General features: G+C 38.0%; 2 protein-coding genes across 4 annotated transcripts; one reads left to right on the top strand and one right to left on the bottom strand.

The window, feature by feature from the left end:
• Window positions 1-7,325: 7,325 nt before the first annotated feature.
• On the bottom strand, window positions 7,326-41,794 carry PLEK (pleckstrin). Of its 3 annotated transcripts, none has more exons than XM_039349330.1 (12): window positions 41,650-41,794; window positions 39,328-39,520; window positions 37,375-37,471; window positions 30,512-30,687; window positions 20,446-20,601; window positions 18,353-18,534; window positions 17,386-17,477; window positions 16,015-16,199; window positions 13,339-13,443; window positions 11,205-11,288; window positions 8,618-8,687; window positions 7,326-7,980 (listed from the first exon to the last, which is right to left on the bottom strand). In XM_039349330.1, exons 4-12 carry the CDS (start codon window positions 30,569-30,571, stop codon window positions 7,841-7,843), a joined length of 1,074 nt encoding a protein of 357 aa, XP_039205264.1. In that variant the 5' UTR covers window positions 30,572-30,687; window positions 37,375-37,471; window positions 39,328-39,520; window positions 41,650-41,794; the 3' UTR covers window positions 7,326-7,840. The 3 variants fall into 3 exon arrangements, with proteins under 3 accessions (XP_039205264.1, XP_039205265.1, XP_039205267.1); XM_039349331.1 differs by lacking the exon at window positions 41,650-41,794 and adding an exon at window positions 40,768-40,943; XM_039349333.1 differs by lacking the exons at window positions 37,375-37,471; window positions 39,328-39,520; window positions 41,650-41,794 and adding an exon at window positions 28,443-28,679 and having other exon boundaries at window positions 30,512-30,649.
• Window positions 41,795-41,861: 67 nt separating this feature from the next.
• Window positions 41,862-50,191, top strand: CNRIP1 (cannabinoid receptor interacting protein 1). Its single transcript, XM_039349337.1, has 3 exons — window positions 41,862-42,240; window positions 44,525-44,669; window positions 47,819-50,191. Exons 1-3 carry the CDS (start codon window positions 42,062-42,064, stop codon window positions 47,981-47,983), a joined length of 489 nt encoding a protein of 162 aa, XP_039205271.1. The 5' UTR covers window positions 41,862-42,061; the 3' UTR covers window positions 47,984-50,191.
• The last annotated feature ends 584 nt before the right edge of the window (window positions 50,192-50,775 follow it).

Consider the following 50,775-nt stretch of genomic DNA (forward strand, 5'->3'; position numbering starts at 1 on the left):
TTTGCTTACATGGCTCCGGGACATTGCAATCATCATAAATGTGAGTCAGTTGCCAAGCCTCTGAATTTTGATCACATGACTGCAGCAACAGTCATAGGTGTGAAAAAATGGTCATAAGTCACTTTTTGCAGTGTTGTAACTTTGAACAGTCATTAAACAAACTTTTGTAAGTCGAGGACTACCTGTAATGAAATGAGGGTCAAATTACTTCCAGGACTGCCTCTCCTTGAGAGTATCTGCCCATCCTACTAAGTTAATTAATGTTTGCCATCTGATGGGACCTCAGAGTCGAGCCTTCTTGGTGGCTGCCCCGGTCCTTTGGAACAACCTGTCACTTGAGACCTGAGGGATTCCTCCCCTTTTAATCTCCCAAAGGACTGTGTAGATCTGTTTGGGTTAGGATGGGGACTGAACTGTGAGGTTGATTGGTCTGGTGCCTGGAGGAGAAAGAGTACTTTTGTTTTAAATTATGTTTTAAATTATGTTTTTTATGGATTGTGTGAGTTGCATAAAGTTGCATATGAGATAAGTGGCCACATAAATCCAATAAATAAATAAATAAAACAATGAAACCCACAGGAGAGTTTTGTAATACAGTATCTTACTTTATGGAGGCTTCCCTGTTTGTAAAAGGCAGTCCTTTAGTTGAAGACTTTTTCTTTGTCAGTTTTCCCTAACATGGCCCTTTCCTGATGTAAAGTATCACAACTTCCATAGTCCCAAACCAGAGAAACTAAAGCATAACAATTCAACATATCTGGAGGGCTAATCCAATAATGCTCAGCTAGGTTCTAGTCACATGGTTTCTCCATTTGCTGAGAGGTACTGTATTTGTATTGTTACTAGATTTATACCTTTCTATCGTCTCACATACACATTTAATGTAGATAGTTATGTTTTGAGTCCATGATGATGAGATAAATTCTCTTTCTGCATTGGTGGTCATTGTCATCTCTGTAAACCTTAGCCCTAGTGACCTCTTTTAACTATTTAAAACAGACACTGTACAATAATAAATTAGATATCCTGTTTCCTTGTTTTGCAACATATGATAGCATATTTTTAGCACTTGAATGGTAACAACCACAGTGCAGATTATCAAGGAGGCAGTAGCTCTCAGAGTAAGCTTTATCTTCGTCCTGTGGCTTCCTTTAACTTTTGAGTCACTGAAATATCCATGGTCCTGTCAACATGGATGATTTACCATAATGGCTTGTTCTGAGTAGGTTTCTATGGAAGGCATATTCTTACAACTCATTACAAAAAAACAGTGAATTTGCATGAATGTCCAGATAATCACTTTTCCTATGATAACTTTTTCTGAGCTGTTTTTTCCATTTAAAAAGAGGTTTCTAAATTAGAACTTATAACATGAAGTAAAATCTGCTACAGTAGAGAGCTAAACTAATATGGAGAACCATAAGCTGAGAATTACCAGCTTTGTATTTTATAGTGGTCAAGCATTCTTTCTGGATAAAGAAACTAGAGAATGTAGATTTCCATTTTTTCCTTTGTATTAAACTATGCTTTACCCACCTGAGCCTTGCAACCCAAATAATTAATCAGGCAGCTGATTTCAGCAGCAAAGGTCACCGTTTTATGGGATCTTGTAATTCTGACCTATTTTCCCAAAACAATATGATTGAATTGTGTTGGTGGATAATGGACACGAGGTGGCCCGGGGAGGAAAAGGGAGAGTTTAACTATGCTACCTTTTGTGCCAAAACCTCAAAACCCACTTTGCTTCTTCTGTACCTAAATGGATCTATCAGTAAACTTATACTCTTGATAAAATAATGTCCCAGACGAAAAATATAAAGTACACAGATACTTTCAAAGACACTTAGTTAGGAATGCATTGCTACAGACTTGGGAAAAAATAAAACAAAAACATTATATAAGAATTCCAATGTGGTTATCCCCAACAGAAGCTCCGAAATATCCAAACCTACTGGATATAAATAAGATAATTATATACAAGGAACTAGTAAACGAACAGGGAAATCTGAAAACAAAACAAGAATTGGAACAAGATATAGGCAGAGAGATTGACTGGTGGACATTTACACAAATTCAGTCTAAATATACAGAGGACAAAAAAATTATATAAGAGCCACAAGAATTGGATAAAATTATACATGGAACAGAAATAAAATTAATTAGCAATTTATATAAATACTTATTGAGATATAAAATGGAAGATGAGGTTGTCAAAGACACAATGATTAGATGGGCAAAAAAAATCAGATATAATATAGAATTGGAGAAATGGGAAAAAATATGGGAAACAAACATAAAATTGATTATGTCTGCGGCATTCAAGGAAAACCAGTTGAAGATGTTTTATAGGTGGCATCTTCCACCAGCAAAGCTTGCCAAGATGTTCCAGAACAATTTGCCAATATGTTGGAAATGTAAAAAAAGTACATGGAACATATTATCATATATGGTGGAGATGCCCAGTTGTGAAAAAATACTGGACTAAAATAAGAAGATGGATGGAAGAAATAATAGACCAACCCGTAGACTGGAAACCAGAGATCTTTCTGCTGGGTATTTTAAACAGAAAATATAGTAAAGAAATACGGTGCTTAATTCTACATATAACAACGGCAGCAAGAATAGCATACGCACAGTTCTGGAAAAATGAGAATATACCATCAGAGGAAGAAGTGATAAGAAAAATCCTGGACTGTGCTTAGATGGACAAATTAACAACAGAGATAAAAGAAAAGGAAGACACAGAGTATTATCTAATATGGAATAAGTGGTATGAGTGGTTGGAGATTAGAAATAATAAATGAGAATAAATGTGGAAAGGTCAAAAATGGAAAATGTGTGTATAGTAATGTATAGTAATAATAATATGTATTATTTTTAGTATGAAGTATAGTATGAAGTAAGAAAAATGCAAACAAGAAATAACGGGACAACAAGGACAAATATATCTAAAGAAGAATAAGGGGGGGAATGTAAATAATAGATTACCGTTAAGAAATTGCTGTTTTAAAAAAAAAGGAGTATACACTGTATGTGTATGTGTGTTATGTTTTGTTGTTTTAAAAAAATAAAAATATATTTTTAAAAAAATGTCCCAGGAGTTATTTTGCTGCATATGCCAATGGGATGGTTAACAGATGGATTAGATTAGACAAAATTAGCTTAGATTAAAATTAATAAAAATAAATATTAAATTAAATCCTTAATCCAGGAGGTGAAGATTTAAGATACTGAAAAACATTTCTGTGTTGCTGCTCTGGAATTAGCTTCACTCTAGTTTAGTCCAGGATCCAGATGGACTCTAATTCAATAGCCTTTTGGAAAGCTATCAAAACGTGACTGTTCCAAAAAGCATTTGGAGATTAGAATCTATGTTTTGTGTGCCATCTGTTTATCCCAGTTTGAGCTCCTTTTAATGTGTTGTACGATGTGGCTTGCATTCTAATTTAGATGTCTGAATTTCACCCAGAGATGTGAAATTCTAGTTGTACTGAAATCATGGAAAATAAATAAAACTGTTTATACCTGAAAATCCCCTCCCCAACTGCACAGCACAGAAATATAACATATGTTAATATCTGATTTCACTTTAAAAGCAGTGAAATGGATTGTTTATTTACTTAGGCATGACTGACAATAAATCTGCATATGTCCGTACATTTTAATTTTTTATTTAATTAGTTAATAAATTAATATAAATTTGGAAAAAATTAAAATGGAGTATTTTGACATATACTATCAATATCCTGTCTATATACAGCACAGAATTGGGGAGGATTCCCCCACTTTTAGCTCAGGAGAAGAGGCCTATACTCTACCTTGAATTGATTCAGGATGCACACGCGCACATAAACACACACACACACACACACACACACACACACAATGTGCTTATAATAGTAAAAATTGATTGAATTATGGAAAACTAGATTTAATGACTTTCACTGTAATGTAATATATGTTTAGTCAGAAATCAGCTCTACTGTGTTTAGCAAAATGTGCTCTCTAGTAAGAATGTAAGTATACAGTAGTCAACTGGAGATATTATTATATACTTTCATCTTAGAAATGTTCAATCAAAAAGATTAAATTGTGAATTAGAAAATCTTTTCTAAGTACAGGTATCTTAACTACAGCTTCTGAGTGGACTTAAATTAGCCATTCTCTGAGTTTTCACCTCCAATAGATGTTAATAATATTAGTTCACTGCTACTTATTTATAAGGCAATACATGTAATACACACTTTGAGACTCTGGAATACATTATAATTCCAGATATTATTTTTGTTTATGCTTGAGCTACTTTGGAAATGTTCTCAGATGATTGGGTAAAATTGCTTATCTATACAAGTACCTAGGGTTGTGATGTTTCCTTAAAAATTTCAATGCATATTTCCAAAGCATCATTTCCAAGAAAGAAAGAAATGATTCTGGTCAGTTGTTGGAAAATGTTTATCAATCCATTGGGTCAGTTCTTGAAAAGAATGAGTTACAGTTCTGCAGAACTTGTCTGAAAATCAACTGTTCTGTAGCCTGATTTTCTCCTGTAACACTAGTTTTGATCTTCTGTTGGTTGATGAAACACAAGATCAATTGTCTTTTCCTGTGTATTAATAATGCAATACACTGTTTCTGATGATTATTTCTTTTATGTGGTCAAATTCTTCAGTTAGGAAATTGGAACTCAGTGGAAGTTCTTGAACTCATTCAACTTGCTGTTCAGAAAAGCTCAGCATACTCAGCCAGACATGAAACACTCTTACTTATCTGATTCCTTCTGGAACCTTCTTTACTGTAACCCTCTGGCAGAAGGAGAAGCCTCCCTGCTATTCAAGGCCTCTTTTCAAGCATAGAGAAGGCAAAGACTGCTTATAAAATAACAAAAGGGGTAGGGGTCAAGCTGTCATCCCTCTTCTGCTACTCATATTACAGGTAGTCCTCAATTTACGACCATAGTTGAGCCCAGAATTTATGTTGCTGAGAAATTTGTTAAGTGAGTTTTGCCCCATTTTATGACTTTCCTTGCCACATTTGTTAAGTGAATCATAGCAGTTGTTAAATTGGTAACATGGTTGTTAAGTGAATCTGGCTTCCCGACTGACTTTGCTTGTCAGAACGTAGCAAAATATATTCATATGACCCTGGGACCACTGCAACAGTCATAAATATCAACCAGTTGTCAAGCATCCGAATGTAAATCACGTGGCCATGAAGATGCTGCAATGGTCATAAAGTGTGAAAACTGATCATAAATCATTTTTTTCAGTGCTGTTGTAACTTCAAACCATCATTAAATGAACTGTTTTAAGATGAGGATTACCTGTATTCTCAACATATGCAAATGGACTAGAGCTTATAGTTACAAATGCTCCTATTAGAGTATTTTTATTTTTTTCCTATTCATTTCTTTTGAATTCCCTCTGAATATAAGAAATTTTGTGGAGGTTACTCGTGAACTTATTCCAGTCTTTGAGGGGCTGCCACAAAGAAGAGTCACGTTATTCACCAAAGCACCAGAGGGCAGGACAAGAAACAATGGTTGGAAACTGATCAAAGAGAAAAGCAACCTGGAATTAAGAGAAACTTCCTGACAGTGAGGACAATTAACCAGTGGAACAGCTTACCACCAGAAATCGTGGGCACTCCATCACTGGAGATTTTTAAGAAGAGGCTAGACCAGTGATGGCAAACCTTTTAGAGACCGAGTGCCCAAACTGCAACCCAAAACCCACTTATGTATTGTCGGGTGCCAAGTGGGCGTGGTCCATTGGGTGGGCGTGGTCATGGTGGTAACGGCAGACTGGATGGGATAAAAAGTTCAATCAATCAATTCCAACTTTGCGAGATCTTTTTTTTTCCTGCGAGTTGAAATTGATTGATTGATTGAACCTTTTTTTTTTTTTGCATACAGCGGTGGAGGCCTAAATTAAAAAGGTTTTATAAAACCCAGCTGAAGGCCTAGGACTGGGGCGAGGACGTGCGTGCCCACAGAGAGGGCTCTGTGTGCCACCTGTGGCACGTGTGCCATAGGTTCACCACCACGGGGCTAGACAGTCACTTGTCTGAGATAGTATAGGTTCTCCTGCTTGAGCAGGGGGCTGGACTAGAAGACCTCCAAGGTCCTTCCAGTTCTATTCTATTCTATTCTATTCTATTCTATTCTATTCTATTCTATTCTATTCTATTCTATTCTATTCTACTCTACTCTACTCTACTCTACTCTACTCTATTGCTCAGTGGCCCCAAATCATGTGTGTCTACAAATCAGTTGTATAGGATTAATTATATAGGTGGAACTTTAATAAAGTGGCTGTAAAAATGAACACACTATGAATAAAATGACAGTGACTTTCCTGGAATGAGTGACTGTTAAAAATGGTCACACTACATAATACTTGGTTATATGGAAAATAAAAGCTGATGTGTGAAATACCTTAAGCTGCTATTTAAAATGCTGACTTTGGAAGTATTGCTCTTCTGGCTTGTAAATATGTAAGAGCAAATTTCTTGTTTACTAGTTGTAATAGTTGTGTGTTCACAACTTTGTTTATATCTTTGTCTCCATCTCCATCTCTATCTCTGTCTATCTAATTGAAATGAAAAAGGATCATTGTAGTTCAGCTTTTCCAATATGATACCCTCCAGAGATATTAGGAATGGAAAGATTATGGAACTTATAATTCCCAAACATCTGTTGGGAAAACTTTATAATTTTGGGCTAAAAAAAATCTATTTTATGCAAAAACTGGAGGAGAATCAAATTTACATGTATCTTTGTTGAACTTGTATCAGAGGATATGATGTACAAGTTGGTAAGATATTTAGTATTATCTTTTTATAATAATTTTTATTAATTTATTAAAATATAAAATACAAAGAGAAATTTTAAAAAGTAATAGAAAACTAAGGAGGGGGAGAGAAAAGAAAGAAAGAGAATATATGCTGTAAAGAGGGAAATGGAAAGAAAACGGTACCGACTTCCAACTCTCTTTAACATAGTAGAAGATAACATTACAACCTCAACTTTGTACTTTTACACAACAGAATATACTAGCCATTTCTATAGCAACAAACCTATAGTAAGATATTTACTATTATTATCAAACAGAAAAATATCTTTGACTTACAGTTTTGTGTTTAAGTTACAAGACCTCAGGTATTTATGACATAGAACAATGTTTTTCAACCTTGGCAACTTTAAGATGCATGGAATTCAACACCAAGAATTTCCCAGCCACCATGTCAAAGTCCACCCATCTTAAAATTGCCAAGGTTGAACAAAAGAATGGAAGGTTCATGTTTTTAGCAAAGACAATAATGCTGGCTTTATTTTGTTAAACTTTATTAAAAATATATTTTATTTTTCAACAGTATTGAAAATACTGTTTACAATGGAACCACAATATGCAGCATATCATATTTATCATATTTATTCATTCATCTGCTTCAGAATTGCCCCATACAAGAAAACAAGTATAACACAAGATTCTAATTATATGTATGATTGCATTTTAAACAAAAAAAAGTTTTGGATCCTTCAGATGCTAGTAAATTGGTTCCCTCACTATCCCTTATCATTGGCCATATTGGTTGTAGGCTGGGTGTTCGTCAGCAGCATCTGAAGATCTATAGATTACCATTCCTCTTTGGGATAGTAGCAAATACCGTAGAAAAATCTGATCTGCACAACATCAAATACTCTGCCAATTCTAAAACAAACTATTGTTAAATAACAGTTTAAATTTTAGACCAGCTGATATTCCTTTTCAGAGATTTATTGAGCTGGTAAATTTTTTTGAGGGTTTTTCTTTTTTCCTTTTTTGCTAAAATCACCAGTCTTTCATTTTCCAGTTCTGGAGACAAGCTGAATGGCCTTGATCCATTCTGTACGTTCTGCAGAGGTGGCTGCTTGAAGGACATAGTGCACCTCATTTGCGGTAATAATCTCAAAGAGGTTTCCCTCCACTTCATTTTTTTTGCCTGGTTTGGAGAGGACAGAGGAAAAAAAAGTGAACAAAGGACCAGGGAGAGGGCTTGTTTCAGCACTTCTGCCTCTGAAGAAATAACTCACTTCCATTCTTACTGGATAACAAGCATAAATGAAACTCTTTGCATTTCCATTTAATCCACATACAAAATTTCTACATTTATAAGACTCTCCTTCTGCTTAGATATGTAGAACCAACTGGTCCATTTTTTTGTTACCATTTAAAGTTAAGCTGCCACTTCCCAGAATTGGGTTCCACCCCAAAGAGAAAGGGAAGGAAGGAGGGAGGGAGCTAGCTTTCTGGCACCTCACCTCCTTCCTGACAGTAGAAATACAACAACAACATATAAAATATATTATTTAAGTATATAACATACCCATGCAAAAATTAATATTAAGATATTTATATTTATTCATAGTTAATGTAGAAATGAACTGCAGTATGAGGCTTGCCTTGGAAGCAACATTTCCCCGGTTATTGGGAGTGAAAAAGACTACATTAATTAGGTATGCTATAATTTTCAGAATGCTAGTCTGAAAATCAGGCAATACAGGCTCATGGGAACCCCTCACTTTTGGAAAATCTCTCCAAAACTGCACTACTGCTTTTAACTCCTGCTTAGTGATTACCATCTGATGTATCTTCAATTGCCGTCACTACACAGCCCCTCAAGTGAATGGCTCCAAGTGGCTCTTCTCCCTGAAAGAAATTTCATTCACTATTCATGCAGAGTCAGACTCCAGGAAAGAAATGGTGATCTCGAGACAGCACTGCTTTTAGTGGCAGAATACAGAGGCGGCATGTAGACTATCTCTTCATAATTTCTCTCTGGATAAGGAGAAAACTTGAGATTGACCATAAATGCCTTATACAGTTGCTCCTCGTGAGGAGACTCAAGACAGCAGTTTTACAGTGGATTTAGCAGTTTTACAGTGGGAGATGAAGGAATAGCCATCTTGCTTAAACACCTTCAAAAGGACACTGGATCTCATACTCTCTTTTCTAATTATTTGGGAAGTTGCTTGTTAACTGCTTTTCAGCTACTAGGAATCTTTGGATCAATAGGTTTTACAGCACCAGGTGAGTTTCCTTCAATCCTTAGTGAGAGAAGTTTTAAACACAACTTTAAGCACTTAATTTGTTTTCTTTTGGGGTAAACAGCAAAAGTGTGATTAGAACTTTGATTTTGGAAGGTTACAAATAAACTAGGGGTCCAGACAGATTTGAAATAAGATTTTGGAATTAATTATAAAAATCCTTCCCACAGGAAAATACTTTTGTTTTAAATTCTCTTTAAAAAAAATTAAAAAGGTAAGATGGGACTTTGAAAGTTGAACATGAGAGAAAACTAGGAGGAACTAATGATTGCAATGAAAGGAGAAGTACACTTAAATATGACGTATTAGTGCAAAATAAAGAAAAAATATTTTAACATTAGACATACTGAAGGATATGCTGATGCTAGATCTAGAAGTGAATTTTAAGAGTGTCTACCTCTATAGACTATATTTTAAAGATGTTATGAAAGAAGAACAAGTCTTATCTGACAAGACAGACTTATTTGAAATTGGATTTAAAAATGACAGGCTATATAAGAATGACATGGAAAAAGATATCACACATACAAGAGAAACCAGCTGATGTCTTCACAAATAATTAATAATTAAAAAGGATGTACAAATAACAAACCAAGAGATAATTTCCCTCTATATTGGATTTACAAAAGAGGTTTGTATTTTGGGAGACTGGATAAAGAAAAAATTGAAAAGAAATCAAGTTCTAGGACATTATTTAGGATAAAGACTGATATTAAAGGTATGTATGTATGAGTAGTTTTGCTGACATCCCCAGGGTCTTTATAGAAATTCTTAAACGAAACACAGGAAGAATAAACTGTAGAGAATGGAACTATGCACACTGTGCACACAAGCCCTAAGATTACTTCCTTATATATTGCCTATTCCTTCCCCAACCTCATCAAGATATCAGAAGGGATCCTTTTAAGACGGAAGGAAGGAAGGACTCACATGTCTTAGTCAGATCTGTGGTTTGGAAGAAACAGCATCATATTAGTTTAAAGGTCTTATTCATGAACTGTCTGACTTGGGGAACTCCCTTGTGAGGATTTTCTTAATAGGACACAGGTTCTGGGGCACAGTTTCACTATTATTACAAATAAATTTTGTGGCTTATTGGCTTTCCAACAGCTAATACTTAAATGAGAATCTCTTTTTCTTTCAGCAAATTCTTCGACATTTGATTTAATGACAAGGAGGGAAAAAAGAGGAAGAGGAGTAGATAAGACCTGTTCAAGCTCCCTTTCAGACTTCTTTGCTTAACACAGTGGTTCTCAACCTTTTTAATGCTGCAACCCCCAACCGGTCGTAAGTCAAGGACTACTCAACCGGTCGTAAGTCGAGGACTACTCAACTGGTGCAGCACCGTTTGCAGAATGGGACTTTTGGCGGGCTCAGCAGGGCAGAGACAGCCTGGACAATTCCTATTGGCTTTTGAAAGCCAATAGAATTAGACTCTATTCAAGAGAGTCTATTCTATTGGCTTTCAAAAGCCAATAGAATAAAAGGGAGTAGCACAGCTAAGGAAAAGGGGGAAAAAATGGCAGACTGCGTTGTTTGGTGACCCCCGTGAAATGGTTGTTCGATCCCAAATGGGGTCCTGACCCACAGGTTGAGAACCACTGGCTTAACATAAGGACGTCATGGAGAAATAGAGATGGTGCCCAAAGATATAAGATGCATGGTCCCATTATCTCTGCAATTTGTTTTCACATGTGCACAAAGAATGCCTTTGGTTGTCCAAGTGTTTGAAGGATAACAAAACTTATTCATGTACAGAGATAATGGAGCAGCCTTTTCCACACAGGTGATATCCAGATGCGTTGGAGTCCAAAAACTAGAACCCTCAACTACTATAGGTTCTGGATATTGACATTCAGTACTACCAAAGACAACTGTGCAAGACTATACAAATCCACTAGAGTTGTCTACTCAGGAAGTGGCTTCACCAAAAAGTAAACTGCATCACTTAATGTTGATAAAATATATTTGAGCTTTATTATGAAGAAGGATAGGTGCTAATAGTAAATTATGGGTGCTAATAATAAATTAGTAATAAACATACTATTCCTACAGTGTTCAGTAGGCAATTTCATCACCAAGTGGCATTTCAACAAAACTGAGTGATAAACACACTTACTGCCGCAGGATCGTAGTAATGCATGTAGGCAGGGTCCTCTCTCAAAACAAATTTCCGCACTTTCCAGTTTTTCCTTCTATGACCCTAAATAAATATTAAGAAAGCATAATTTTTTATTCTTCTGCTATGTAGGCATAAATTTCAAACTATAACCAAGCCTTGTTCTCACAATTGAACAAGACACTTTAAGTTATCCTCGTTCTAATAAAATCAATAGCAAAGATTCCAGTGATTTTATTGGACTTTTCTCTGATGATAAAATTGGCTATTTTATATGACATAAACCAGAGTCAATAACTTCTATCCTTAGGACTGAGGTCCCTTTTTGCAGATCTTAGAGCCTCTTGCTTTGGATTACCACCATTTGGCTGAATTTGATGATTTTCTCATAATTTTGAGTATGTGGTAAGTAAACACAACCAGTATGAAGTGCAAGCTATGAAATGAATTTACTATTTTAAAACAATATATTCTACCTTCCCTTCCTCCAAATAGAGAATGGGAGGGTGTAGGGGCAGTGGAGAACACTATCTTTCTCACAGATATTGCCTGGTTGCCTTCTTGTCTATAGATCCTGGCCACCACAAGATTTTCCATTTTTGATTTAAACTCAGCCACCTGTATGTATTTATCATATAATTACATGTAATATGAATATCACATAAATTATATTATGTGTATACAACCTTTTGGGGCATGACTTTTTTCCTGACTTATAGTCAAGCTTGCTTTTTATCAATTAAAAAATATGAATAAAAATCTCAGTTCTAGTTTTGTCTTTTTTCCCTTTTTTGTGTATCCTCCCCCCCTTTTCTTAAAAATGCTTAGTAAAAAGCTTGTTGAAAAGATAAAGAAAATGTGTCAAAAAGCAAAATGGACAGCATAAAAGGCAATTCAGTGGACTTTTTCATCTGGTGATTTGAGTTTTTTAATGAAATAGATATAAAATGTTTCAAGTTTAATTTGTTAAAGGTTACGTTTTAATAGATCTACTAGTCTATTAAATATAGGGAGCAAAAAATAAGAGTTAAACTTTATGTCTTTGAAACTCATTTAAAAACTGATCATCAGTTCTACCGTAGGTCTTGATCATTTCCACAAAATGTTGCAATTTTTTTATTTTCTACCAGAACAGCATAAATCAAGTCAGAAATTCAATGAGTCATATACTTTTAAGTCTTCGAGTGTTCTATATATGAAATCCTACTGTAATTCTATTAAAGCCAGATATGTTGAATGGAACCATTGGGACATCAGATGAGTGTTACATTTAATCTGTACTACCAAGGAAAATTACTCTTTTGGCTATCTGTTATATTTTAGCTCTCTTTCCAAAACTGTTGCAAGGGCAGATGACATCTTTTTAAAAAAAAACATTTACTCATATACCAGTAACAATCAGCTCATAGAACTGGTATGGATGTACAGTAAATGTAACTTCTCAATACCAGTCCTGCCTTCTGATATACCATATATTCCGGGATATAAGACGACTGGGCGTATAAGACGACCCCAACTTTTGAGAAGATTTTCAGGCTTTAGAAAGTCATCTTATACGCCAGAAAATACAGTACAATACTGAATTTCTGTTTATAGATGAGCACAATAGGAGCTCCTTTGCTGCTAGAAAGCTTTGTCCTATTAGTGCTTTTTTCTGTAAAAAAAAAATAGGGCTGGCCCCTAGGGGGCAGATTGGTTTTCAATTCAGAGAACAGCTACCCGTATATTCCTGCATATAAGACGACCCCTGACTTTTGAGAACATTTTCAGGCTTTAGAAAGTCGTCTTATACACCGGAAAATACATTTCTTGCCTCAAAAGCAAGTGAGCTTTGTTTTTCCCTTTTCAAAAAAGCCCTCCACCTCTTATTCTGTTCTGTGGGTTGAAACAAGTTAGAAGCTGGTGAGTGGGGTCAGCAAGTTAGCTCAGAAATTTACAGAGTGGCTGTATCTCCACTAGCAACTGATTGCTACTTAGCAATGCTAAAGTGCATGATGCTACAGATGCAGAATATAGCCAGGAAAATTCAGAGAATGTTGAGTACTTTGGAGATATTTTTAGACCGGCTGATTTCATTAAACATGTAATACATAAGTTTATATTTTATGTACCAAAAAACAAGATATATACCAACCTGTTTCAGCAGACAACCCTGTTTGACCACCAGGCCTCTGAATTCTTCCTTGAAGACCATGTCATCATCACTGGAGTTGCCCTCACAGAAGAAACCACTGTCTGCCTATTTTAAGACATTGAAGAAGACAAGTTGATAAATGTCTCCTAGGATAGTTTGGGCTGTTAAATAATGCTAGCGTTAGTTGGACATTAAAAAAAAACCCTGTTTGTTTTAGAGAATGGAGAAACCATTGGCTTATCTACCCATCCTTCCAATAGGGCCATTTTTTTTTGGTATGTATCTACTAACTTTCTCTTTAAAACAGAGGACAAATAGACAAAGACTTTTTTTTTTGTGGTTTGCCATAGCTGCTTTTCCTTCTTGGCAAATATATTACTAACTTTATTTTTTATGCTATAAACAGACTTCAGCAGATTTTGCCTTGTTGTATGCAACTTACATGTAACCCCCATATGAAATAAAGAAAGAAATAAAATGAGCAGCTGAGGCACAGAATAAAAGAAGAGCTCAGTTAGAAGACACGGTAAAGTTTGTTGCCTGTGTCTTAATTCACAGAATTATACAGCTGGATGGAAAAGTGAAGGTGCATGATAAAAAGAAGCTATTCATCTTGGTGAGGATAAGCTAAGGACTGACATCAGTATTGTTTAATCAATCAAATATGGTCTCTTGAAACACTATTAACATATCTTGCCAGATTAGGATGATTGTGGCCAAGTAGAAAAGGCAGCAACCAAAATAAAAGAATTAAATCCATCTCTTAAAAATCCTTTAAGTAAAAGATTATCTTTTTCTAAATAGTACGTGGACACTCTATCTTAGCAAACTTATATGTTTTATAGAGATTTGCCAATCAGGGTCCTAAGTAATTTTTTAACACAGTATTTGCACAAACATATAGCGTGAAACTCAAAGCTAGGTAATGTCATACCTTCCGATTTTTTTGAATCAACTTCCATCAATTTAGCCACTATAGTTTATGGCATTATGGAGATTATGGTCACCATGGACGATGTGATATCAGATTGCTGACTATTTTCTAGCTAATAGACGACAAGTTGTGTGAGCCTACTTTTAGGCCAAACTTGATGTGCACACACTAAAGAGGTTTATTGATCTGACTATAAAACAGAGATGACAGAGGTCAACTTTTATCATTATTCAGAATTTAAAAAATAAAATATCTATGCTGCTTTCATCTTTATTTCCCAACCAGAATAATCTTTCATGTCATAAAATATAAAATGGGAAAAGTTTTTAAGCTGCAGGATATGGAGTGGGAAGTTGGGAAGGGTATGGTTCAGCTGACAGATCATGTTCCAAGTACTGATAAAAATAGATCTCCCTCTCGGTGGTTATCATCAGATGGATCAGCAGATGTTTTGCAAGCAGACCCATGGTTGATTTATCCCTGAAGCTCTCTTGTGGGACACGTTCAGCAATTCTCATAGAGAAAAAGTAACCAGGGCTTTTTTTGTCATAGAACACCCAGAACAGAGTTCCGGCACCTTTTTTGGATGAGACCTTGTAGGGTAGGCAAGGCGGGTTGTATGACATGTGTGAGTTCTAGCACCTTTTTTTTTTTTTTTACAAAAAAAGCACTGGAAGTAACAATATCTGAAGTCTGGTTGGATTGACTTGATTTCCCAAAAGCATATATGTTGAACTCATATCTATGGTTAACCATCACATGATAAGAAAAAAACCCTGCAAAGTCTATACATTTGTAATCAAACATTACACATTACACATTTATTCCTATAAAATAACAGCAATTACAAAGGAAGTCTATACTGTACTGACTCAGCTCAGAGGCTCCATATGCATATATGGAGCATATATGCTATGATTTTCTATATAAAATGCTGAATCACATTTTTTCTTCAGAAGAAGCTATCAAATTATTTTCTAATTAATAAATGCCAGAAACCATTATAACTGACAGATTAATAAGACAAAGCTGTGCACATCTATTCAAAATTAAGTAAATCCCCCTCTGTTTGATATAGATGTAGTTAGAATTTCATTCTAAGGCACAAATTAATTATTAAATCATTCTATAATTACTGTACTTCGGTAACGCAACCTGCTGTTATTGTAATCAAGTATAAAAATTAGCTTGGTGGGTGTTTTAACACAAGCTCAGCCTCAAAGTAAAAAAAAAATTCTTCTAATAGACACCTAAAGTACCTGAAGTATACTGTTTTGCGTTCACCAATATATGAAAATAAAGACAATTAATTCAAGGGAGTGGCTTTGGACTGCAAATTTGGTGTGTCTTTTTATGAGCGAGGTGGTAAAAGTTACCAATTATCATTAATTTACCAAAGCTTTAATGCCTGAACCACTCTGGAAGTAAAGTTAGTGCAGAATTTATATGCTTTGCATGTGGAAGCATAAAAAGTAGAATTTTCAATTCATACAGTGTGTGTATGATGTTCAGACTGGCAGCTGGAGAAGCATCTGGTCTGGTCTAATGCAATGTTTTCTTTAAAAAAAATTGTAGATACACACACACAAACATCTTGGTTTTTTTGTTTAAAAAAGAGTGAGATAGGGAGAGCAAGCAATGCATTAGATCAGTCAAGATGCTTTTTTGTTGTTGCTTGTTGGATAGGTATACTCCCAAACTTTTCTGTGATTAGATAAAGAAGACAATGTCTTGACACTTACAAAATAGTAATAGGCATCCTCAATATCCAAGAAGGGGGTTTCTGATAGGCCTTGAAGTGCATTCTTCGATGTATCACCAGCAGCCTGAAAGTAGCCTTCATTCAATAGGGCAGATGCCAGCACTATACCCTCTTGGCGATTTCGTAATGAATTGTTTGACAGTAACCAATCGATCACAGAACTACCTGATGACAAGGAGAAGAAGAAAGGATGGCCACCAAAGATATATATATAAAAAACAGTAGATATGGTAAGGATTAAGAAAGCAGAAAAACAACTTCCAATGATGACTATCTCTGAATCTTATTTGAAATAGATTATAATGTTCTAGTTTAATGAAAAGAAGGATTAGAGGTAACATAATAGCAGTGTTCCAATATCTCAGGGGCTGCCACAAAGAAGAGGGAGTCAGGCTATTTTCTAAAGCACCTGAAGGCAGGACAAGAAGCATTGGATGGAAACTAATCAAGGAGAGAAGCAACCTAGAATTAAGGAGAAATTTCCTGACAGAACAATTAATCAGTGGAATGACTTGCCTCCAGACATTTTTAAAGTTTTTAAGAGAAGATTGGACAACAACTTGTCTGAAATGATATAGAGCAAGGGTCTTCAAACTCAGCCCTTTTATGACTCATGGACTTCAACTCCCAGAATTCCTCAGCCAGCGTGCCTAGTTATAGAGTTTCCTGCTTGAGCAGGGGGTTGGGTTAGATGACCTCCAACTCTTTATTCTATTATAATAAATGCTTAGACTGTAGCTAATGTTTTTCTAATGTCTTCAGAGTAAGTTTTTGTAAGCATTAGCAGTTAGAAGGAGGATGGACTCAGTCCCTGCAATTCCTTGTAGTACTTCCCCAATCATTATAAAGGATACTCCAAATTTCTTTAGTCAACTGAAATCATTTCTCTATTCTATTCACAAAAGTTTTGGTGCATGCCTCAATTTCTGGGACGCATGCAATCTTAATTATTTTTATAACTCATATTTTGTGACAATAAGTTGGATGGTATGAGTGTTAGATATGCCAGGAATTAAAAATATAATAGTTAATGGCTACCAAGCTTTTGGAAAAGTGGACTGTAATATATATTCTTTGCTTTGAGAAATATTGGAATGCAATTTGATTTAGGATAGGATAGGATAGGATAGGATAGGATAGGATAGGATAGGATAGGATATCCTTTTCACCCAAATTGAATCCCTCAGATTATTTTATTTCTTTACGCAATTTATTTTCTGCCTTTTATTCCTTATTTTATGTCATCGCTATAATTCTATTTTCTTGGAATACAACACATTACAGTTCCATTTTTAGTATATATTTTAATTTATCTATTTTGTTGTTGTTTAAGCAATTCTTAACTTCCTACCTGTAAAACAGTGATTGAAAATTTTCTTGTCTTTTTCCAGCTTCCTTTCCCGTATCCCCTTGTTAGGGTCTTTCATAGAGAGATACAAAGCACTATGCAGAAAACAAAAGGGATAATATATAACCACAAATGTTTTAAAACAAAACAGCAACATTGTTGATTAAAAAAATTGGCTTAAATAAAATCACAAAGTTTTTAAGATTCACACTGAAGGCATCTAACGGACTTTGCTAGTTATTATGATAATAGGCTACTGATTTGCCCCAGGTTTCTCAATCCTGTGGACAGCTTAAATTATTATGCCTGAAACAACATGTAGGAATAAATCAACACTTCCAAACAATGGCTTTTTCTAGATCCGTGCTCCCAAGCTAGCATGGCAGTTGAAGTCCACCATCTTAAAGTTGTTGAAGTTGACAAACATTGCTCTAAATAAAATACATTCATAATCTGGTATTGGAACATGATTTGAATGTAATAGAAAAATATTCTTCCAGTAAATAATATTGGGTACTATCTCAAGCAAACCTTCTTGTACCAAGTTTTTCAAACATCTTTTTAAACTTGGGAGAGAAATATGAACTAATTCTACTTTCACGAAGCAACAGACAGCTGGAGATGCTGATCTGTGATGAGAGAGATGTAATAAGAAAAAAAGGGGCACATTCATAGCTACTTCATCTGACTGAAGTTGTCTCAGAAATGCTGCCAAAAGAAGTGTTTAAGCTTCCTGAGAACAAGAATAGGGGAAAAAAAACACCTTTTTTTTCTGAGACCAGAAAATATATAAGATATGCTTTCATTCCAGCTTGTTGATATAGATGAATTAGGAATTTGGATGCCAAGTTTCAGAACAAAATAATTTAAGCAGCTGCTTCTGTAGCTGCCTTATAAAAATAAAGCTTTTGAAATAAAAGTATTTTCCCACATCCCACTTATATAAGCAATGTTTAGTTTTGGAACACACCTCAGATTAATGGTTTCAGGAAGCCTGATAGATTTCTTGGTTGATTTCCTGGAAAACCTTTGTCCTCCCAAAATACATTTGATGGCCTTCTTGATATCTTTCACCCAAGCATCTCTATCCTCAAGATGAGAAGCTTGGAAGATGTGATCCTGTTGTTTGGCCGTTGAGAGTTTAAAGACAAACTGGAATAAGAACAGATGTTATTGTTAGCCTGTGTGAATAGTTGTTGTTGGTTTTTTTTATGTTAGCAAGCAGTGTAGAATTCCCCAGCTAAAGTGTCTAAACAGGCAATATTAAAACAACTGAGAAAAACAATCCTATTTATTGTTAATATAAGAACTTGGTATTGAGAGATGAATGCCTAGTTTCCTTAGCTCAGAGTTAGAAAGAGAAATGGTGATAGAAAAAAGGAAGAGTGCTCAGTTCTGGATCTTTTGACATCCTTCAGTTAAGAAATGGAACAATTCCACAGCACTGTAGATACTGTATGCTCCAATCTCTGCTGAAATAAGGAAAAACCACAATTCCCCTCAATTGTAATAAACATACAGGTATGTTGTCTTTTATCCATTTGCCATTGTATATACCACAGACTGAGACGTGGACCCTACCATGCTTCAAAACGGCAACTCTCTTCAGATGATCCTTAGATTTGACTAAGAAACAGCAGGAACTATAAGCCTTATTCAGTTTATTTACTTCTACAGTATATGGAGTGCACCAAAACATTTTCCCCTTTCTATTTTACTGTATATCTTTTTAAATAAATATCTTCCTGTTATTTGGACAGGAGCTTTCAGGGTCTTCTGATTGTCTCAAGAGAGATTTGGTTTATTGTGTATCCATCCAGACAGAAGTATCTACTTGCAATACCTACAGGGAGAGGGATAGAAAATAAATAATCTATTCCCAGTTTAAAGATTTCACTGACTTTAAAATTCAGAGGAAATATGGATGGAAGCAGCACAGTTCAGTTGTTTCAATCCAGTTCCCACTGGCTGCTACGCAAGGAGAATGGGGAAATGGAAGACTCCTTTTTCTGAAAATATTGCACCTCAAGTGCTTAGCTGAAAAGAGATGAAATACTAAGTAGTAGGCATTCTATGCCAGAGCAAGGCTGTAGTTTGAAATGTGTTAGTAACAAAACCACAGTATTGTAAACACTATTTTCACAGATGACTTGAAAGGAAAAAAAAGGAAATGTGTACAAGGGCTGCACATGAATCCATTTTTACTAATGATTTATTATTTTTTTCTTAAAAGTACAGCAGAGAACATTGTGTTAACACAGTAGTTAGCAGTATATCAGAAATATTGTGGTGACTACTGAGCCAAAGGAAATTGTCTCTAAGATCAGTTGTTTTTCCATTAACTTTGCTTACTTTTTTTTTATATTCTTTTCTTTACATTCATAGGAACAAAAGAAACAGCTGTGCTGGATCCAACCAAAAGACCATTTTGTTCAAAACTCACTGTGACCAACCCAGTATCTATTTGTGATTACTTTTTTGACTCTTTTGTTACTAAATAAAAATTATTATTTGTGATTACTGGTGATGATGTTACCTATGCTGTCAAGGTTTTATTTCTATCAACATTTCCTGCAAATATGAAGTGATGGGGACATGTATGCTGGATGCCAAAACCAAGAGAATGACATGGCCTATAGGATATGTGCAGCCTTCCATCATTTTCTCTTATAGCCACTAGAATCTCAGATTACATCCTAAGGGCAAAAGTTTGGGACTTTAGGGTTGGATGAGGTGGTTCCCCTGTGAATAATTAGGAGCAAAATAATGATCATAAGATTCCACAAGGCTTAAAAGACCAATTCTGCCTTTTAGACCACTCCAACTTCCAAATGCAGATTGCCTTGGAATGATACCTTCAGAATAATTTCATCCCATCCTACTACGGTGATATCATAATATCATTTGGCCCATGAAAGATACATATTTATATACATAAATACACAGGCAATGCACATATAGTCCTTAAATACACATCCACTCATTTCCTTTGAATGCAAAGGGTGTTGCCTACTCTTGGGATAGGCCTTACTTCAGCATGCTTCAGAAAATATAAATACTCACTGTTCGTTTAGCAAAATCCTGGCAGGGACTGGTCAGTGTGCTGTTCTTGAGGGGAATCATTCCTTTAGGATTGTTATCAGTCTTCTTCTTAAAGAATTCAATTCCATCTTCTGACAGCACTACCCACATGGGCTTCCAGGTATTAAACATACTCCCCTGTATCAATCAATTAAGAGAGTATTATCTACACAGCCTAGGATGGCACAAAAAGAAGTTTTTATTGCTATTTAAAGAAAGATTATCAGAATGAATATTCACATTCCAGGAATAGTTTGATATACTCTACACAGTTTGCTTAGCAGCCATTTCCCCACTGAATTTCAGCAGATGATTTCAGAATGCTGGATAGCTACAAATGGGATTGGCTTGTTGTCACACTGGGGAGACTTGAGAAAATGTCCTTTAGTGGGCTCCATGCCCTCTCTTAGGCATTCCACCAGTTTAGAGTCTTCTTTCTGTCACCTTTTTCTTGCTGTACTCTTTGAACACATTCCAGTGTTTCTTCTCTCATAATCAGACAACAGTATTTCTGAATGCTTTTGGAGTTTCCATGTTTTGCATTGAAAATAAGTATAAGACAACATGAGATCGGTTGGGAGCTATTGACAGCAAGACCCATAGCTATGGCCATAGGACATCACTAAACAAGATCTATGAACCTGACATTAGTTGGCCCTACCTTGACTTCCCCAATCTTGATCCTTTGAAATGTATTAAAGCTATGACTCTTAGAATTCCACAGCCAATACATTCAGAGGACACTGGCTTGAGCTTCAAAATCTGTGGGTGGTGGTGTGGGGGAGTGCCTCTACTTTTTCAAAAATAAGGATGTCTTCAAATTAAGCTTGGTCCTTGGAATTGGTTAAGTTGACATGTCAACTGTTTTAAACAAAGAGATGTTATTTGGTTTTGCTTCTATTGGGGTATTGCTTCTGGTTCTTATGCTTGCAATAGAAAAAAATGAAATTTAGAATCTAGTTTGAAGATTTAATAATTGTGTAGTTGTAGAGCTGGCTTGTAATAATTATAGGCAAGGTGAAAAGTTGAGCTTGTAACTGTATTGGTCTTTTAGTGTGTTAGAATGGGAAGTCAACATTTTTCTCTTTTCTCATTTTTTTTTTAAATCCTGCATTCCCCCTTTTTTACTTTATCCTTATTTTCATTATATTTTATAATAAACTTCAATAAAACACATGATTTTTTAAAAAAAGATAAAGCTTGGCCCTACTACATGGACACAACCACGATTTTCTTGGCAATGGAACAGGAAGGGTTTGCCATTTTCTTCTCCCAATCTTTTTTTTTTTTAAGGGTTTTGATAGGCCTTGATCATCTTTGTGAGGGAGTGAAGTTGGGATTGCTGCCTGTGTTTCAGAAAATCAGCTGCAGCAAGGCAGAAACACTTCCCCCACACTTCCCTCAGGCACTGAGACAGGCGCTCATAAATTTACTCACAGGCATCCCAGCCGATGTTGCAGCCGCCTGTGCTAATTGAGCCACACCCTGGTGTTTTGACCGGTCTGACAGCCAGAGGCAACGTCATCCCATCCAGTTTTGAACTTACAAAAACAATTGTTAAGACAGAGTGAAAAAAGGGTGTGTCTAACAGGAAAGGTAAAAGCAAATGGCCTACAGATGAAGAAGCAGAGGTAACATCTGCAGATTAGCAGCTATCAAAGCAGGCAAGAGGACTTTAATTCAAGTGCTACAACTACAAGCTATGCTGAGCACCGTATCCTGGTGGGAATCCGGCCTGGAGTTCAAAGCTTTGCCTGGAGCTCAGCAGCAGTTAGGAGAGGAACAACTACACTGAAAAGCACCTTGTCCCAACTAGTGCAAGAACATTTGGAAAAAGCAAAGATTTTAAGTTACTTTAAAAAAAAAAAATCTTGAGACTTATTTTGAATAGAATATTAACAGATTGATGAGGGCACGATGGCTCAGCAATTAAAGCTGGAAAATTGATAGTCCAGATTTGAGAGCCGAGCTCTGTCCAATGGATGAGTCTCTTGTTACTTGCCTCAGTTTCTGCCCACCTAGCAGTTTTAAAGCATGCAAATGCAAGTAGATAAATAGGTACTACTTCAGTGGGAAGGTAACAGCATGCTGTATGCCAGCCACATGACCACGGCAGTGTCTTCAGACAATGCTGGCTCCCTCGGCTAAGAAACGGAGATGAGCACCAGCCCCTAGAGTGGAACATGACAGAGGAAACCTGTATACTCTATCTCAGGGCTTTTCAAACAGTGGTACGGGTACCACCTGTAGTACATTGGCACCTGGCAGGTGGTATGCCACCATCCTAGAAAAGTGGTAGCGGGGGAGGGGAATGAGCTGAACCAGTGGCAGCACCACACAAGCCTGAGTGATAGGTGGCTGGAGCTGCAGAGCTGTCAGGGCTCAGCGGAAGCGCCAGGATCAGTGCCGCTTTCCAGATGATTGGCGCTTCTTCGGGGCTGTCAGGGCTCAGTGGAAGCACCAGGATCAGCGCCAGGCTCCAGCTGGAGCTCAGCACTGATCTTGGTGCTTCTGCTGAGCCCTGAAGAAGCACCAATCAGCTGGAAAGCAACACTGATCCTGATGCTTTTGCTGAGCCCAGAAGAAGTGCTGATCAGCTGGAATGTTGCAGCATCTCCAGGGTCTTGTGATTTACATTCAGATGCTTGGCAACTGATTCATATTTATGATGGTCACAGTGTCCCAGGGTCATATGAAGTGACCAAAACCTGCTGCAACCACCCAGCAGATGGGGGAATAAAAACCAAACACCCCTCACCCCACCCCCGCTGCCAATCCTCAACAGAAATGCCTCACAACAATGAAAACCTTGGACAGGAGGAAGAGCACCGCAGGCAGGTGTCTTGCTCAGCTATGCCTTGGGGGGACACTTTTTTCAGTACTATTGTAACTTCAAACAGTCACTAAGTGAACTGTTGTAAGTCAAGAACTGCCTGTACTTTATCACTTTTTTCCTTTTTTTTTTTTTTTTTTTTTTTTGGTCATCAAGTTTTTGACACCTTGCTAGGTGACTGGTGGTACTCAGATGTTGCCATATCCTAAAAGTGGTACAATGGGTAAAAAGGTTGAAAAGCTCTGCTCTGTCTGATACCAACCAGGTTTGAGCTTGCATAGCTTCTGAGAACAAGCGCTGCCATTTGCTGTTCCTCAAATTTAGACCCTAGAATAGATGTCAGCCCTCCTGGATAAACCAGATAGGAAACATGACTAAATGAGCTGACTCCACATTTTTATAAAGCTACATTAATAGAATCTTGCAAGTCTGATGGTATAAACTTCCTGTTGCCACTTTTATCTGTCTGCTCCACTAGGACAGGTCCTTCTTAAGTTTCTTCCTCTTACAGTTAAGCACTTGGGGGGGGGGTTCCCCTTTCTCTCATCTGATTGTTTTCCAGGCAGTATCTCTTTCCCTCACCCCTCAAAGTCATTCACATTTTCCATTACACTTACAGGAACTTTTTTAAAAAATATCTCATTAGCTTTTCCTTTCATTAATGTTTTGTTTTGCTTTCACATACAGTAATGCCATTTTTAATTCTGATTCTCCCAGACAGCCAAGGGATTGGGCTGAGAGCTCACTCCCACCTCTCTTTAATTCAGAGGCATTTTAAAAACCAAACAGAAGATTCAGGGAGGATTGGGAAAAATGTGATAGAGGGAACAAGAAACATTGGGAGAGACATTAGCTTAAAATGATCTTTCTGGTATTCAAAGTGAATCAATTAATATGGTTATCTAAGCTATCACAGAAGAAATGGTATGGGACAGGAAATTTAATGTAACAGTATTAAGACAATAATTAAGGTGCAGAGCTGATTATAAAATCAGCTAGTTTGGAGAGGATGAAGGATTACAATCGGTGTCTTAAGTTTTTGCAAAATTTTAAAGTACCTGCTATGTTCTTTAAAAAGCATACTCTTCTCCTTGCAAAATACAAAAAATAAAAATAGAAATCTGAAAAACTCAGTTCCACCTTTACTGGAATGCTCTTGGAGCTGCAAAAGGGGAATTTGTGAAATAGTGTAAACTCAACTGAATACGTTACATGGTAACAAGAATAGTGCCCTTCTAGAAAATTCTGCCATTGCCTAGTATGATCAGAAGAAGAAGACTTACTGATCAGAATAACTGATTTCCTTTGAAAATGTGTGTGTGCACGCGTGTGTGTTGTGTGTGCGTGTGCATGCGTGTGCATGTGTAGTAGCTGAGGAATAATATTTCAAAATGTGAAAAAGACTTAGTTTGTGCCTAAATTCACTATAATCGGGATCTGAATCTGTTTTTAAGTGTTAAAGTCATGAAATATGTGAATAATTATAATTCAGAAAAATAGCCCTGTGCATATATCTAATGCCTTTAGCTCATCCTAGGCTAAACCATCAACAGATGCACAGAAACAGAATTTATAGGAAAATGACTTAATTTCTCCATAGGTCTAAACTTTGATAACAGGCACTTGATAAGAGGTTATGAGCGGCAGCAACAGCATCAAATCAAATCAAATACATTTATTACAGTTTTTAAACAATCTTCATGATAAAAGAATACAGTAAAAGGAAAATAGTTTAATATAGCAATTAATTATTAGGGAAGGGGAAAATAATAATAAGACCAATAAAGCAGCATATCTAATCAAAGGTTTTGCACAATTTTGTAACTTGGCAAAAACATTATGAGGAATAGGGTTAGCATCCCTCAAAAATAATAAATGTAAAATTTATCTGCAGGGGCCTCCTATTTGGAAATTGATTGGGGCAATCAGAACATGTGTTGGGGCACCATAGAAAAAGCACCGTACGAGAACATGGGCAGGAATTTCTACTTTCCTGGAACCACAGAGGCAAAGACACTGAATAAAAGGTCCCATGAAATCTTCCATTCATTAGAGCTGATGGGAGGCCATCAAATCGGGCTCTAGAAAAGGCCCATCTATATTTGCTTAATGTTAAATTCGATAAGTACCCTGCAATAGAGGGCTTGTGACAGTTTAACAATTGGTAATAAGATTCAAGGCCACTGGTAATATCATTTTGGCGCTCAGTGCCCACGATTCTCTTTTACTGCATCATCTGCAGATGAATGCTAGAGCAGAGGTCCCCAACCTTTTGGGCACCAGGGACCGGTGTCGTGGAGAAAGGTTTTTCCACAGACCAGAGGGTGTGTGGTTTTGAATACTGCCTATATCCTGAGGATGGAGCTTTGCTTGTTTGTGCAGCTCGTTTGCTGACATGCTGCGGACCGATGCCGGTCCATGGACTGGGGGTTGGGACCCCTGTGCTAGAGAATGACCATTTCAATTTCCTATAACTCTCCAGAGAGGTGCCTTGTTGGTGACCTTATGGAAAATTTAAATGCAGCTGTCGATTAGTAATCCAACAAACATCAGCTGGCGCTTTAGCAGGTGCATGAGGTTTCTGTTCACTGGTCTTAGGCTGAAGGATTCTTTGAAAGACACTTTATAATTGCTACAAAATCGGCATTCCTCATACAGTATACTTAGCTCACCTTTCTGTCCCTGGGCTGCCCAAGCTTGGTTTCTTCTGCTACCTGAATTAAATCACCAGGTGAGAAATTGCATAGCTGACCATGCAGTTTCTTATTAAAAGTTATTGCATAGATTTCTTAATCCTTCCTTTCCTTGAACTATACTCGGAAAGAGGGCTGAATGCTCTAAACTGGAAATGGTTATTAGAAGATTTATTGTCCAGAAAAATCTTTGCATGAATTTTCACAGGGACTTAAAGATCCCTTACCAACGTAAACATTTATAGAATGTGGATATTATAATCCTTGTTTTAGAAGCAAGTTGATCTAGTTAGGTAAACTAGAGTCCACTGGAGTTGGATAGCCAATAAATTTAAAATAGTAATAAAGGCATAATTACAGCAGACTAGCACTAGGAGTTCTGAAAATAAAGGAGGTTTGCTACCTTGGTGAGCCCCAAAACAGTGAGGAAATTATTTTATTTTTGTGAAGAAGGGGACAGAAAGCATATGCAGGAAGCAGGAAAAGCACTTGGATACTGGTGAATAGGTAAGGAGTAACTGGCTGACAGTCAACTTAACCAGAAAGAATGAGTGATGCCTAGTCTCAATTCATAGCATCTTCATTGTGAAAGACATCTGAAAACAGTCAAAAATGCCTGCTCCAAAATTGTTATTGTTCAGTTATATAATTTACATAGCTTCTTTTGCAAGATCAAGCAGGATCTGTGTTTCCAAAAATACAACAAATTTCAGAATCTCTCACCACATTATGTATAAGGTTTTTCTTGGTGAGTAGCTTGAACCCATGCAACTGTATTGCATTTTCCTTGACAGGCTGAAAAAAATTTAGATAGCCCGAATCCTATAGATTTCACTAACTCATCTGAAACTGGAATCAATTCTTTCCCTGAAACAAAGATCAAAGCTAAGGGAGAAATTCCTGGTACACAAATGGCATTATTTTTATGGGTGCTGGACAGGGAACACTCAAAAATGAAGAAGTAGCATCCATGCCACTTCCCTAAAGTTTTACTTCTCCTTTTCTCATTTCTGTTACAAAGATGTAATTTCCCCAGCTTAAACCACCCCTCAAAACCCCAAATCTTACCACATACTGTATACTGTGCTGGGGAGTTAAGCATGTTACAGCCCGCATGCACAACTGAATAAAGCTTTTCCATAATGCAGTCCTAAACACACTTAACATCTGGTTTCAGCATCCATATGTCTGGAATTGCACTACTGCTCCTTTTCTGGCTGAATTACCATGGCAATGTACTGCACTCTTTATAGCTGCCCTTGAAGGCACTCCATTTCAGCTGAGCCAAATGCAGCAGTTTGAATGAGGGATTGGCAGAATTGTGCCAATTTCAATGAGAACCATTTTTTTTTTCATGCTTGGCTCAATTCATTTTTAGGTTCTTCCCTGCTTCTAAATGAGACCTACAAATGGGATTTTTGCAAACTCTCCCCCCCCCCTTTTTTTTAAAAAAAAGTCAAACCTTTGTATGATTTTTTGTTTTAATCTGCTACTACTGCTGACACAGTTTCTATGATTATGTTTTATGAAGCACTATTTTTAATTTGCTTATAGTTTTATATCCGTGTCTCTTTGTATCCTCAACACTACATCAGTATGGGAAAACAACCCCTCAAGTGGTGTATGTTTAACAATCATCTGAGGATTTTCTCCCATACTGTCACAGCATTAAGGAAGTGAAAGTTTGGGAAGGAAGGTAGGCAGAGAAAACCAAAACATGAAGAAAAAAAAAAATTCCATTTATCACATGGTTTTTTTCCCCCTAAACCTTCACATTTCTAGGAAATGGAGAAAAGGAATGCAAAACAAACCATCAAAAAACAATATTAGGTCAGTGCTTCGGATTCTATTTTTGTCATTGCTCTTATAATTCCTTTAACTGAAATATCTTATCTGTACACCGGAGCCCATATTCCATTTAGTTTGCTTTTGTGGTCTTAGCATTTCCTGACTCTCTCTGGAGCTTTGCTAATTATCTCTCAGGGCTAGGTTCCTGTAAGTCCCAGTGATCCACAAACCACAATTCTATTTTAGCTGAGTGGAGCAATATCTGGTATAAATTTAGCCATTCCGGTTAATTGAATACTATGATTGAACACTATGATTAAGATGTAGATTGGTAGATTAGATGAACACAGCCCTAATTTTCTTCTTTAAATTATCCAACCCATTATTGAAAGCAAGATAACTTAAGTCATGCCACTTCTTGAATGCAACAACAGATAAAAATAATTCTCTACCCACTCTCAGTCCATTGTAAATGTATAAACTCTGCCCAGGTTTTGAACTTGTCTTCTCATCTAAGCCCACTTACCCTCTCTGTGCAGCAATGTTATCCTGGATTGCTACATTCTCTGCTGGTCAGTAGCTGCCATTTGGTTACTAGTGTGTGGTTAGTCAAATGATGGTCCATTAAGTCAATGAATTTCCTCACCCTGTGTTTTCCCACTCACTTTTAGAAGCTCAGCTCTCTTTTCAGTCCTTATATATCTTGCTGGACATCTTTTCAGTTTCTACCCATGTTGGAGATAGTTTGTCTGCATGCTTCCCCATCCTTGCCCACGATACTGCAAAAGTTCCCTTTTCTTCTTTCCCCTAAATCTTTAACCTCCAACGTAAATGTACTAGAAATAACTTTTAGTGAGCTCAACTTTGCTCCAGTTCTTCCACGTTACAGAGTTTCTATGGATCTACAGGGGAAAATAAAAATGAGAAAAAAAACTTGTTTCCCTTTACTTTAATTAGTATCCACATTGCAGCAATGATGGAACCATGAAGGGCAGCGGGGAGAAAGGGACATCTGCATAACATCTTTGCACTAGGGACAAAAAAAACATCAGAAGCTGCCATTACCCAAGGGATAATTTTACTGATAAGCCAAGCCTTTTCTTCTGATAACAGATAAATGTACTGATAACAGAACTCATTTTACATATAGTCCACACCTACCAGGCTGGTGAAAAGAGGCAACGGTTACCAAACATCACAGTAGGGAAAAGAGAAAGTTTAAGCCTTTTGCCCATTAATCACATTCTCTGTAGAAATTCTACCACGCAAATAACACAAATAACGTTAGAAGTGGGGAGTGCTGATCAGAGATGTGGTGTGTTATTTTCCAAAATACTTAAGATAACACAGGAAGAGGCTGACTTTCAAAGTGGCAGCAATTGAGAAGGAAAGCAGTCTTACTAACAGTGAAATCTATTGGTACTGAATAACAGGGAGGGGTGGGCGGAACCTCAAACAGGTTGCTAATCACGTGATAAATTTCATGCCTAACCAGGATTTCAGTTTCTCGCTTTGAAGCCTTAATCAAGAAGAATTCAGTGGCAGGATTTTTACTAACCATGCTTTATTGGCTGCGCCATAAAGAGCTAGATTTTTGCACTACACTAAGCCATATTCTGGTTCACAAGCCAAAATGGTGAACTTTATACAACACAGCAAGCCAAAACCAAACATACCACTTTCAATATTAAGGTAGTTTTTAATCCAGATTTTATGTCAGTCTGAGCACTTACACCTTAAAGTTGTCTTAATATAATATAATATAATATAATATAATATAATATAATATAATATAATATAATATAATATAATATAATATAATATAATTCTTTCTAATTAAATTTTTAATTCTAAAAATTTGAATGTCATGCTTTAAAAGAGAGTTTTCCAGTGTGGCTTATACTGCATTAAATCCCATTATTGCTTAAATAGATAAAAACATTAAATTATTTATTAAAGTACAAGTTATCAGTTAAAATCCCACCACAGACTGGATGATTAGAAAGTTTTGTTGCAGCATACACAGCGTATAGTTTTGGTCATTGGCTAACCTAGAGACTTGGCCATCAAAGCTAATTCTTATTAGGCAAGGAAAATTACATTGTCCCTCTGATGGATTAAATATTAAATGCTCCTTTAGCCTTCTGTAATTCAGTCTCCCTTCATTTTGTATCATTCAGGATCAGGTGAGGATGAGCACAGTAACACCCACAATCTTGGAGAGAAAAAAAAGCCATGCTTGCAGAGATCAGGGAGTGTCAGTATTGAGCTGGTAGGCAACATTCAATCAATCAGCCAGACAAAGGGATGATAATATTAAATCTTGGGAGATTTAATATTTCTGGTGGTACATTTCTCAGGTTTAAAATACTGGCCAAATCGCAGATATCACATTCTCAAAAAAAATAAGTACCAATTTATATTTTTGTCATTCCCTGGTCTTAGTACTGAGAGAAAATGGGTATTATATGCTAACAGATCTGAAGGGTACCAGTCTCTAAAATATTGTAGAGATAAAGCAATGGCAAATCATTTCTGAAAAATCTTGCCAAGAAAACTGGAGGGATTAATCTAGTCAGTCTCCAAGAATCAGACACAATTAAAGAAAAAGTATATTATACATACATATCTCTATATATCTATAGCTATATATTATAATACATGTATGTATAAATACAGACACATACACAGCTGTAACTCCATAAGAACATAATTCCATATAATCCTCACATACCTTCTTCACTAGATAGCCTTCCCTTATCCGTCTGGGTTCTCGTTCAGGTTCTTGTTCCATGTTTGCACTGTTCTTCTTTGATCAAGATTAGTAGAGCTTTGTAAGCTGCATTTATATAGTTGTCACTTTCACAAGTTCCTCTGATTGTTAATCACATGAAAGCATGCTCACTTCCCCTTCCGGAAGAAAGACGTGTAGAAGCCAATGTAAAGCTTAAGAACGTTTTTTTCTTTTTTAAGTACACATAAGTAACATGAACCCGGAGACATGTTTGCACTAAAGGAGAGGACAGCTCAGCAGTTACCAACCTGAGATATTCATTTAGCTTTTCTCAGTGATCAAAAAAACAATTATCATGATAAATAAAGCAAAATAAATGTGGCACTTTGCTCTTGTTGAATCAGATCCAGATGAAGATTATTTAATCCATTATTTAGAGCTCTTATTAATGGGAATGATTTTTATTTCTTCATCTCAGTATCATTTCCCACGTTTTATTTTCTGGAAAAAAATTGGTGCTGCCTTTCTGGAATTTTTTTTTTTATTACAAATGCTTCTGTCTTAAGTTTTCAGAAGGTTGACCATCTTACTTACTTATTCTGTACTCTAGAAAGAGTACAGAGAAAAGCAACGAAGATGATTAGGGGACTGGAGGCTAAAACATATAAGGAACGGTTGCTGGAATTGGGTATGTCTAGTTTAACGAAGAGAAGGACGAGGGGGGACATGATAGCAGTGTTCCAATATCTCAGGGGCTGCCAGAAAGAAGACAGAGTCAAGCTATTTTCCAAAGCGCCTGAAGGCAGAATAAGAAGCAACGGATGGAAACTAATCAAGAAGAGAAGCAACCTAGAACTAAGGAGAAACTTCCTGACAGTGAGAACAATTAACCAGTGGAACAACCTGCCTCCAGAAGTTGTGAGTGCTCCACCACTGGAATTTTTTAAGAAGAGACTGGACAGCCATTTGTCTGAAATGGTATAGGGCTTCCTGCCTGAGCAGGGGGTTGGACTAGATGACCTCCAAGGTCCCTTCCAACTTTTTCATTATTGTTATTACTTTCTTGTTAGCCATTTTAATGTCTGTTTTTAAAGAAATTGGGCTATTGATGTTGCTCTGATTCTAATTTTATTGTTTAAATAACGTTTTGATCATTTGATGTAATCTATTTTGAATGATAGGGATAGACAACAAATTTATCTTTCATTAAAATTCAAAGCACTCAAATGAAAGAGAAACAGAGTGGAAATGTTGTTAATTAATTAAGGATCATGATTAAGGATCTTGACACTGTAACGTAGGAGAGAAGCTTGAAACACCATAAATGCCCAGTATAAATGTTGCCTTCCTTCTCAAACAATCCTCAGGAGAGAAGAAAGCAGCATATACCTAGACGGGTGTTCCTTTCATCCAGATATGATGTTTTCAGATCATGACTATACATTATGAGCAAGAAGCTTTCCTGCTGCTGAACTCAAGTGCTACCTGATCATCTCAGAATTATGCAAGAATGAAATTTGCTGTACCCGTTGTTCATCTGTCTCAACTTACTCTCTTTCAAGAACTTATAGCCCTCTGATTTCCTTCCATGGTAATGAGTGACAAAGCCTTACAGATCTTACTCATATTGAATTCCCTTCTGGGGGATGCTGGAATAGGCAGAGGAAAGGTTCCTGTAATTCAGGGGTGTCAAACTCAATTTCATTGAGGGCCGCATCAGCATTGCGGTTGCCCTTGGGGGGGCAGGTGGGTGTGGCCAGAGTGGGTGCAGCCTACTGGGTGGGCATGGATGGAGTGGGTGTGGCCAGTTCTACATCATTCGCGTCAAGGGTGCCTGTGGGGGCCTGGGCAGGAGTGGGACAGATCTGAGGATCTCTGGCAGAAGGGGGTGGGATCGTGGCAAGTGCTAAGATGGCCACCACAAAATTGTACAGTGGCTCCCGGCTGGCCTGGGCCAGGGCCAAGGCAGCGGGGGCCGTTCTCTCACTGTTTCCAGCATGGCTTCGCGGGCCACATGAAACCACTTCGCGGGCCGCATCTGGCCCCCAGGCCTTGTGTTTGACATGTCTGCTGTAGTTGGTAGCATTACAGCTAAGGATACCTTAAAGCTTTGCCAGAAATATAGCCAGACAAAAAAGAACGGCCCGTTTTTGTTGTGCTTTTGTGCAAATGGAGAAAGGCCCCTAGGTTTGGACCTCTTCATGAACTGCTTCTGTTGAAGGAACGGGCAAGAGATCAATTCTGTCCATTCTTCCTTTCCCCCCATAGCTCTTTTTATTCCTGAAGACCTGTAAGGTATCAAATTATGTGTATGGGGGGGATGAAGAAAGATTGCTTGTCTCCCAATCCTTTTGCAAGACCTGTTTCTATATTTCAAATCTTTCTGCGAATGGAGGGAAACACCATTTGGGAAAAAAACATCCTGGAATGAATCCTATGGAAAAATAATGAAACAGTTCCAGTCTGAAGAAAGTTGTCAGTCCAGTATTAGAGAAGTGTACGTACATAATCTATATCTTCGTCTTCTTGTGCCATATCTGTTATCGGGCGTTGGCAATCATGTTGGCGATCCTGTTTCTACCAGCAGCTGCATGAAAAAGTGCTGCTGAGTTTTGTCCAAACCAGTCCCTTAGATTTTGAAGCCACAATGTTCTTCTTCTGCCTGGACCTTGTTTGCCTTCAATCTTTCCCTGGAGGATTAAATGGCGTATGCCGTATTTTTCTGGGTGTTACATCACATGTCCGAAATATTCTAATTTTCATTTTTTAATTGTTTTGGTGATTCCCCTTGGCTTTCCCAGGCAGCTTATCACCTCATTTCTGATCTTGTCAACCCAGCTTATACGTAACAGCCGCCTGTAAATCCACATTTCAAATGCCTCTAGTCTCTTCAGGTGGCCTTCTGTCAGAGACCTATATAATCTATATAAGATTCTCAATTGAGGAGAATGCACTAAGTCTAAAAAAGTATTCCCATTCTCCCTGAAAGAAAATATGAGAATAAGGATAAACATTTGCTTTTAGAAAAAAAAAATATTATCATAATAAAAGAAGGGTGTAGAAGAAAGAGATTGGAAAGCCCACAATATATATGAAAACTCTTCTGTTAGTCTACAAAACAAAATAAATGGCTAGAAATGCTAAAGATTTATAATTCTATGCTTAGGGGTCAGTGCTTACATTAATAACAAAAGCGCCCTCTTCTGGTTCTGAAAATAAGATTTTGTTTTACATAATGTAGCCTCCTCAAAGCAATGGGAGCTAAATTCTCTGTAAGAAAAATGGTTAAAGCTACAGTTTTAGGGAGATAAACCCTAACCACGAAATAATGTGTAAATTTCATATTCTCCAGAACTGTTCTTCAGCCTAGATGATACACAAAGCCAACAGAGATGGGATTGGGTAAGGATTTGGATGGTGCTGAGCCCTATGAGGTTTTCTCATTTGTCTCTTATTTTGTCTGCTATATAACTTGATCTAACACAGAGCTCTGGAGAAACCAAAACTTCGCATAGCATTTTTTGCAACTTGATAATATAATAGCAAAGATTGATTGCTATCTCTCTCTCTCTCTCTCTCTCTCTCTCTCTGTGTGTGTGTGTGTGTTTGTATGTATGTGTGTGTGTGTGTGTGTGTGTGTGTGTGTGTGTACACCTCTGTAACCATTACCAGTTCTTACTATTTTACTTTTAATCAAATGGGATATAGCTTTTTCAGCCACAAAAACAGGAAGTCACCCTATTCTCCAAAGCGCCAGAAGGTAGGACAAGAAGCAATGGATGGAAATTAAACAAGGAGAGAAGCAACCTAGAATTAAGGAAAAATCTCCTGATGGTGAGAACAGTGGAATGACTTGCCTCCAGAAGTTGTGAATGCTCCAAAACTGAAGGTTTTCTGCCTGAGCAGGGGGTTGGACTAGATGACCTCCAAGGTCCCTTCCAAATCTATTATTCTGTTATTCTGCCCAACTCTCAGTTTGTAGAAATGTGTATATTATTATCTTTAATGTCGTCCACCAGGCAGTACATATCCTCTGTAATCTCTTCTGTTGATCCATCCAGATATATTTAGCCTTGGGAAAAATGGTTGAGGAATGCCATGGGAACTCTTCAAATCTCTGAAAGGGCATCACACAGAATAAATTTAAGATCTGTCCTATCTCATTCCAGAGTGCAGGATACGGACTAATGGACTTCAGCTATAGGAAGACAAATTCCAAATATATATATTAGAGAACATTTTTCTAAAAGTTAGAACAATTTGGCAGTAGAATCAATTTGCCTGAGACATATTCAAGTAAAGCTCAATAGCCTTTCATAAGGAATCCTTTACTTGGGATTCCTGCATTAATTGGGGCATTTATTTATTTATTTATTTAAATTTATTATTTATTAATATTTATTATGACCATCAAGAAGCTCCTGGGTGGCTCAATGGCTCAAACAGCTCCTTCCAATTCCTTCCATCTTGGTGGCTTAAATAGCTCTTTTCAACTCTATGTTTTTATGTTTAAGCATCTCTGGACCTAGATGTACAATAAGCTGTACATAATGTATAAATTTCCACCTGAACTATAAGAGTCTTCCAACTCAGCTGTGTTTTGGTCTTGTTTCTCAGGAGAGTACCTCAACAGTGTTCTTCACAAAAGTCAATGCATTCTAGTACAAGTATTCTGTTATAATCTCCAACAACTGAGATGAATGAGCCAAAACAGGCTTGGACTCTGACTGGGTCCCAGTCTTGTGGTGCTATCTGGGATGTTTGAAGCTGTGACTCCTCAGGAAGTGGACAGGGTATTCTGCGTTGTCAGTTTGGCACCTGTTTATTGGAATTTGTCTACTCCTGGATTGTGAAGGTAGACAGGGAGGTGACCTGTGATTGGGTCCATATTGTAGTGTCCGCTTCTTTGAGGGATGGTATGTTTTCTGCCTTGAAGGAAGCAGTGGTGCAGTCCCTCCTCAACAGGCTGTCCCTGGATCCAATACTTTTAAATAGATATTGTCATATCTCCAACCTCTTTCGGAAAGGATATTGAGAAAGTGATCAAACTCCAAGTGATGAGAACATACAAAGCATCGTTCACTTCACCTGGAACAGAAATATATAGCTGGGTGGAATCTGAATATTTATTTATACCAATATTTGAGGGGCTGTCACAAGGAAGACAGGTCAACCTATTTTCCAAAGCACCCAAAGGCAGGACAAGAAGGAATGGATAGAAACTAATCAAGAAGAGAAGCAACCTAGAACTAAGGAGAAATTTCCTGACAATTAGAACAATTAATCAATGGAACAACCTGCCTCCAGAAACTGTGAATGCTCCAACACTGGAAGTTTTTAAGAAGAGATTGGACAGCCATTTGTCTGAAATGGTATAGGGTCTCCTGCTTGTGCAGAAGGTTGAACTAGAAGACCTCCAAGGTCTCTTTCAACTCTGTTCTTCTGTCATTTTATTTTTTTAATTTACTAAATTTGTTTGCCACCCATCTTGCCTCAAGGTGACTCTGGGCAGCTTACAGCATTATTGATGATACTTCCCCCATGGTGATGATTAACAGTTCCATGTAGATCTTAAAAACAAATGAGAAAGCACCAAGCCTTGTGTCACCCCGCAAAGCAGAGACTGTCAGCTGTCAACACTGATTGGACTGGCTTCAAAGAAAGAAAGGATGTAAATCAGCACAGTATGATGTCACCCAACCCCAACTCCTTAAGTTGGCCCAAAAAGATACCATGCTTGATGGTACTGAAAGCTACTGAGATGTCAAGAAGAGCAAAGATGGATGCACCAGCTGCATCCCATTCCAGCCAGGGGTTATTCATGAGCACGACCAATGCTGTTTCTGTATCAGTTTCTGTTTTTATGTCTAGACCTGAAACCTGACTTAAAAGAGTTGATTGTTCCAGGACGCTTCAATTGAACAATGTCATTTATGTGCATATTAAGCATGTCTCAGTTCATATATATAACTTCCAAGATTACATGGCTAAAAATACATAGTAAGGCATTAAAAACAATTACTTTACACTTCTATAAAAATCAAGATATATGTATATGTAGCATATCAGGCAGCAAGGGAGCTCCAGTATTTTCAGTATGTCAGCATCTTCCCATGTTAAGTTTAAAGTCTTCTTTGACATGTATTTCAAGAGCATCCTCTTGATCATTTGGCACTAGGTGGGATCCATCTCATTGCCATCTTGGGAATTTGATTATTCTCCATATGGAGTATATGACCTGCAAATTGGAGTCTTCTGCATGTGACTATGTTATCTAATTTTCAGGAGACACTTTTTTGGAGCACTTTTTTGTTAGTAACACGATCAAAATATGAATCTTTAGAATTTGACAAAGGCATCTTCATTGGAAGACGTCGAGTCTCTTGTATGTTACATATAATAAAGTATAAATAAGTAATAGCTATCCCAAAATTGGGGGGCTCTTTCTCCTAACTTCTAGGCATTGTTGGACCTTGATTTTTATAGAAGTGTAAATGTGATTATTTTTAATGCCTTACTATGTATTTTTAGTCATGTAATCTTGGAAATTCCAGGGACTGCAAAGGAGGAAACAAATATAACTAGAATTGCAAGCTGCCTACTTTGGTTTAGAAATAACTAGCTCGTAAGTTTAACTCTCTACAAGTATGTTGTACAAAATGACATGGATCTGACCAAAATTTTAGTGACTATAACCATACAATACTATACATACGTTCTACCATATTCATTATTAAGGAGTGCAGCTGTATCCTTCCCACTGTGCAGCACAACTAGCCAAGATTATTAATAAATTCTTGTTTCTCAAGGATTAGTATCAATCATTTGTTTTGTCATCAAAAAGCAATTCGAATAATACATACCAAATAATAAACCTAATGAAGTTTGACCAATCTTGTGTGTTCAATGACATCAGCAAAACTACATATTTCCAATACTAATCAAGCAAACTGAAAAAAGCTGAAAGGAATAATGACATATTTGTTTATGTGCCTTCAAGGTTTATGTTTCATATGTAAAATGCTAAACACATTTTGATTTTTCCCCCTCTAAACGTCAAAACATTCCTTGTCCAGACACCAAGAGGCATATCATTCAAACAACAATCACATATTTTATATTTTTACATGTGACCATTTATGGAAAAATATTATTTTACATTTTTAATTTTGATCAGTGATATTTAAAAGGCATATATAAATCTGGAAGAGAATGCAGATATTAATGTATCAGTGAATAATTTATTGCAGAATTACCAATGTGGATTCTGCATTTATAAAGGTATAAAGTGTGGGTATACACACATTCATTTCATTAACTATTACAAAGTGTTTTGCTACTAAGTTGAGCAAAACATGCAGCTTAATGACATCATTGCTATTTTCTCATACATTTGTTTTCCAATTATGTTTTACCAGATTATACAAATTTAGCCATTTAACCTTATATACAGTTTCTCATGTTATCCAGACATTCAGAACTGAAGATTTTCTTTCACTTATAAGTAACTGTAATGGAATCCCTTGTTGCACACATTAATTGTATAAAGGCTTAAAATAGCAGTTTTTAAGCATTTTTTTAAAAAAACCCTGACACAACCCCCCCCTCCCCTTTACAAAGCTGAAGCTAACAGGACTTTGGATGTATTAACATTATCTGAATGTTTTACCAATGCATTAATTTGAGTAACCTTTTGAAAGTAGAAGGCAAATATCGTGGTAACTATCCACACCTGTGGTGCTGAAAGTACATTTCAAAAGTACATTTGTCAAAAAAGTTACCTTGTGGTAAGATGGGCAGCCAATAAATTTTATAAATAAATAAAAAACGAGACCAATGATTTGATTTTCTGACATAGTGCAGCTCATCTAGGTCATAACTTAGCTTTTTGTTAAATATTACAAGTGAATACTAGCAAAGCAAATATAGTTGCCTAATTTTTACAAAGATCATCAGTCCTGTCTAGTTCACCATGCAATAAAAGTATATTTTTCTTGCTAGCTCCTGCATTTTTCACTAAGTATTTTGTTAATTATTAACTTCACTTGTTAACCATGACTAATCTAATGATATGTATATTTACTCTGTTATTACGACACTACAAGATCTCCTAAGCAACTCATGCAGTGTCATAATAACAGAGTAAATAGAAACATTATTCCAATTTTCTTTGTGTTTGCCTAATTCCTCTGCACAAATAAGTTACTTCTAAGCAGGTTTATTCACCTATTTGCCCATAAAATCAAGTTTCCTGATACTTTTATACCTTTATATTCCTTTTTACTCACTATTTTTTTGAAGTCAAAATATAAACAGAAACAATCAGTAACAGATGCTATGGTTTGACTTTTGAATATATAATGAACTTAGTTAAAAAAGAATATTGGGAAACCCATCAAGTGAAGCCATATTTAAAGCAGGACCTCCCCCATTCTGCAACATATATAACATTATGTATCTATTCACCATCACCGTTCTTTTCATGATTGAAATAGTTGCAAAATCAGTTGCAATCAGACCCAGGTGAAAACAACGCTAGGAAGTTCACTTGATTTGGGTTTCAACATCAAAAAGGCATTAGATATAAATGGTTGGTTTTTTTCTTAAACATATTCAAATTATATTTCAATTTTAAATATATTGTATAGTATTATTACCACTAGTAAGAAATCAAAAGGAAACAGCCTAGTTCTCTCTTGTTTTCTCAGAGGAGCTGACTAGACTAACAGAATAATCGATTAAGTGGGAAATGTACATTTATAATGGACAATTTTTATAAGTGTGGATTGCACAATTCTATATGAATGTAACCTTACCTTAAAGAACTTGCTCCTCTTTCTTTCTCACCAAGTATCCATACACTTTTCTTATACTGCAATGTAATTCACTCCATACTGATTTTGTCTGAATCTTGAAACCATAAATATTGCAGCATCTTTTACATACTCTGCAGAGGAGAATCTTGTAGCTGGCAGGCCACTAATCAACCTTGGACTGTTTTGGTTAACACTTTGATGGATGAGAGACAATCAGGAAATCAAAGAAAGCAATTAAAAGCCATGTCTACATGGTTACTGAGAAAACAACATGCTCTCCAGGAGATGAGTTCAATTCAAATTGGGTTTCCAATCATGCAGTTGGCGTTTTCTCCAAAACTTCCACTGACATCATTGAAATATAACTTTTCCCAAGTTGTATTGCTTTGGAAAGAATCTCTCTCTCTCTCTCTCTCTCTCTCTCTCTCTCTCTCTCTCTCCCTCCTTCCCTCCATCCCTCCCTCCCTCCCTCCTTCCCTCTCCCTCTCTCCCTGCTGCCCCCTCCCCCTCCCACCCCATAGAAAGTAATTTGGTTGAGAAAGCTATGGGAGGTTTTAGTGTGTGCACCAAGGATATGAAAGACTATCCATTCTCATTCACTGAAAGCATGTGAACCAAGAAGCTTATTCATTAAATATAGCCCTCCAGTTGAAAAGCTTTTCCCCATTTTGTTTGTCTGTTTGTCTATCTGTCTGTCTGTCTGTCTGTCTATTTATCTATTGTAGATAACATCCATCTCACTCTCAGACTGGTTCTAGCTGGTGTACAGTTAACAGCATTGAAACATAAAAATCATATAAAAATGCAATACATTAATAAAAGGAGCCAGATAAAAACCAAGAATAGGTTGGACTAGAAGACCTCAGAGGTCCCTTCCAGCCGTATGATTCTAAGTCAAAAGTTAAAAGGGAGGAAAGGGGGCTTCAGGGAGCTAACCACTACCAGGATTGTGTGCCGCTCCGCAAGCCCCATGCGAGTTGGCAGAACCAGGTCTTCAAATTCTTTTGAAAAGCCAGGAGAATGACGGCCCACTTAACCTTTGAGGGGAGGATACTGTATTCCAGTGGGCAGGGGCAACAGCAGAGGAGGTTCTCTTCCTTGACCCTGCCAGTTGAAATTCTTTAATTGAGTCTGTAATGTATCTTCCCTGCCTGACCGGGTGGGATGAGGTGATGTGATAGAGCAGTGTTTCCCAAACTTGACAATTTTAAGGCATGTGGACTTCAACTCCCAGAATTCCACAGCCAGCAATGCTGGCTGTGGAATTCTGGGAGTTGAAGTCCACATGCCTTAAAATTGTCAAGGTTGAGAAACACTGAAAATTCTTTCTGACAAACTGCTCCTACTTTTTTCTTCACTCTCTTGTTCACCTTCTTTGAGTAGCTGAACAGAGAGGACAGAGCCCTGGGGGAGCTTTCCAGAAAAACATACGCTCCGTACCTGCTCATTTGCCTTTTTTTCCCATTTTGACTTTGTCCAGTGCAGAAGCAGTTTGAATCTCGCTCCCTTTTCATCATCCTTGGCCATCCAGCACCAGCAGCCTCCCCTATAGGTTCCCTTGGAGAAGGCCAGTTGGGAGCCACAGCCACAAACACCCCTAAGGCAGGGGGTCTTCAAACTTGGCCCTTTTATGACTTGTGGACTTCAACTCCCAAAATTCCTCAGCCAGGCACGCTGGCTGAAGAATTCTGGGAGTTGAAGTCCACAAGTCATAAAAGGGCCACGTTTGAAGACCCCTGCCCTAAGGCATCTTGCAGGGCGCCAGATTGAAGAAGGCTGGTGATGATGGAAAACATACCATCTTATTAGAAATTGTAGAAAATATTCGAAGCTCGGGTTGTAGATTTGGGCAGATCCTTGTCGTCGGAGCTTAATGCTCGGCTCCCAGACGTTTTGTTACCAAACTAAGGTAACATCTTCAGCAGGGTTTTTGGGGTGACGTGAACAGACCACCCCTGGACCTATTTAAACGAACAAGACACTTCACTCAAAAATCCGGCTGAAGATGTTACCTAGTTCGGTAACGAAACGTCCAGGACCCAACCAGCAAGCTCGGAGGACAAAACTCTCTGCCCATGCCATCTTATATTTTGCATATTCTTCCAGAGCGCCAGAAGGTCAGGGCTCAGCAAGCTCAACCCTGCTTCCCCATCATCTAGCAGCGAGGGAGGAGACGGTGTCGAGAAACAAAAGCATACTCTTCCCCCCCCCCGCCGCCTTCATTTGCAGGACCAGCCCAATGCAGTGCAAAAAGCAAAGGATCTAAACGAGCAGAGGGCCGCCCAGCTTCGCTTCTTCTAGGCAGGGGCTACCCCCGGTCACCTTCGACCTCAGCGGACGCAGCGAGCGGATTATAAACCACGGCGACGGGCCAGGCGGCTGAAGCTCTTTCTTCCACCGAGTCAATTCGAATCAAGGCTCCCCGCCCGCGGGCGCGCCTCTTTTTTCTTTTTTCTTCTTTTTCCCAGCTGATTTTTCCGCCCACTTGATCCCGCGCTCCAGCTGTTCGGGTTTGAGCCCCTCCCTCAGTCACCCCGCGGATTGGGCGAGCGCAGGAAGCAGAGGCCGAACCGGATTCGCTTTCGCGGCTAGAAACCCGGCCAGGCACAGATGGGCCCGGTTTGCTCGATTCCGGATTGGAGCGGGTGCTTAACGGGCCGCGATCGTCATTTGGCGGGGGGCTGAGCGCGGCCCCTCCTCTTTTCTGAGTTCCTCCAGCCGCGCCGCCAGCACCATGGCCGAGGTGCCCCCCGTGGTCCGGATCAAGGTCTCCCTCAAGATCCAGCCCAACGACGGCCCCGTCTACTTCAAGGTGGATGGCCAGAGGTTCGGCCAGAATCGCACCATCAAATTGCTGACCGGGGCCAAATACAAGGTCGAGGTGGCCCTGAAGCCGGGCACCGTCCACGCCACGTAAGTTGCGCATCCTTCCTCGCCTGCCCCGCGGGAGCCGCTTCGCTGCCTCGTGATCCGCCCGCCTTGATTTCTTAAGAGCGCCGAGATTTATTCCCGGCCACCGAGATGGACAGGCGCTTCCATTTTCCCTCGGTGGAAATTGCAGCTTCGGTTAGTTAGCCGGTTTCAGAGAATGCCTCGCTCCCTTCTCCCCCACCCCACCCCCCCGCCCGGCCATTCACGAAACAGCCCGGCAAGCAGCCGTAGTGCGGGAGATCGAACACGCCCATCCAGGCTCCCAGCTTCTCAGAAAGCGATAAGGCTCGGAGGAACGCCCTAGTCGCCGTCCTGCTTATGTGTGATACCATATAATAGCATAGGCGAGGAGGGAAAGGCAAGGGGACCGAGGCCTAGTTTGCAGTTACCCGAGAGGGCTTTAGGCCGGGGACGAGAAAATAAGAGCCCGCTGCAAGAAACCGCCCAGCAGAACGGTGGCAATCCGGAGCGAATGCGGGCAAGCCGGCTAATTGGCGAAAGCTTGCCAACTCTGGTTATATAACGGCTCACCCAGCCTCTTCTCTGGTGTGTGCGACTTTACGTTGGGGACGTCACCAAGTTTCAATCCGTAGCCCAATTCTATTATTTTAAAGGAAGCGGCGGTCGCCCTGTAGTATCTTTTCAGCCTCTTGAGATCAGTAAGTTTATGGCTTTTATTAAAAAGATAGATCATATATCTATACTAGAGTTTGGAATAGGGTAAAAGTGGCCCAGTTTCCCAAGGCTCCTGTTTAGGAGCATGGGGGGGGGGAGTGAGGGAGGGGTGTCCTCCAGGTGTTTTAGCTAAAAATCCCCATGTTCCTTTGCAACGATGGTCGTGCTGGGAAAGGCTGCTGTTTGGCGGTCACAAGGTTGCTTGCCTATTCTAGGTGAAGAGAAGTGCAATAGTAAAGGGAGGTAGCCTGGAAGAGTACGCTTGCTTTACATGCAGAATGTTTCCAGGTAAAGCTAGGAAAAATTGGGACCTGGGATCTGAGCACAGGGGGCATCTTGCTTTGTAATAATAGGGCAGTGCACAATCATTTGATATAAATGATTCAGTGCCAATTCAGGCAACTTCTGTCTTCAAATAAAATCTTCAGATTGAATTGCTGAATTGCTTTGATGTATTGGATCAGATTGGATGCTTTTAGCCTATAATTTAGCAATTTGATGGACAGCTGTGCACATGCTTCCTCTTTATTGAATCTTTATTTAAAGGGTTGGAGCTGGGTGATTCACAGCCTCCTAATTAAGCTATGTAAGAGTTTGGCTGTATCTTGCATTTCTCTGCTTTTTGAGCAATCAACGTCCAATATTTCTAAGCCTTCACAATCTTCTTTGAGCATCCTATCCTCCTTATTTCAGTTGACTTAATTTAGATTAATGTTCTTTTAAATGATCGTGGAATCAACATTACGGATTTTAGTCAAGAAAGACAACTTTTAAAGCATTGTTTTTCCTTCCTGCCCCCTCTTTCCAAGGCAGTAAGTTTTCCACGTTTCCTCAATATTTCATTTTGAGTGACAGATTATTTAAGAGGTTATTCACCATCAGTTTAACTGATTATGTGCCATAAGTAATTTTTGATTCCTAGTGTCTATACTCATAGATTTTTTCCCTGATGATCTATTCCTAACCTGGTATTATGACTTCCAATGGTAGAAGAGGCTGGAGGCAGATGATCACTTTAGTGCAATGGTTCTCAACCTGTGGGTCGGGACCCCATTTGGGGTTGAACAACCATTTCACGGGGGTCGCCAAACAACGCAGTCCGCCATTTTTTTCCCCTTTTCCTTAGCTGTGCTACTCCCTTTTATTCTATTGGCTTTTGAAAGCCAATAGAATAGACTCTTTTGAATAGAGTTTAATTCTATTGGCTTTCAAAAGCCAATAGGAATTGTCCAGACTGTCTCTGCCCTGCTGAGCCTGCCAAAAGTCCCATTCTGCAAACGGTGCTGCACCAGTTGAGTAGTCCTTGACTTACGACCGGTTGAGTAATCCTCGACTTACGACCGGTTGGGGGGGTTGCGACATTAAAAAGGTTGAGAACCACTGCTTTAGTGACAGTGGTAGAAGAGGCTGGAGGCAGATTAACACTTTAGTGACAGTAGCAAAGGCATCAATCCATATTGTGTGGGAAAAGGCAGTGGATAGACCACAGGGATAGAAAACCATTATTACAGTTCAGATTTTTTTCTCTCATCTCACAACAATGGGATCATTAAGTGCTATCATGTGTTAAGATTACCAACTTCTGTTTCAGGACAATGGGAATAGGTGGAGTAGATGTGCCCCTTGAAGAGACAGCAAGAGAACCACAACTTGTTACTTACACTGGCATCTATGACACAGAAGGAGTTCCTCACACCAAAAGTGGGGAAAGACAACCTATACAAGTAAACCTTCAGGTAGTGTATATCTCTGAGAGGAGGAGGAGGCTGGAAAAATAAATGAAGTTAGTAAAAAAAAAAAAAGGGTGAACACAGTAATCTCCATGATACGTGAAATAGTTTGATCAAATTCATTTTTAAAATGAGCTGCGTTTGGGTTGCGTACACCATTTCAGATTTTTATATTTGTCTTTTTCTTACTTCCAAAAGAAGCAAACTAATTTTGTGGTCAGCTGTTACAGAAAGGAAACAACCACAATGCAGTTTGCTTCCTGACCCTAAGATTGTTCTGACTCTCACTTGCTAGTTGAAAGAACAAGGTTGCTCCCCAGAATGCACAACCTTTATTTATCGGAGATGATGTCCTTTCTGATTTCTTCTGACTATGAACTTTAACTTTTTAAGCATTTGTGGAGCTTGCAGCTATAGCTGTAACTCACCTTTACTTTGCCAAGCCCGTAACCTCAAAGTATGTCATTTATTGGAATCTCAGGTTTGATAGGTATTCTTAGAAGGGGGGGAGCTGCAGGACTGTGTTTGGGAGAATGCTGGTGAGCTCAGCAAAAAAGGGGAGCTAGGGAGGACAGCAGAATGGATGGCCAGAAATGGTCTGGAATAACCTTTCCCAACTTACCTTCCTGGTAAATTGATGGGTTTTTGCCTATTTTATTATTTGTCAGAGTGCCCATAAGATGCTCATCTATACCTAACATCCAAAATAATTAGTAATTCTTTCTTTGTTATTACATCATCTTCATCAAAGTGTATGACAGGAGTGGGCAACCTGTGGTTCTAGAGTCACATGTATCCCCCCACCACCTCCTGCTTTTGAAATCTCTAGCAATGATTTCTGAAAAGACGTAGTTGCCATTTTGAATTCACGAATATATGAAAACACTAAGCAAGGGGTGTCAAACTGCTGGCCCACGGGCCGGATGCATCATAGCGAAACCACACCCACCCCATTGCTGGCAATGGCAAAAAAGTCACGATACATCGCGACACATGTGATGTTACGAGTTTGACACCCCTGCTCTAAGTTAAAAAAAAACAAAACCCCTCCTAAATCCCAGATTGGCTTGTGTGCATGATGTGATACCTCCCCCCCTCCAAATTTGGGAATCCTTAAAAATATTAAATGTGTTTCAATGTGTTAACGGGTGGAAACTAATCAAGGAGAGAAGCAACCTAGAACTAAGGAGAAACTTCCTGACAGTGAGAACAATTAATCAGTGGAATAGCCTGCCTCCAGAAGCAGTAAATGCTCCAACACTGGAAGTTTTTAAGAAGAGACTGGACAGCCATTTGTCCGAAATGGTGTAGGGTTTCCTGCCCGAGCAGGGGGTTGGACTAGATGACCTCCAAGGTCCCTTCCAACTTTACTACTATTACTAATGTATTCTTAGAGTTATCTTAAGTGTAAAATGCTTTTTAAGAATTTTAAAATATCAGAACGTATACTAATAGTTATGTAAACAGAAGATGACCTCCAAGGTCGCTTCCAACTTTGCTACTATTACTATTACTATTATTGACCTGCTTCCAAAACATAATCAATATGTCTTGCTCTCAAAAGGTTGTCTACGGTAATTTTAAGCAATAAACCTAACTTTCAAAAGTTCTAAAACCATTGCTAGAGATCAGTGTGTTTCACATGGGAATCTGATGCTTAGCTCTTCATAAGATCTCCACACGGGTGTAGCGGAAGAGATAATTATATTAACTTCGGTGGTACAAGGTTATTCTTCTCTCACTAAGCTTAAGTGGTCAATAATATCTTTGCCATGTCATCTGCTAAAATCTACCTGTGGTTTGGCTCTTTCTACTCTTTTGACACATTCTTGAAAGCTATGACTCTGCAAATGGAAAGCATACCTAATGCCAGCAGTGCATTTTCAAAAGCATGAGGTTCCAGGATAAAGATGGAAATTGATTCCAGATAGAAGCTACATTTGATTTGGTCAAATTAAAATTCAAACTTAAGACAATATACACAAAGTACAGCTGATATGATTATTCTATATATTTAAGAGCTTTTCCCTTTGACTAAATGAATCATTACAATTTAAAAACAATACTAAAGGTCCCTTTGATGCCACATCTTGGATTTTGGGGCCCAAAATACGTTGTATCGCTTGCACTTTATTAAGTAATATTAAGCAAATATTCGTATGTGATATATGAGACATAGAAGCTTCTGATTCTGAGTAGACTCGGAAGTCATTATGGAAAGGAGTTTTATAATGAATCACTCCACTGGAAAAGTTGAAGTACATACAGAGGAGCAAAAGACAGTCCATGACCATTGGGCTGAAACTCTGACAAAGATTATCTGTCATCAGCAACGTGACCAAATGCTTTTTGCAGTTGGGTTGGGTTCTTTTCAAAATCTCTGACTTCCAATATATTTGGACAATCACGCTTTATGGCAGGAGCGGGAAATAGTGTGGCCTTCTGTCCCAGCAGTGGGATAGATGCAACCTGTTACCCATCATAGCTTGTTTTCCTTTTGGTCCATGCACTATTGGATTCCCCACCTTTTCTCCGTCTTTGCCCATTTCTTGCCATATTTGCCTTTGTTGAACCTCTCTCTCATCTCTTATATATTACATTTCCCAACTATTATCTGTTTTTGCCCCACACTTTCCTTCACTGCTTTTTTTTCTTTATGTACCATTCCTTGTGTGGTTTCTCTCTTTTTTCTACTTTCTCTGCACTCCTTTTCTCAGCTCCCCTCTTCATGAGGTAAATAGAATGATCCCTCACTCCAAATTTTTGGGAAGAGGAGAGGAACAAGTTTGATATAGGACGAAATGAGTTAGCAAAGATCACCTCAGAGAAATGTTGCTCTGAATAAAACTTCTGCTGATGGACAGATCTCTTGCAAATCTAGATCCAAACTATAACATTCATTGGAGGTTATGCTACAATTTGAAGCAGATTTATTAGGAAGTAAAACACTTTGCCTCTTCCCAGATATGAACCAACTGCAACCATACGTATCTATTTTGAGAGAGGGGGCTTTGCTCCTAAAAAGCTTTATTCCTTGCTATGCAAAATGCTGTGGGTTTTGTGACCTCTTGTGTGGATTGGTTGGTCAGGTCAATATATAAAGAGGAAACACTGCTCTAGTGAAACAGTGAAATGAGTTTGTACTTTCTCTTCAGGTCACTGACCTTGGCGCTTTTGAAACAGTCTGGCAAGTCAAATTCTACAACTATCACAAGCGAGACCACTGCCAGTGGGGAAACAGCTTTGGCTGCATCGAGTATGAATGCAAACCCAATGAGACACGCAGCCTCATGTGGATCAATAAGGAGACCTTCTTCTGAAGTGAGGCCACTGTGTCTGGACAATTGTTTGGTAAAATAACTGATCTTCAAACCAGTGCAAAGCCTTACTCAGGCCCTCCGTATAGATGTTTCTTTTTGTGCAATAAAGCGGAATCTTCCCTTTCCCCACCTCACAACACATTTGCTCCCAAATGAGTAGGTTTGCAATGAAGAAATGAGTGTTGCTGGGAGATGATTCCTGCTCCCTCCCTAAATGTGAACTGCCCCTCACTTGCACTGGAGTGAATGGGCAAAAAGTGACATTGCAATACTCACTAGGCTCTAGAAGCTCCTTTTCCATAATCATCCTGAGATGTACTGTTTGTGACGCCCCCAAATCATTGTTTTAGAATGTTATCTGCTACATGGTAATAACAGTTTCTCTATTTTTGTGTTCAGTCTGGTTCTCATTCATGCTAGCAAGTGTCGTAAAATGCAGCTTCATTCTGCCACTGAGCTCTGAAATTCAGGATACTTTCTACTAATGCTTTTCCAGAACTGAAGAAGCCCTCAGTTACTGGACTATGACCCCCAGCGTAGTCCATGCTGGTTGGGTTTTCTGGTTGTTCGAACCCTCCAATCTCTGAAAAACCATAGATTCTTCTGGTACAGATTACAGTGCACAGTGCTAATTTCAAGTGACAGGGCATCTGATAAGGTAGCAAATTAATATCTGCTCAAATTTTTGACTTAGTTTTCACAGTGAAGGAGTAGGATTGCTGAATATTACATAACCTGAGTAGGTTTTCACCTATCAAACCATAAGCAGCGATGGGATTCCTGAAACGATGCAAAACATCAATAGTTTTAAATTCTTTGTGTCATATTTCTCATAATAACTGTATGAGCAACAATTAAATATATTCTAATGTTGCATATCAAAGCCCACAAATTTTCAGATTCCCTATCAGGCGATATTTTTTTTAAGGAAAAATGAAATTAATTTGCTACAAGTAACGTTTGAGCTGTAGCCGTTCAAATTTCAGGTCAAATATGATTTTACCAGGATGTTCTCTAAGTAAAAAAGAAATATGTTTATATATAAGCTTGTGCAGGATTCTGGAATCTGGTGCTATACCCTATATAAACCTGTTTACACATCTGTGGCAAATGAGAAGCACATTGTTTATCTCTTATGAATTTCCGATAAACGTTGCTTCTTTTACAAAGATAACTGGATTAATAAGAGGAAGTTGCATTGATGCTATTTTGCATATTGGTGTATTTGTGCCATCTATGAGAACAATCTATAAAGTGATGCAGCTTTTGATCTTTGTAATAAATGAGTTGGAAACCTTTGTCTTCCTTAGTGGTTATTTAGTGTTCTTGGAATAACAATTTACCTGAACCAAAACATTAAGCAACAAAAATTTGCCATGCAAAAGTAGGGAGAGAATGCTGGAATTGGTACATTTGGAAAGTCCTACCTCAGCTTCTCAGTGTGAATCAGACTCATAAGCAGGGCCTACCCATCTAAGTTGACCATAAAGGCTAGATGATATTGCAAAAGTTAGTCCTTTAAAGGACATCATAGTCCTCACAGTTTTTTGGCAACAGTATGGGAGTAGACAAGTATGCTTGTCTTGAGATACATGTTGATTACTTAAATACCTAGGTCAGCTTTTCTGAGCTAATTTGCTTCAGGGGAATTGGTAATAGGATCACCATAATTCATATAGCCGTGTTGCAAAAGTACAGGTTTCACAACAGTTTGCTTAGTGACTGACTTATGACCATTTTTATACTTACAACCATTGCAGCATCCCCACGGTCTCGTCATTTACATGCTTGACAACTGACTCACATTTCTGATGGTTGCCGTGTTCAGGGATTCCCTTTTGCAACCTTCTGACAAGCAAAGTCAATGGGGAACCCAGATTCACTTAACAGCCATGTTACTAATTTACAACTGAAGTGATTCATTTAACAAATGTGCAAGAAAAGTCGTAAAATGGGGCAAAACCCACATTTCTCATTTAACAACATAAATTTTGGGCTCGTAAGAAAAGGGAATTGTAGTCCAACATATCTGCTGGGTTCCAGGTTGTGGAAAGCAATTCTAGGTAATCTTTGTAGCTAGTCCAACTTTGTACTTATTCTTTTTAAAAATACAAATGGATTAACACTTGCATCCCTTTACATGAAAATAAAATTGTGAGAATAATGTATTAATGATAAATATTATGGGAATAAAGAAATTGTTGGAAATTTTGGATTGATGTGGGTATTTATTGTATTCAATGAGCTTTACCAAAAATTGGAAGTATTTCATCTATTGATAAACATATTCTGCTTGTTTCTAATTCAGCACTTTCTATATTTTTTTCAAAACGATATTCATTTATAATAATTCTATTATAAATAAAAAGAATAGAACCCAATACGAGCTACAAAAAATACAAACTGAAAAATATGAAAGAAAAAAAAGTGGGAAAAAAGAAAGAAGTAACTTCCCCCTTCATCATAGCAAGTAAGGACAATTTTAATAGCTTATCACTGCTCTAACATAATCTCTCTTCACCTCATAGCTCATCTATTGATTAAAAAAAACCAAATCCAACTTTTTTGTCAGTTGTTCTTTGTCATCAAAAGGCCAGTCAGAGTAACCAGATGTAAATATTTTACTCTTTTAACCTTTGTCAAATAAATCAGCCTCCCTGAGTTTTTAAAAATATCTTTTAACCCCTTCAAAAAGAGTCCCAGATTTAATTTTCTGTTCATCTGTTTCAAACCATTTTTTTCAGAACTTTAGCAGATTTATTTTGTAAGTCCAATTAGATCATTTTTATTTC

This window comes from Crotalus tigris, unplaced genomic scaffold (genome assembly GCF_016545835.1).
Source record: "Crotalus tigris isolate CLP2741 ecotype Arizona unplaced genomic scaffold, ASM1654583v1 scf7180000018260.1040479, whole genome shotgun sequence".
Classification (NCBI taxonomy): Eukaryota; Metazoa; Chordata; class Lepidosauria; order Squamata; family Viperidae; genus Crotalus; species Crotalus tigris.

Coding starts and splice junctions, on each gene's coding strand:
- PLEK (XM_039349330.1), bottom strand. CDS start 30,571: ATGGAACAAGAACCTGAACGAGAACCCAGACGGATAAGGGAAGGCTAT. Junction 18,535..20,445: donor AGGATTTTGCTAAACGAACA/GTGAGTATTTAT, acceptor TTCTTATTCCAG/TTTGTCTTTAAACTCTCAAC. Junction 17,478..18,352: donor CCTGAAACCATTAATCTGAG/GTGTGTTCCAAA, acceptor TTTTCTGCATAG/TGCTTTGTATCTCTCTATGA.
- CNRIP1 (XM_039349337.1), top strand. CDS start 42,062: ATGGCCGAGGTGCCCCCCGTGGTCCGGATCAAGGTCTCCCTCAAGATC. Junction 42,241..44,524: donor CCGGGCACCGTCCACGCCAC/GTAAGTTGCGCA, acceptor CTTCTGTTTCAG/GACAATGGGAATAGGTGGAG. Junction 44,670..47,818: donor CTATACAAGTAAACCTTCAG/GTAGTGTATATC, acceptor CTTTCTCTTCAG/GTCACTGACCTTGGCGCTTT.